The 69049-nt window shown below is 53.8% G+C and overlaps 2 protein-coding genes and 1 pseudogene across 2 annotated transcripts; all 3 read left to right on the top strand.

The window, feature by feature from the left end:
* Positions 1-1424: 1424 nt before the first annotated feature.
* Positions 1425-2198, top strand: LOC121102775 (annotated as a pseudogene).
* Positions 2199-10129: 7931 nt separating this feature from the next.
* EIF4E1B (eukaryotic translation initiation factor 4E family member 1B) lies at positions 10130-22839 on the top strand. Its single transcript, XM_040630610.1, has 8 exons — positions 10130-10193; positions 15905-15933; positions 19849-20036; positions 20351-20446; positions 21166-21229; positions 21989-22102; positions 22252-22391; positions 22725-22839. Exons 1-8 carry the CDS (start codon positions 10130-10132, stop codon positions 22837-22839), a joined length of 810 nt encoding a protein of 269 aa, XP_040486544.1.
* Positions 22840-24542: 1703 nt separating this feature from the next.
* TSPAN17 (tetraspanin 17) lies at positions 24543-35212 on the top strand. The gene is made up of 9 exons (XM_008692689.2): positions 24543-24781; positions 28360-28410; positions 28500-28646; positions 29466-29636; positions 31376-31501; positions 32147-32194; positions 32828-32944; positions 33025-33086; positions 33559-35212. The coding sequence occupies exons 1-9, from the start codon at positions 24695-24697 to the stop codon at positions 33593-33595; spliced, it is 846 nt and encodes a 281-aa protein (XP_008690911.2). The 5' UTR covers positions 24543-24694; the 3' UTR covers positions 33596-35212.
* Positions 35213-69049: the final 33837 nt, after the last annotated feature.

Raw genomic sequence — 69049 nt, 5'->3', positions numbered from 1 at the left:
TATTCCAGAGGTGAGGTCCTTCCTTGGAGAGAAAGGGCGTCCTGTCCCCACGAGGACGGAGGGGCAGCGCGAAGGCTGATACTGGCCTCCAGTCAGGACAAGTCTTCGAAGCCGATTGTGAAAGGAGACATGATCTCTCCTTGATATGCCCTCTTGTCTGGCCAGTTTGAGAGCTCTGACTTTGCTAAACCAGATGCCTGCATTTGGAGACTTTTAAGGTCCTAGCAGGATATGGCACTGAGTCACCAGAAATGAGCCACTGTGTGCTAAGTATCTTCTGCAGGTCAGGTGGCTCACACCCCTGCCACAGCCAGCCCTGCTCCCACGCCAGAGAACCTGCCCCCGCCCTCCTGCAGCAGCTCCACCCATTTCAACCAGATCTTCCACTTGTTAAAGGAGACCCCTTGAGCCTAAGCTGCCAGCTCAGCATAAGCTATGGCTTAGCCTCCCTTCTGGGAAGATTCCCCAAAGATGGAAGTCTTCCAGAAACCAGGCTCTGGTGGTGGAACAGGGCACGCCAGGCGGGCGGGGTGGGGTGGGTGGCTGGGCCGTGGCTGTGAGGAGGGGCTGCCTGATGCTCCTGGCCGCGTCGGCTCCGCCACGGTGCTGGGTAGCCAGGCGCTTTCTGTGCTTTGTTTCCCCCGCATCTAAGCTCCAGGTGCATGGAGGGCAGCACATGTGATGGACTGTCTACCCAGGCGGAGAAGTCCTGGTCACCTCAAACCCCTCTCAGGTCCCCAGAAGTCTCCTCGATGACCCCCTAAAGGGGGAAGCACGCCTTTAGCTAACACAAAGAGCAGGCCCACTTCAACAGAAGATGGAGGCACAGGATGGGCAGCACTAAGGCAGCCTCTGCCCACTCCAAAGCGGTTCACTTCCAGAAGGACACCACCCCCACTCTACCACATGGGGGACTCTCAAGCTTTCAAGACCAGTTGGCACAGATTTTCTGGACTGTGAGTGGGGTCGAAGTTATGTTGTGCCTCCTTTGTGGTGGGTGAGAGCCTTAGGATTTTGTGGGCTAAATTTTTATGGTCCCCTCATCCGGCCTTGGAGCACTACTGCTCAGCACGGGCCGCCTCCAGTGCCCCGGACTGCGCTAGTCCCCGAGCAGAATGGAGGTGGGTTCAGGAGATGACGACCTGCCCCCAAGTGGGCAGCAGGACTGTGGGAGAACAGGAGGTGTCACTCGGCCCCGACTCTGATTCCCAGTTGCCTCCAGATGTCTCACGTGAACGCACGCCATGGGAGGAGGATCACTACGTGTCGACCCCGTGTTCTTCAACACTTCCAGCAACGCAGCCAGGAGAACACCCTCCTGGAAACCACAAGCTTCTTCTGCCTCCTTTAAAATGTCGTAGTATCTGGAAGAAATTTTCTTCTGCTCCACCCATGATTCACCATAAAGCAAAGAGTTTACTTGAATGTTCTCCGATGACAAACCGCCACCTTCCTTGGTGTTTGTCTGCACCCTGCCCTTCTGGGCCTATACTTCGAGCCTCCACTTTAGGTGGGGTCTCTGCAGTGTCTTTGTGCAAAACCTGTTGGGCATCTTTTGGCAGACGCGAACCCCCTACACATCCATGCTCATTCTCACCAGCATCACCGTGACCGCCATGTCGCGGTTCGCCACCAAGGCCTACAACCAGCAGGCCAGCGGATGGCCTGGGGCAAAGCCATCTGCTTGGTCATCTGGGGTCATCTCTTGCTGGTTTCCCTCGCCGCAGATCATTCTATGGCAATGTCCGCCTCTCGACAGCTCATCTGTGGTTATCACTGACGGTGAGATTACCACTGTCGCGGTTTCGCCACCGCAGGATGACGCTGGGGTTCTTCCTGCCGCTGTTCGCCATGGCTGTGTGCTACTCAGTCACATCATCAAGACCCTGTCTTCACCGAGGCTTCCACACAAGTCTCTGAAGCAGATCATCTTCCTGGTGGTGGCTGTGTTCCTGCTGACCCAGACGCCTCTTCAACCTCGTGAAGCCTCCTCGCAGCACGTAGCTTGGGAGTACCACAATTACGACCAGCTTCCACTCACGCCGGCACCATCATCACAGAGGCCGGCCGCCACCAAGTGGCCTGCCTTAATCCTGTGCTCTGGCGCCTCGCTTGGCCTGAAGTTTCTCGAGGAACGCCTTGAAACTCATGAAGGACATTGGCTGTGCCTCCTTTACCTGGGGGTCTTGAGTCACTGAAGTCTTCCGAGGATGCTTCCAAGAGTTGTTCCGCCTCTCACAACGTGGAGGCCACCAGCATGTTCCAGCTGTAGGGCTCTCCGGCTTGGAGAGCGGCTCGAGCTCCGGAGCACGGCTGCGTGCCTGGATGCCACGAGGAAGGCCTCTTGTTTATGGCTTGCACATTCTCGTGGGAGAAGCCACCAACCCCTTGTAGCCGGGTGGACGCTGCTTCTCGGGCAACGAACACCTTCTGTCCTTTCCTCTTGAACACCCAGGCCTGAAGCTCTGTGTGTGGGGGCTGGAAGCCTGGGAAAACCGCAAGGCCTTCCTCTATCCCCCAAAGAACCCGCTGGCCTCCAAGGGAATGACAATGTAATTCCAGCGACCTCAGCCTCCTCGGGACGGGGGGCTGAACATCAAGAGGGGACATGTGGCCACTAATAGCCAAGCTGAGGGCACGGGATACTCCAGGCTCCCTAGCTCAGAAGATGCCTCCTCTCTCTGGGCCACTCGGGAAGTCGGGAGATTAGAGCAGCCATGAAAACAAGTGCTGGGCTCCACATGGCTGGGACCCCGATCACCAGGTACCCGATTTATGAGAGAAACAGGCTCCCCTGGTTTCTCTCACCTTTGGGGTTGGGCCTCTTATGGTGAGATGCTTACGTTTTCTTTTGATTAATCCCTGGAAGGAGGAACAATTTAATGAACAAGCGAATGGGCTCCAGTCAGCTGAGGATTCCAGGGGTCCACAGAATGTTGTGGAAAATGTGCAAAGCAGAGATGAGTGCCTGGAAGCGGAATGAGCGTGAGGGGTGAAATCCCCCAGATCACCATGAAGCTGGGAGTGGCGAGGAAGTGGGGCCTCCATACCCCTCTCCCCAGTGCCAGGTAGCCTCCCCCTTCCGCCATTTGGACTGGATAGGATGGGGAGATAGAGTACACTCGATCACCGATTCGATCCCTACCTGCCTTGTGTCAGGCTCTGTTGGGCATCAGGACCCCGGAGATAGCCTCTGGGGCACCTCTGGGCTGGAGGGAGATGGAAGCTCTGAGACAGGGCTGGGCGGAGCGCCGAGCCATTCTGCCACCTTCCAACCATCCCTCCCCCCAGGTCCTGTGCCTGGTTTCCTTCAGCTGTTGCTATTTCAAGATAAGCTGGAAGCAACAGCTCACAGTGTTGCTTGGATGTGTGAGCTGAGACTCTCCTCCCCCCTCTGCATCTGCTGCCCGGACGGGAGCAGGCCAGCAGGCACACAAGTAGGGGGCTGCCAGACACACATGGCCAGCCACCTGCGGGTGAGCACGTCGTGCACAAACACAGGCACACACCATCAGCTGGGGTCCACGCACGTGGCTGCACAAAGCCAATGTGGGCTGGCACACTCTGGACCCCAGGGGGAACGTGTAGGTAGGGGGAACTCACCTCCCATTTCCCCATATAACCACTGTCCCTCCCTACTGGGCAGAGAGGTAAGAATCTTGGGAGCCTGGGGGCTGGCCTCGAGAAGGCCTGCCTGACCACGTCTGCGGTCAGCTGCCTTTACCCCCCATCCAGGCAAGCCTCCAGTTTCCTCACATGACCAGTGTGGCGGGGCCCCGGCACACTTGCTTCCAGCTCCTGACCTGGCTCACTTCCCCAGTGCACCGATGGATACCCCACGGCCTAGAGGTGGGAAACGTCAGTTTGCCCAAAGTCACCCAGTACTAAAACTTCCAGCTTGAGTCGTTGTTTGGCAACAACCTACACATCCGGAGCGGTGGCACGCAGGTGTGCGCACGCTCATCACAGGGTGGGTGGCCCCCACGAGTGGAGAGAATGGCGGTACTCCCCCACGCATGGCGTAGCCAAGGCTACGCTGTTGAGCAAGCAGCCAGGTGGTGAAGAGCGCGCACTGTCGGATAACATGTATATGGAGTTAAAAATACCCAACTCATCTGTGGTGACGAAGTCAAGAAGCAATGACCCGGGGGGGAGGAGCCAGGACCAAGGTGATGAATAAGGACCCAGGGTGCAAATGTTAAGAAGGCCCCACTCGGGACCATGCAATGAGACCCAGAGTGAGTGTCCCCCAAATTTTGTGCCCCAGGCACCTCCCTCTTCTTGCCCTGGTCTGGGCCTGGGGGTGAGGGACTGGAAGGAGGTCTAAGGCAGGCTTCTGAGGGGCTGACGTTCTGTGTCTTGGTGTGAGTGCTGGTTATCATGGGGGGTGGCTCTGAGACTCCTCATTGGGGGCGGTGCTTCTGTATGTATGTTGTTCTTCAGTGTGCACATTTTTTAAAAACATCCCATCCTGGCCACTCATGAGCTCAGGTCAGTCACTTCTCTGAACTCAGCTGCCTCAGATGGGAAATAGCGATGGAGCCGCCTGCTCTGCAGGAGGGGAGGGTCCCACGTAAGCTGTGAGCAGGGAGGTGGGGACACTCAGAAATGTGCACCCTAGGCTTCTGCTGGGTTCCCATGCCCAGTGGCCCCAAAGGCTGCTGCTTAAATATGTAAAGTCCTGATACTGAGCTCCCTTGAGAGCCGAGGCTTGGGGTGTCAGGAAGCGCTGGTAGGGAAGGAGGAGGCCTGAGAGGAACCGTCTGCAAAGGCCCCTGAGGCTGACAGCTCAGGCTCAGATCTGGCTTTTCTGCACCCCGGCTCCCAGCAACTCCATTGACATAACACCTGAGCTTATCTCTCCCAAGCACCTTCTTAGAGAGCGGCAAGTCACTTCACCCTCTGTCTCAGCCTTCATCTATAAAATGGACACATGTAGCGCCTTCTTCTTCCAGAGAGTGTGAAGATTCAGCGAAGTTACCCCATGTACCCAGTCTAGAACATTGCCTGCCCGCAACGAGCTCAGTGAATGGGAGCAATCCTGGAACAATGATAAGCATAACGGAAGTCACATAGCTGGTAAAATCCATACACAGGACTTGTCAGAACTTCTGATTCAAAGCCCCAGGCTTGTGACAGGGGAAAGGATCAACTGTGTAAAGAGCCTGCAGTGAAGGTGGTCCTTGGACCCGTAGAGCAGCAGCTAACCAGGGTACTATTTGAAATGCAAACTCTCAGGTCCCACCTCAGACCTACTGAATCAGAAATTCTTAGAGAGGCAGCCGATGGTCTGATAACCGGGCTCCTGATGATTCTGACGCATAATCGTAGTTGAGAACCTAGAAACCTCTGATATACATTATATCTAATCTATGCAAGAGCCCTCTGTGCTCATTTCTTTGTCTTACAAGAGAGTGGTACCAGAGATGTGCCGACCCTGCCCAGGTCACGGCACAGTCAGGACGTAGGGAGGTGAGAGAATTCAGCATCCAGCTCTGCACTTCCAGGAGTCACACAGCTCTTACGATGCGTGTGTCCCTCATGAAGGTGCCTGCTCCTCACACACCTGGCGGTAGCCAGAACTGCTCTGCTGGGGGCGTGGATATGCTTCATAAATATGCTATGCATGCCTCGTGGCCACCGCCATGCCTGCCTCAGGGCCTTGCCCATGCGCCCCACCGGCCTGAAATACACCTCCTCAAAAGGCTTGCCTCATCCCTTGGGTGTCACCAAATGTCACCTCTCATCAGAGAAGTCTTCCCAACTAAAGTAGTCCCCGACCCCTTGACTCTCTCTGTCCTATCACCTGTCTTTTCTTCTTACACAGCATTATCCCTGTCTGAAAGCATCTTATTCAGTTGTCTATCTTCTCCCACCACAGCGTCAGCTCCCTGAACACAGGAACTACTCACCGCAGCAACTCCTAGAATAATTCCTCTCTGGCAAGGATCACTTGTTGTGAATGACAAGAAAGAACGAACAACCCGTGATATGCAGACGTGGCCCAAAGTGGTCCAGGTCACACTCGCAAGCAGGATACGTGTATACAGGGACCTGGGCACTGTCAGAGGGAGCACCACATCCCGACACGCCAGGGAACTCATTCGAGACTGAGTCTAACAGAGCCTTCAGGAACCTGAGGCAAGGGGTGCCTCAGGCTGGCTGGGGAGGGGAGCCTGGTGGACGTGGTACCGGGTATGCCTGGCACGTGTGATGGCGAGAGGATAACTCTCACCTTCAGATCAGTGGGAATTCTCGCTTCTTCATCAGGCCCGTGGCTGCCGCAATGTTCCCGGCCCCAGAGAACACGGCTCCTCCCAGATGACCCTGCTCCTTGGTTTTTCAGCCACTGAGCAAGGAAGAAGGGGAAGGGGGTTGGGACGCATGCCAAGCCTGATACACATGCTTTTCTCTCTCCCGTGCAGTGTCCCGGCTGGCCCCTCACGGAGCACACTCTCAGATATCCTTTAAACCCTTCCCCACTCACTGCAGATCCCAGCCAGATCCCAGGCCGAGGTGGAGGTGGAGCTGTGCCAGGGCTGGGTGGAACTTGAGGCCACTCCTGTACCACCCCCTCTCGAGTCTTGCTTCCTGCAGGGAACAAAAAGGAGCACACATCAGACTCTGAGCTGAGGGAGCAGAGGCTCTGGCGAGCGTGGTGGTTACGGAGCGGGCAGAGGGACCCAGTAGGCAGTGGGCATCAGGCCCCATCACTGCTCCCTCAGGCCCCAAATTCAACAGTGCCCCTCTCATGACTGCACTGAGCCTCCAAACCTACTTCCCAAGGACTTGAGTTCTCCCCCACCTGTTGCCTCCTCCTCTCTCCCTAAATCACGAGCTAGCCACACCTCTGGGGGATGTTGCCTGGGAGCAGCACTGTGCAGAGCACATTTCCTTTACCTCAGTCCCCGGTGAGCAGGTGGGGGGTGGGAGTGGGGGGGTGGAACCTCAGAGGGGGGTGTTCCTCTGGTGCCCTCGATGCCCTGACCGCCCACATCCCACCTATGACATCTGCGACCCGCCAGCCCCCCAGTCCTCTTCTTCTCAAGACTCTTCTACACTGGGTGTGAGTCGCCTTCCAGCCAAAGTGAGGAGTATCTCAGGTATATGGTGGGTCTGAGGGTGGAGTCTGAGGGTGCCTGACACCATGGCACGGCAGGGCGTCTCATGGAGGTAGCTGCTAAAAGGCAAGATGGCCTGATTGAGGGTGGGGCAGGAGCCTTCAGGGTAGTGGGGAGTCTCCTATTCTGAGGATGTGGCAATGCAGACAAGAGGTGGTAGACCGAAATGGGTAAATGGATGTCTGGGCGGGCTGAGACTGGTGGAAGGAGAGAACAGCATGGGAAAGCAGGAATCTCCCGGCTATGGCCAGCCTGACCATAGCCAGAGACATGCTGGTGTGGGTGCTGCATGGACCCTGTCATTCCTCCCACAAACATTTGTTGGCACCTGCTCTGTGCCAGGTCCCAGGCCAATGGCTCACGTCAGATGGGGGTAAGAGAAGAGCAGATTTGGCGCCCTGGACCTTGGAGTAGTGGGAGAGGGCTTCCAGCCTCCAAGGGTAACATGGTAGGGGAGTGCACTGCCTGGGCCTTGACAAATGGGAGCAGGTGGATATGCAGAAAGGAGACTGGGAAGGAGTATCTCAGGCACAGGAAACCAGGCAAGAGCAGGCACAGAGAGGTGATCTTTCTGGGCCTGCGAGACACATCAATGCTGTCTGTGCACCTGGAGACGGAAACACGGACTGAGGCAGGACTGTGAAAGCACTGAGTTACAGGCTACAGGAAGCTGAGGCTTTAACGCGTAGGAACTGGGGCCCATTGGGGGTTCCCGGGCAGCGGGAGGAGCAGGAGATGCCAAACTAAGGGGAAGGGATACTTCGAGTCTGTTAGCAGGGAGACTGCATCAGGGTGCCAGGGATACATAGGAGTGCGAGGGCTGGGTTGGGGAGGGAGCAGGGAGTCCAGAGCTGGGGCTGGCAGCTGTGGGCTCAAGGCTCCACGTTATCCCATCACCCGTGCCTCGTTCCGCCACCCTCATCTGCTCGGCTATACTACCTCCCCACAGGCCTCGCTGCATTTGGTCTCTCCCCAGAGGCCCAGGAACCTTTCTATACTGAAGTCAGATCACGTCAGTCCCTAGTTCACAATTCTCATGGCAGGTTGTAACGATCCTTTGCCTTGGCCAGCAAGGGCCCTCATGCGCTGGCCTGCTCCATTTTTCTCATCTCATCCCCCCACCACTGCTTCCTGCTCCTCTCTGCTCTCCAGCCCTGTCTCCTTCAGCCCTTTTCTGCTTCCTCCAACTCCCTCTTCCACCCAGCTCTTTTTCTTTGGGGTTCAGCTCAAATGCTACTTTCTTTGATTACCTGACTGCGTAGCCCCCATCCCAGCCACTTGATGTCAGATTCCACTATGGGAATGCTCTGAGGTCACTATCGGAGAGGCGGCACCTACTAGCACCTACCTAGCACCTACTAGCATGGAGTAAGAAGTCAATCATTTCAAATTGCACAATCCCAAATCTGCCACAATCCTGGGCAGATTAATCAGCCCCTCTTCGCCCCCACAAGGATAATTCTGCCTACTACACACCTTTTCCTGAATCACCACAGAAATTCAGTATGTTAGTTTGGGGCCCTGCATCCCCTTATGCAAAATGACCCTGCAGGCTCCTCTCCTCTCACACTTAGGGTGAGATTTTAATCATCTCGCTTCTCCTCACACAGCTAGAAGCTGCAAGGGAGGAGGGCCGAGGCTAATGATGGAACCACGGCATCGAGGCAGGAAGACCCTAAGAGCAGTTCTGTGGTGGCCGTAGCAGGAGAGGAGGGCTAAGGTAAGGGGCAACCCGGTAACAGAAGAGGGCGTGCCAGCGGGAGCTCTGGAGTCTGTAAAGATTGGCTCGACTGCGGTTTCAGGTTTCAGCAGCTGTGTGACCTTGAGTGTGGTAGTTAAACCTCTGGGAACCTGGCTTTTCTTGGGCTGTGGAATGGGCCAGGGGCCAAGAAGTGAGGTAATGAAATGTTTGGGCATTTCACACGGAACTTGAGTGGAAGAGCTCAACACCCGGTAACTAGTAACCATGTGAAGAATAAGAAAAAGGCTATCTGTTTTGACCCATGCATTGGTCCCTGGCCTTTCAGCTGAACCCCCCCTCCCCAATCCTCTCCACCTCCCGTTCTCCCCCAAAAGGTTTCATACTGCGCCAGGCTTTCTTCCTGTGTCCCCGGTGACCCCTACTGACCCTGCCCCATCTGCTGACCTCCTATTCCTCCAGCCCAGACCCCTCTGGCCCCACTCCCGGAGGACACCCGAACCCTGCATAGCCCCGGAAGCCTTGCCCCTTGCCCACCGAGCGAGGACGCCCTCCCCTTGGTCTTCTCCGCAGCCTCGGTGACCCCCTGCTTGGTTTTTCTCCGCGGCGGCCACGACGCCCTCCTTGGCCATGGACAGGCCCTTCATGAACACGCTCCATCCTGGCGGCCTGGGGAGGCGAACACACGGGCACGGCGCTGGCCCCCGCACCTCACCCCAGCCCTTTCCCTGGGATGCCGGTTACCCCTCCTCTCCCACCTGAGACCCCGGCCCCCGCCGGGCGAGCCCTCCCGTCTTACCCTCCCCAGCGTGAGGCCACAGGGCCGCGACGAGTCCCGCGCCCTGAAACCCGGGGACGCGGAGGAGCCACTGCCTCGGTTATCCCGGGCCCTGCAACCTGCAGCCCCGCGGAACTGGGTGCTGAACGCGAAGCCCTGGGGGCCTGCCTGTACACACGACAGAGTCACAAGACCATACACACAAACATTCTCCACCGACACGCTCACGTGCACACACAGGACACGCAGACGTTCAAACGCGCACGGACACCCCGACACACACGACACGGGCGCGGGCGCACGTCCACACCGCCACCCCGCCAGTTGCAGACACAGAGCAGCAGTCACACAAACAGCCCAGGGCGCACACGGACACGCACCTGCCGGAACCCTCTCTCCATCTCTCCAGCGGGTTCCGCGTCTCTGCTCCCAGCCCTATCCCATCCTGCCCAGTCCCCTGTCCCTCCCCAGCCCTTCCTACCCCGGCGTCGGAGAGCGGCCGCCTCACCTGGAAGCTGGGCCCGGGCTGGGATGGAGCGGCGGCTGCGGCTGCGGCTGCGGCGGGCGGACGCAGGCTCGCGCAGGCCGGGCTGGGGTGGGCTCGGGGCGGATGGGGAATCGGGCCTCGCCAGGCGCCCAGGTCGGTCGGCAGCAGGCGGGCGCGGGCGCTGAGCGACGCAGCAGGTGCCCGGGCCTTCGGTGCGTCGCAGCCACGGATCGCGCCTGCGCTCTGCTCGCACGCTCAGCCTCCGGCTCCTGCTCCCGCTAGAGCGCTGCGGCAGCTCTGAGCTCAGCGCCCCTCTGGGGCCGCGCCGCCCTCAGCCTGACTGACAGGGGGCGGGGAGGGTGACATCTCCGCGGAGCCCGCTAGCCTCCCGGGGCAGGCCCCCGACGCGTCACTGAGAACCCCTGGGCTCAGACTCGCGCCCAGCCCCCAAGAGCCTAATCGGGTGGGGGAGACAATGCGGAGCGCCAAGAGTAGGGCAGAGATGCTGCCTGCAGTTGGCTTTGGGGTTCAAATGGGTTCGAATCTCCGCTGTGCTTTTTCTTAACTGTGAGACCTTGGGCTACTCAGCCTTCCTTTTCCGAATGCCAGTTTCTTTTTCTGTAAAATAATGGATGATTCGCTCAACGAATGTTGACTGAGCGTTTAGATAGGTGCCAGGCAGGTTTGAGTCTGGAGACAGTGGAAAAGGAAACCAAGGTCCCTGCCCTTGGGGAGTTTACAATGATATGTTTGTATGTGTGCAGAAATGGGACACAGGACTGAAAACAAACGTGTCAACACTTAAACCTAAAAGGTTGTTTCAGGTTGTGATGAGTGTTATGAAGATAATGGAATGGTGATGTAACAGAATGACTGGAGGAGGGCGCTTGAGACAGAGTGCCCAGGGAAGGCCTGTGTGAGAAGGCCAGTAGGAGCAGAGACCCCAGAGAGGCACCCAGGCCAATATGGGCAAGATCCATAGAGAGGGGACTGCAAGTGCAAAGGCCCTGAGACAGGCCTATGCTTAGGAACAGATAAAAGGAAGTGCAGCAGGAGAGCCAGGAGTGGATGAGGATGTAGACAAGATCGCCTTTTGTGTGTATGGTTATGGTGGGGATTGTCAAACGGCCGTAGAATGCCAGACACACATGGGCCCTCAGTTGGAGCTATGACAGAATTATGCCCAAGAAATTATGGGATCCCAGAGGAAGGGGACTTTGACAGCTTAGGGGAATCAGGGAAGCCTACACAGAGGAGGTGACATCTATGCTAGGTCTCATGGGAGAGGTAAGCTTTTACCTGGAAGACAGGCTGGAATGGTATTTTAGGCTATGGGTGTAGCATGGGCAAAGGCACTGTGGCTGGAAATGCAGGGTGTGTAAGTGACAGGTGAGGAGGTGAGGAGGCAGCCAGACTGTGCAATGGCCCGGGGAAAAAGTGTTCATAGGCCACTCGTAGAGCTGCAAACTGGTGCATGCTTTTTGGAAGGCAGTCTGCCAATGTTTAGCAAAAATATAAAGGCATGCTCCTTTTGAGCCAACAGTTCCCCTTCCAGGGATTCATTCCTTGGATCTACTCACACAAGCGCACAAAGCCATTTGTGCAAGGATGTTCACTGCAGCACGGAAAATAATGTCCATCCGTAGGGGACTGGCAAGTTAATCATGGGACTTCCATCCCGTGAAAGGAAGAGCAGGACCTGACGTGGGGTGTATCGAGAAATGGTGTGAAGCGAGAGAGGGGGTTGCTAAACTGCAATGTGGGGAACTAGTCCGTTTTGATACATAGACACACATAGTTATGTAAGACCCCTTATACACAAATATATACATAGTGACATCTAGGTTTACACAGATCACACCAGCAAGGACTTCCAAAACACTGTTCACAGTAGTTGTCCCTGGCAAATGGGGCTGAGAGCACTCAGGGAGAGAAGTTTCTACATTTTATCACCTCCCTTCTTATGCTGTCTGCTTATTTTACTTTGAATAGTATTTTACTTGTATAATTTAAAAAGCTAGCAGGGGGGATGTCTGTCATTATTTTTGGCCTCTCAGCATTGGAACTGTCCCCTTCTTATGTTCGGGGGCTCTCCTACCTTCTGAGGCCCGGCCCACCTCCCCCGCTAGGAGCTGACAGTGCTTTCCTAGCCTTGCTTGAAGCCCAGACATGTGACCTCAGCCCCAGACAGCCCAGCCCCAGACTTGGAAGCTGCAGAAGGAGGGAAGGAGGCAGTCGGCTCTGGCGAGGACAGGTGGTGTTGGTGGTAGCGGCTCCCACCAGGGACCACAGGCGGCAGTGACACTGCTTCTGGGAGCATCCGGCAGCAACAGGGCAAGCTGCGCTGTCCATGGCCAGCTGTAGCACTGGGGGAGTCTTCTAGGGTCTGCTTGGCAGTGTGATTTGGAGGATTAATCCAGGATGTGTTGTCTTCAAGGGGGACTCTCTGGCCTTCCTAGAGACTTTCTGAGCTGCCCAGTATTGGATAATAAAATCCTTATCTGCTTAAATGATTTTTGTGACTCTCAACTAAGAACCCCAGAATGTCAAAATCAGTGTTGAAGAGGCAAGCAGGAGGGAGAAGAGGAAGAGAGAAAGGCCACATGAAGGGTGCCTGTATCTCTACTGTAGGAACTGGGAAGTCACCAAAGGGTATTAAGCACCAGGGAGACTGGAATGAGATTTGCACTTTGTGGGGCCACATGGAGGTGAACAGTTGGGCGAAGTGGGACACAGCAAGATCAGGAGAAAGCTGGAGTAGAATCCCCAGGAGGGATGATGGAGCCCGCACCAGGGAAGCCACAGTGAGGCTGGAACAGGATTGGAGGGACAGTTGGGTGTTGTTTAGGAGGTAACTTATTAGGTGTCGGGGAAGAGGGAGAGGGATGAGTTGGAAGATTTCCAGGTCTCTGGCTTGGATAGCAGGTGAGAGATGCTGTTGCAAAATGAAACAGACATTGAGGGGGCGCCTGGGTGGCTCAGTCGGTTAAGCGTCTGCCTTTGGCTCTGGTCATGATCCCAGGGTCCTGGGATCGAGCCCCGCATCGGGCTCCCTACTTGACGGGGAGTCTGCTTCTCCCCCTCCCTCTGCCTGCTGTTTCCCCTGCTTGTGCTCTCGCTCTGTCAAATAAATAAATAAAAAAGAAAGAAAGAAAGAAAGAAAGAAAGAAAGAAAGAAAGAAAGAAAGAAAGAAAGAAAGAAAGACATTGAGGGGATGGGGCTGCTTTCAGGATAGGGTGAGGGGATGGAGAGCTTGTTTGAGGCCTAACTGGGGCCAATTCTGTGGTGCCTGATAGCCAAACTAGAGAAGGTGTCCAGCAGATAGGACATCTGAGCCTGGAGCTCGGGGAATCACTCAAGGCTGGCTTCGGGTATAGATTTGGGCCATGGTATACTTGGAAATCTTTAACATGTGGCTTTCTGAAGCAGGGAAATACCTTGATTTGTAGAAGTTGCCCACATCTGTGGTGCAAATTCTTTCTCTGTGATTGATTTCACTGTGAATGTGATGTCACAGAGCAGAGAATTGGGAAGAGATGGGCCATTTTACAGTATTTTCACCATACAGATAAAATAGGTAAGAACAATCTTAAGAGCATGGATAATAGTAAAATAATTAGGAAGCTATGTTTTGAGTATTTATTATCTGTTTTAAACATAATTTATACAACTATAAGTTTATATGATGTAATTTTCAATAACGACTTGAACACCTGGCTCACAAACTCCTGAAACTGGAATAATTGCTCTCATGAGCTGGGCTAAGGTAGCCCATTACCCCACTGGGCTTGGAGTCATTAGCATGGAGGTGGTGGCTAGAGTCATGGGGAGGATGCAATGCCCAGGAGAACATGGAGAGTGACAAGGAGAGGGTCCAGAACAGAATCCTGAGGCACTGCAAACTTCATGTGTGGCCAGGGGCAGAGGACCTGGCCAAAAGACTGAGAAGGAGCAGCACGGGGAAGAGGAGAATCTGGAGAGAGTGGTAGCAGGGAACCCAAGGAAATTGGAGGACAGCTGGTTAAATGCTACAGAGGGACCAAAGTGATGAGGAGTGATGAGTCCTCGGATTCACAGCAAGTGGGCCATCAGGGACATTAACAGTAGCACAGGGGCTATGGGAGCCCAGGAGGGAAATGGCACCTCCAGAAAGCCTCCAGGAGAAAGTGACATTCAGGCTGGGTTTTGAAAGATGAGAAGGACCTTACAAGTGATGGTGAGCATTCTCAGCAGAAGATTCAACAGGTGAAAAAGTCCAGAGTGCGAAGGGAGCAGAGGACAGGTTTCATTCTGAATCTGGCAAGAAGTTCATTTGACTGCTAATACAGAAGCTTAGGCAAAGCAGGTTTTTATTCTTTTACTTAAAGAAGTCCAGTGGTAGGCAGGCCACAGTTGGTTTGATGACTTCACATTCATCAGGAACCTAGACTCCTACCTTCCTGCTCCACCATTCTTAGCATGAATTCTACCTTCAAGGTCATCTCATGGTCCAACATGGCTGCTGCAGCTCCAGCCATCATATCTATGCAGAAAGCAGGAGGGGAGGAAGTAGGGTAAAAGAGTACCTGCCAGTTGTCTGTCTCATTCACAAGGAGTTTTCAGAAGCTAACAACTGCGTATCTCCAGGCTATGCCTAGCTATAGGGAGGCTGGAAAAGTGTGGTCGTCTAGCTGGGCATATGACTTTCCAGAATCACATTATGAGAAGGGGAGAATGATTACTGAGTGGACCACTAGCATCGCTGTCACTATTTCTTTTTGCACCCAACTTTTTTATTTTGAAAAACTTCAAACCTAGAGAAAAGTTGCAAGCATGCTACAGTGAACAAAATCTTCAGAAAAGTTGCAATATGAATATAATGAATACCCAATATTCTTCACCTAGATTCACCCGGTGTTAACATCGGCTGCATTTTTCTTTGTCTCTCTTTGTACTGTCTCCAGAAGAAGGCCGTGTGGTTACTGGGCCGCCACTTTGCAGCACAACGGGTTCTTCACCCTGTGTCACACTGCTGCCCACCTCCTCCCCCTCTCCTCTTTAGGGCACAGGATGGCAGAGCCCAGGGCCCTGGGCCTCTCTCTGGCTGGGCCCTAATCCTGTGGGTTTTCTGGGACCTCCCCTCATTTCCATCTTCTCTCCCCCAGGAAAATGGGCCTCTTCATTCCTCTCTTCCCTTCCCTCTTCCTAAGAATGTACTAAGGAGAATGGTTGTTGAAGCCTGGGGGAGGGAAGGGTGGGAGAATATGGGGAGGGGTTGGGAGAAGATCCCCAGCGGGGCAGCTGGAGCAGAAGGCATTCTCCTAAGAGGATCACGCGGATGCTGGTGATCCCAGCCCTGCCTGGGTTTTTCGAAAATCCAGATGGGTCTTTGTAACTCTGTGTGCGGTGCCTGACAGTGTGATTAAACATTTACCAACATTCCTGCTGTCCAGAAGCCTCAGGGTAGGGAGGATGACAGGCGGGCAGGGTGGGAGCTGAAGACAGAGAGAGGAGTGAATGATATTTATCGTACATCAACCACGTCCCAGGCGTGGCATCATTATGTCATTAATCCCTAAAATCAATCCTGTGAAGCAGGTATTTTTCAATCCCCCCCTTACAGATGAGGGAGCCAACACCCAAAGAGGGGAAATCATATAACCAGCCATTGGCATCTCTTCTTCTCAGTTTCTCCCGAGTGCCCACCGTGTGCCAGGCACTGTTTTAGTACGAGGTTTAGCAGAAAACAAGACCACGAAGTCCTTGCTCTTCTAAAAGTTAAATTCTAGTAGGAAGCAACAGACAGCCAACGAACTAGTGACCAAATAAGATGTTTTAGATAGAGTTGCTCACGTCCAAATCAGTGAGGTCCACCGTGCAAAATCTAAAAGGTCAGCCCTCCGTCCTCGCCCTGCCCTCTGAGGCCTTGCTAAGAGCCGGGCCCTGCTTCAGGTCCTAGAGAGCACAGCTGTGGATGAGAGAGGCCTTGGTTCTTCTGTTCTGGTAGAGGGAGGCAGCTGAGTAAAATAAATAGGTAAAATATATGGTGTGTGAGGAGGAGCTATGCTGGGAGGGGAAGCAAAGAAGAGAAAGGGCATGGAAAGTGCTAGAGTGGAGCTGAGGGCTTGAACAGTTACATACAGTAGGCAGGGAAGGCCTCACTTGAGTTAGGAATTGAGGGGAGAGCCCGTGTAAGGTCCCGAGGCAGGAGCATGTGGTCTATTTTTTATTGAAACACAGTTTGACACAAAACGTTCATTCATTTCGGGAGTACAACATAGTGATTCGACAACTCCATAAGTTACGCCTTGGAGAGTGGTCAGCTCTAGATAAGACAGTCAGGGAGGCCCTCTTTGAGAAGGCAACATTTGAAGCCAGTCCTGAAGGACAAGAAGTCAGTCATGCAAAGAGTTGGAGAGGAAATGGCAAGTGTAAAGGCCCTGAGGCAGGAGCCAGTCTGGCCTGTTGGAGGATTAGAGTGCTTGGGGCACTGGGAGGCTGGGTCATGCAGAAATCTGCAGGCCCAGAACCTGGACTTTGGGTCACATCCTGGGTGTCCTGGAGGGTTTTAAACAGAGGACTTCAGTGATCAGATTAATATTTTAAATGAGCCCTCTGAGGGAAGTGGGGGATGTTCTGTAAGGAGGAGGAAGTAGAAGCAAGGAGAATGTTAGGAGAGACTTGGGCAGTGGCTCAGGCCAGAGATGGCAGGGCTTGCCTGGAGTGGGGCAATGGGGAGTAAGACGAATGGGCAGATTCAAGATATTTTAGGAACAGTATGGTAGGATTGAGGTTCTGGAGACCATTGTGCAGAAGTCTTCCACAGATAGGCTTGGGAGGGCTTTGAGTAGGGACCAGGGCCCCTTAGGGCCAGGGGGTTTGCTCCTAGGGTCTTTCTTTAGTGACCTGACTCCAGACTCCACAGGCTGTCCCATGCTGGAAGATGTGGAAGAAGGTAGGAAAGGGGTACCGTGGCTGGCAGCGTCGTTCCATGCCAGGCTCTGGGCCAGGACTCTAAGGCAGCTAAGACCGTGCCTGGCACTTGGGGAGGGTCCTTTTCTCCCTTTTTCTCCATCCAATATAGATTTATGATCTCTCCCCAAGCCTGGCCCTCCTCCAGTGCTTCCTCTGTCCAAAATTCTTTGACACTCTTCCAATCAGGAGGTGGGAGTACGTCCCTGTCTTTGAATGTGGGCCCGGGACACTAATAGAATACAGTGGACATGATGCTGTGCCAGGATTTGGGCCCAGGCCTTAAGAAACTGGCAGCGTCTGCTCCCTGTCTCTTGGGATGCCGCTTCTGGGAACCTAGCCACCGTGCTGTGAGGAAGCCAAGCGGCCGCATGGAGAGGGACATAGAGCTGTCCCAGCCAACACTCCCAGCTGAGGTTCCAGATGACAGCTGGCGTCAACTGCCCCACTGAGGGAGCAGATGACTCTAGCCCCAGCCTGGAAGCCACTCCAGCTGACGGCGCTTTGGGGCAGAGGCGAGCCGTCCCTATTGAGCACGACCTGAGTTGTAGATCTGTGAGCAAAATAGATGATTGTGGCTGTTTTAAGCCACTAAGTTTGGGGTGGTTTGTTAAGTAGCAACAGGTAGTTGGGACATTGTGGCCCACCTCTCCAGAGCCGATCCATCACCAAACAGCAGGGAGACTTCCTTCTAAACACCTGTGAAGTCCATCATGTTCTCGCCATCTTCCCTGTCACCTGGACAACTACATTAGCAACCTAATAGATCTCCTCCCACACACTCTTGCTACCACAAAGTCTGTTTCCTACACAGCAGCCCAAAGAACTTGCTGGAAAGCCCATATGATTACCTCCCCAGCCCATCTGTATCCACTTGAAGCATTCAGTGGCTCCCCATTTTCCTAAGATCAAGACCTACTATCCTTTCCTCCTTTGGGCAGCAGCCACACTGGTCTCGTTTTTTCCTTCAGTGCCCCATGTTCCTTTTGCCCCTGGGCCTTTGCACGTGCTGTTCCTGTCCCTGAGATGCCCTTCTCCATCCACCTAGTTAACCCTTGTTCATGCTTTAGGTATCAACTCAAACATCACCTCATCCATGAACTGCGTCTAGCTAGTGGTTCCTGAACAGCGTTCTTGACCAGCATCCTTAGGGAGCTTGTTAGAAATGCCAATTCTCAGGCCCAAGCCCAGGGCTAAGGACTCAGATTCTGGGGGCGGGGCCCAGCAGCCTGTTTAACAAGCAAGCCCTGCAGGTGATTCTGATCCATGCGCTTGAGAACTGCCACTCTAAAGCCCCCAGTTCAGGTCATGGACTTTATCCTTTCCCATCTGCGAACTCCTTTCCTTCAGAGGTTTGAGTCTGTGACTACACAGATGTTTGCAAGAGTACCTGCTGTCTGGCTCCCCCTGATAGAGCAGAGCACAGGGGCCACTCAGTTTTGGCCCCTCACTGCCTCCTGGCACCTAGCCCCATGCCTGGCAGGGACCTGGAGCTTAGGGCATGTGGGTTGGACAGATACTGACTGTCAGCCTCCAGGTGGTCAGGGGCTTCCCTGGGTGTGGGGGGAAGAGACTGGTCCCTTTATGGATCTCAGACCCTAAAAGTGGCCAAGGGGAGGGTGAGAAATTTGGGGAGGCCTCAGCTCTAGCAGAAAAGGGTGCTATTGAGAAGGATACCCCTCCCCCCCTGCACCCTGGGGTAGCCCTCAGCTGACTTGTATTGACCACAGCACCAGGCCCTGTGTTATGGGCTTATGCATTTTATATCACATTAATATAATAAGCTTCTGAGTTGTATATCATTAACATTCCCATTCTACAGATAAGGAAACGGAGACTTGGAGGTTCCGGTACTTGGCTGAGGTCAGGGCAGGGAGAATTTGAACCCAGGCTATGAGAATGTCGCACTGTCTCCCCCCAGCACACCCCCATCACTGCTGGGTGAACACTCAGATGAGCCGGGCAGCGGGAAGCATGAGCGCAGTGGGCCAGCGGGGCCGTATGGCATCCCATTTGCCCTTCCAAAGGGCAGCCTCCGCCGCAGGGGATTGTGGACCTACAAGGTGGAGACCCCAGCATTGTGAAACCTTCCCAAATTTTCAAGAGTAGCCAAAAATGTAGATTTTTAATATTTAATCTCCCTGTTTCTAAATGATTATATACTTTAAAAAATTCAGATGCTTCCAGAAGCCAGATCAGTGCTGGTGTCAGATGACATTGGTAGCCAAATGGGGGTGGTGAATGGCAGCAGAGGCAAACACGGAGACACTCCAATGCACAAATAAGGTCTCTGACCTGGCCCTGGACACCGGCTATGTCAGAGTTGCTGCTCCTGCCCTCTCTGGGATGGTCCCACTTTAAATTCGAGGCCCATCCTCCACGGGATGTGATTGCACTAAGAGCAGATCCCTAATATTGACCCTTACCTTCGTGTGACCCAGCCGGCGGCACATGGCCAGCACAATGTGGGCAGTGGCTGGTCACACCTGTCCCCCTCCCTCCTGCCTGCATGCAGAAGGTGCTCCCTAAATGCTTGCTGATAGAATGCATAGTGCAAGCCCTTTCCCTTCTGAGCTCCCACCACACCACGCTGGCTCCTCCCCACCCCGTGCTCTGGGTGGGTGGGGTAGCACTGCTGGGTTAAAAGCCGGCAGCTGGGAGCCAACTGGGATGAAGCCTAAACTGCTGCATGGCTGCTACCAGCCCTGTAAGTCCACCTCCCTGGCCCCCGTGCAGCAAGGGATGGGGCTGGGACGGCTGGGCTGGGGCTTGCTGCTTACCCCAATTCCTTTCTTTGGTTAGGCCGGAGAGGCTGAGGGTAGAATCCAAAAGTGGGAGGAGAAAGAGGAGAAAAAGGATGAGAAAGAGGAGGCAGCAGGGTCAGTGTTGATGGCAGAGGGGGCTCTGAATTCCCCTGGGGCCCTGCTGTCCCAGAGGAGGAAAGCCCGGGATGGGTGCCCCCAGGAGGTCAAGTTGGAGTTACACCCGCTGCTGAACAGGTAAGGCAGGTTTTGTGGCCTTGCACCAGACCTTCCTCTCTTGGCCCCAGTTCCTCATCCAAGAACGGTCAGAGCTGGCATAAGACTTGGGCCCTATTGGCCCTTCTGGCCTTAACTCAACTGAGATTCTGGGTTATGTTCCCCTATCCTGCCCCAGCCTTTCAGGATAACTGACTCCATTCACCCTGGGGACCCTGTGCCCAAATCCCATCTCTTTTGTCCCTGAAGGGGCATGAATTCCCCGCCAGCACAGGTGCTGCTGGTGATGGGCCTGGGAGGGCTCTCTGCTTCCTTCTGGCTTCCCCTCCCCCCAGGTGGGCTCTGTGGTTTTTCAAGAATGACCGCAGCCGTGCCTGGCAGGACAACCTGCATCTGGTCACCAAGTTTGATACCGTGGAGGACTTCTGGGCGTGAGTGTCTGCTCCTTGCAGAGAGGGCCAGAGCCAGGAGGCTCTGAGCTGGGGATCCTTCCCAGGCCCCACCCCTCCAAGGAGCTGTTTCCTATGCAGCTCTCCCAGCTCTCCCTGGGACCTCTGAGCATTTGCTGAGGGATGGGGCTTGGTGGGTCCTGCTTGGGGGTGAGGATCCTTGGGGCTGGGATATGGGCCCTCCTGAAACCTTCTTGGGGCTTCAGGAGAGAGCCTGGGAGGTGGGAGAAGCCAGGAGTTGGCCCTGACTTTGCTGCTCCAAAGCTTGTGGTGCTGGGCAAGTTCTCCCTCTCTGAGCTTGTCTCAGCCGCAAAGGGAGGGTTAGGCTGCCTGGTCCATGGGAGATCAAGGAAAGGGATCTAAAAGGTGCCCCACAAACCCTAGGGGTGGGTGAGAGTCTGGGGCTCAGCTGGAGGGGTGCCTGAATCCTCCTCCCCCCTGCACTGGGGCTCTAAAAGCCTCCCCAGGGGTTTGGATGGTCAGGGAAGGCTCCAGGAAGGTGGGATTTCAGGGTTTGGCTAAGTAGGGATGGACTTCCAGGCAGGGGGTGAGGGGATGAGTGTGAGCAAAGTCTTGGAGGCCTGAAGGCGGGTGGAAAACAGTGGAGTCTGGAAAGAAGTTGGGGGGACAAGGCAAGTTGGAACCAGGCTGTAAAAAGTCTGGACTTTCAGCCTGGGGTGGGGGTGGGGGGCTCTCTCCAGGATGTACGGTCACATCCAGCTGGCCAGTAAGCTCTCTTCCGGCTGTGACTACGCCCTGTTCAAGGTAAGCTCTGCCTCCCCACCCCTCGGGCCGCAATCCTCCTCAGCTTCTGCGTTCCTCCCTCATGGAGAGTTGGGGGGGTGGTTTCCACAGACAGCCTTTCTCAGAGCCCAGGTGAGACTTGCAACCTGAGGGACTGCTGCACAGAAGCTTGGACAGCGTCAGACTCAAGCTGTACCTTGTAGGACATTAAAGAGTCTGGAAGGGGAGGGGGGAGAAGGGGGATCTAGGAAGGAGCACAGGTTTCTGGCCCAGCTCCTTAACTGGGGACATGCATCAGGATTGCCCGAGAACATTCTGCATCAATGTTGTCTGGAGCTCCTGACCCAGCAGGTGTGTGCGGCGCAGCCCTGCCATCCATGTTTAAAGACTCCCCCGGGTGATTTACGCCCAGCCTGGGCTGTCGGCACTCGCACACACTACAGTTGCCCCAAAGGCTTCTTAACCGCCCCCACCCCGCCCCTGCCCCGTTTAAACTCTTGCCTGAAGAGACTCAATTCAGTAAAGGAGACAAACCTACGCCTCTACAAGGCTACAAAAGGTGACCAGGGTTGAGGAGCAGAGGCTTGGGGGAGCTCATGGGAGGGCCTGGGGGGCTGAGTGGCTGGTGGTGGAACTTGCCTGTTCACAGGGGATGGAGGCAAGAGGGAACCTGGTCTGTGGAGGCTTATTTGGGGGCCAGGGCAGGGCCCCGGGAGGGGGCCGGGCCCCCACTTCCCTTTGAACAAAGGGAGGCAGGTGACTTGTCCGTCCACCTCTTAGGATGGCATTGAGCCCATGTGGGAAGACAGCAGGAATAAGAGGGGTGGCCGCTGGCTGGTCAGTCTCGCCAAGCAGCAGCGCCACAGCGAGCTGGACCGCCTGTGGCTGGAGACCGTGAGTGGGGATGGGGAGAGGAGGGGAGGGGTGGGGGGGTCCCCCACTGGAAGAGGCCGGGCTGGGGTAGTGGCAGTGGTCTCCAGGATAGTGGGAGCACTCCCTGTGACTCAGGTGGAGGTCTCACCATCCTCCCTTTTTGGCCCCAGCTGCTGTGTCTGATTGGGGAGAGCTTTGAGGAGCATAGCCGGGAGGTGTGTGGGGCAGTCATCAACATCCGAACCAAGGGGGACAAGATAGCCTTGTGGACGAGGGAGGCAGAGAACCAGGCGGACGTGCTGCACATTGGGTGAAGTATCTCTGGCTCAGGGTCTGTTCCAGGGGAGAATGTGAGCGTGGGTGGTGGTTGGCCTGTGAGGGAGACCTCTGGAACTTTCCGTGTCATCTCCCCCATCTTCCTTACCCACCTGTATGAGGGTTTGGAATCCAGATTTCAAGCTATTTCTAGCAGGACTCTTCTTTTGCATTAAAGAGTCCTGTTTTGGGTTTCCACATAGGTAAGACACACAAACAGTGATGGTGGCTGGAACCACGTAGGAGCTCTGGGCAAAGGACCCAGAGTCCCAGGTTATCTCCAGGACCTGCTGGGACTATCTCATTTCCTCTCCTCCTCATCCTCCAGGCAGGTCTACAAAGAGCGCCTGGGCCTCTCCACGAAGATAGTCATTGGGTACCAGGCCCATGCAGACACGGCCACCAAGAGCAACTCCCTAGCCAAGAATAAGTTTGTGGTGTGATGAGACCTTGGCACCACTCCCCATTCACTCCCTGCTCTGTGTGTGTGTGTGTGTGTGTGTGTGTGTGTGTGTAAGGGGGTGCTGGGCCACAGTGCTGATGCTGGGCAGGACTGGGGGGTAGAGAATGGGGTTCTCACATGTCCTTGAGTGAATATGAACATTCTTTAACATGAGTGGGGGCTCAGGCCTAGGGACAGCTCTGTGGTCGGGGAGCCAGTCTGAGGACCCAGGAAAGGTGGAGGAAAGCCCTGAGTGTCTTTGTCACTGAGTATCAAACCCATCTGAGGGGGGTTGGGGTGAGTCACTGGAGGAAGCGGAGCTCAACTGAAGGTGGCGCGGAGCTCAACTGAAGGTGGGAAGATGACAAGAGCATCCTACAGTCCAGCACTTAACTCTGTGAACCCCTGGGAAAGGGGCTGGGTGGCTTGAGGGCCAGGCTCTTCTGTTTTGTGGGGGGGCCCCAAGGCCACTGGCACTCAGCTGGGGCTCGAGGACACGGTGTGGGAGGTGGGGGGAGGCTCTCCTCTTTGCGATCGCTCTACTTCAAGCCTTTGAGTTACCTTCTCATCAGATTTGTAGCCTTGGGATCCTACCCTGTATCTTGTACTTTCCCTCAACCAGATGTGGGTGGGTCCCTGGAGCAGAGCTCTCCATCACAAGGTTTGGAGGCTTAGAGGCAGAACCCCATTATCTCACAGACAAGGGTATCCTCTTGCCCTTTCCTCAGCTGTGGCCAGGGGTGTGTGGGCCTTGCCTGCCTCAGGGTCAGGCTGAAGTGGAGGCGGGTAGATAGATGACGCGTTGGCCCAGGAGCTGTGGACAGCGGTGGTTAGGTCTCCTCGCCCTTCTGCTTGAGTGGAGTAGCCGAACGGTGATGAAGTTTAAGCCCTTTTCTGTTCCTGTTCTAAATAAACACTTTCCAGCAAAATTAGAATTATTTTTGAGAGTTCTAAAATTAAGATTTGCCCCCCACCCCCCGCCCCCCGCAAATCTTAATCTCCTGTCCGGCCTTGAGGGGGCTCATGGGAGACCCCCAGGGCCCAATCAGGCCCAAGCTAGTACGGGGAGAGGGGTAAGACAGGAAGAGTCGGGGACAGGTTTCCTCGTCAGAGGGGTTAGAGCCAGGGGGTCGGGTATATGCCTCTGGCAACGCCGAAGTGTCAGGGAGCAGCAGGCGCGGCCCTCACAAGACCCAGCTGTCATCAGGCTTGTATCTGAGCCAGTATAGATAGAGATGAATTTCCGTTGAGTGAAAAGCGCATCTGATTCGACTACACTGTGAGAAAACGGCCTGCATGTGTGTTAAAATCACCATCCCTGTTGCCATCTCCATCTCATCAGAGTAGCAGTTACTCCTCTCCAGGACTGGGCTCCGACAGCAAGGCTGGGGACTGGGGTGGCGCTGGTACTGAGCCTTGTAGGGTAGGAGTAACTGGGGGTGCTTCGTGCCTGCAACTTGCCGTGCCATCATCAGGCTTCTCAGGCAGGTCCGCAGGATGCTGGGGAGATCTAAGCGGCGGCCGGCGCTCGGGGCGGGGCCTGTATGGGGGCGGGGCTCGGAGGACCTGACTCAGGCCCAGAGGCGGGGCTCCGAGGGGACAGAGTAGGGCAGGGGCGGAGTCAGGCTTAGAGGCGGCGGGGCTCCGACGGGACTGCGCGGGCACGGAGCTGGGCGGTCGGGTCGCCGGGGGCGGTCCCTGCGGGGCGGGCGGGGCCCGACCGACGCTCTGTGTGGCCGCGGCCATGAAGCCGCAGCCGCCGGGCTAGGCCCCGGGCGGCTCTAGCCCAGGGCGGCCGGTGGAGGGCTGGTCCCGGCCCCGGCTCCGGTTCCCGGGCCGGCGGGCGGGGGCTCACCATGCCGGGCAAGCATCAGCACTTCCAGGAACCCGAGGTCGGCTGCTGCGGGAAATACTTCCTGTTTGGCTTCAACATTGTCTTCTGGGTGAGAGCGGGGTGGGTTCCGGGCCCCGTGCTGGGGGTGGCGGGAGAAGGAGGTTCAGTCCCCTCCTTGGTTGGGGGGGACCACTCCCTGCCTTAAGGGCTTGGGACCGTCACCTCTCCCCACCCCCTTCTTCCCACTCCCACCTCCACGCCCATTCCCAGGACCGCTCCAGGGAACTGCGGGGAGGCCCGGATTGCTGGAGGCGGGTCCCAGGCGCCTCGGGGGTAGGGTATGGAGGTGGAGTCTCCCTGTATCTTCCCAAGCCCGGGTGGAGAAAGGGGAGGTGTTTCCTTGAAGGTCTCAGGGACCTGTCTCCGGTCCAGCTCCTTTGCTACCCGGGAGTGTGGGGTGTGGGGTGTGCGCTGAGCTCCGCCCCTGGTTTAGTCCACAGGGAGGAGTGTCCGTGAGGGGAAGGGCCGGATCCCCTCGCCTAGTCTTTAGCTCCTGTAAGGCGGGCGGGAGGGGGGCGGGTAGGTCAACCTGCTCCATACTGAGAGCTTGCGGGCTGGGAGGGCCAATAGCTCTAGTCCTCCGCTGGGGATAGGAGGTTGAGACACTGTTGAGACGTCCTGAGCTGGCCAGGGGAACAGAATTCAACATTCCACAGCTGACAAAACCGAGGCTTCTGGGCGGTGCTGCCCCTGCCAGAGAAGGGAGCTGCTAGGGCCCCTCCCAGGGTGGTGCCTGTGCCCCTGGGCCCTGCCAAGTCATCTTTCCCTCCTCCCTCCCCCATCCCATCTCGCCAAGGCTGCTTGCTGCCTCTGCAGTCTGTGTTCCTGTTGCCTTCAGTCAAAATTCCAGGCCCATTCAGTTTTGTTCAACAAGACTGGCGCTGCCCTCTACCCATGTGCTGCCCATGAAGTCACCCGTGTGTGGTGGGCTTTTTGGCTCCAGCAACTCGCAGCTCTCAAGGGTGTGGGCAATGTGCAGAGAGTACTGGTGGGGTTGTCTGGAGGCCTGGGTGTAGCAAGCCTAGCTTTGAGACTGGCAAGTCCCTTCTCTCTGGGCCTCAGCCCCCTTTCCTGGGAGGGGTGATAATAAAGCCCACCCCTCAGGGTTGTTAGGCAGAGTAGATGACTTCTAACTTGTATGCACACAGCTACTTTGTTATTTATTATCTACGTTTTATGGATGAGGGAATTGGCACAGAGAGGTTAAGGCATTTAACCTAGAGTCACAAGGCCAGTAAGTGCAGAGCCAAGGTACATACCAGGGGGCAGTGGGTGGGGGCGAGGCAGAGCATTGAGCAGAGTGAGTCCCCGGATGACAAGGGGGCAGGCAAGAGAAAGTCAAGATTGTTCCAGGCACACCCACTTTTGCAGGGGAGTATGGGTGGGGAGCCAGAGCAGGAAAGGCCCCAGGGCTGGGACAGTGTTGGAGGTTTTTTTTTTTTTTTTTTTTTTTAAGATTTTATTTATTTATTTGAAAGAGAGGATGAATGAGAGAGAGAGAGCATGAGCAGGGGGAAGAGGAGAAGCAGACTCTCCGCCAAGCAGGGAGCCCAACGTGGGACTCGATCCCAGGACCCTGGGATCATGATCTGAGCTGAAGGCAGACGTTTAACGAGTGAGCCATCCAGGTGCCCCAAGTGTTGGAGTTTTATGTTGAGAGCAGTGTAAAGCAGTGAGGGCTTCAGTGCTGGGCGGTAGGTCTGTTTTGGCTTTTGTTTTGGAGAGAGATCTGTCTGCCTTCGAGGGGAGGGTGGGTAAGGGGCAGAGGGTTTGGAAGTTGGGAGACCAGGGAGGACTGCTGGGGCAAAGCTGGGGGTGGGGAGTGGGACGTGAGGAAGGCTTCAGGGGAAGTTATGAGGACCAGGTCATTTAGGGGGGCCTAGAGAAGGTTTCAGGTTTGGGTCCAGGTGGCCAGAGGGAGGTACCTATCAACAGGCCCAGAGATTTTTGTTTGTTTTAATGGAAAGTGGATCTTGGTGTTACCCTTCTGAGAACCTTCCAGCGATTAATACAGTCCGGACTCCTCTAATAGTCTCCAGCACCCTCTGGGGTCTAGCCCTGCTGCCCTTCAGTCTGTCCCTTGTACCACCAAACTGGATCTTACCTCTGGGCTTCTGCCAGGCCCTCCACCTGAAATTTTCTTCTCCTCTATACACTTTTTCATCATTCAGAGCTCAGCTAGAATGTCCCCATTTCCCCTAAAGAAAGCATGCCTCCACCGCCCCCAGTCACTCCCCATCGCATCACTCTGTTTGCTTTTCTTTAAAGGATCTGTTGGTATCTGAAATTACCTTGTTTGCTCACTGTGGATTTCCCCCACTGGAGTGTAAACTCCTTGAGAGCGGAGAGCTCATTTGTCCTATTTGCTGATGTATTCCCCGCGCATGGAACTGAGCCTGGGACGTGGAGGTGTTTGCAGCAGGCAGGTGGACCTGGCCATCTGGAGCCAGGGAGAGGTTGGGGTGGAGGTCCGGGAGATGCCAGTGTCTGATGGTGTGCAAATAAGTATGAAGGAGGAAGAAGGGCAGAAGGCTGAAGGTGGACCCTGGTGGGGTTGGTGGCCATGTGCATAGGGCAGGTGAAGCAGTGCATCCTGGGAGGGAGGCTGAGAAGGGGTGGAAGGAGGAATGGTGTTGAGGTAACCATGGAGGTGTTCAGAAAAGAGAAAGTAGTGGTCAGTTGCCTGTCTAAAGGCCATGGGTGGGTCAAGTGGGATGAGGCAGGAGAAGTGATGTTTGGTTTCACATCCCAGATCTAGTGTGGGGGGAGGGAAGGAAAGACTTTAGAGAAGAATACTGCAGTGGGAGGAGCCTGGGGTCAGAGAGAGGAAGGCGTTAAAAGTGGGTGGTCATGGTGGAATGGACCGGAATTGGTGGGGGGAAGGGAAGGACCCTGTGAAAGGAAGTGGGTGGGAAGGTGTGAGGAGGGGGTCATGGCCTTGGGCTGGGGCAGGAGGGGCACTCTCCATGTGAGACTGGATATCTGGGGAGCAGCCCAGGCTCAGGCATATGGCCTGGACATCCAGGACTCTTCCCAGTAAGGAACTGAGGCAGGATGGTGGGCGGTGCTTAGAAGGTCCAGTCAGAACTGTGGCCAGATGTTTTCAAGGGCATAGCCACCGGTCCAGACGGGGGTCCCTCAACTGGATGCTGCTCACATCAGGATTCCTTGTCATTCAGGGGTCTTTGCTTGGGAGCTTTGAAAACAGCACAGAGTGGGGCGGCCATCACAGAGTTGCAGGGCAGCAGGATGGCCAGATTGGGAGGAGGCAGAGAGGAGGCTAGGAGCCCGGAACCCAGAACAGGCTTGGTGGGAGGAGAGGCTTAGGACATTGCTGTTGCTGCTGCTTGGCAGGAGTGACCCAGCCACCCTCTGCTGCAGTGCTGAGCTCCGGGAAGGGCTAGGGTGGGTTCAATCCTTCAGGCTGTGTTTTGTGGGGGAGAAGCATGGAAATGTGTTCTTGGGGAGGTAGAAAGGACCCTGGACCCCATTTATAGTCCATTCCCCTTATCCTCTCTCTCCCCCGGCTTTCTGAAGACCCTGACTACTAGAGGGGGAGGGACTCTCCTGGGGGTGGGGAAGGGTGCTGACACTCCAACCCTTAGCTCTTTGCTGCTGCTTCTGCAGGTGCTGGGAGCCCTATTCCTGGCCATTGGCCTCTGGGCCTGGGGTGAGAAGGTAAGGTGGTGGAGTCGGGTGTGGGGCTGCCATAGGTTGAGGTGGTGGCAGGACCAGCACGACCACTTGCCTCTGCTCCCCTGGCACAGGGCGTTCTCTCCAACATCTCGGCACTGACAGATCTGGGAGGCCTCGACCCCGTGTGGCTGTTTGTAGTGGTTGGAGGCGTCATGTCGGTGCTGGGCTTTGCTGGCTGCATCGGGGCCCTCCGGGAGAACACCTTCCTGCTCAAGTTTGTGAGTGCACCCCCACCTAGATCCACTGGGGACCCCAACCTCCTCCCACTGACTTCTTGCATATAGTTAGTACTTAATGGGTAGTTTTATTATTATGTTATTATAACAATAATCATCAGAATTGTATTATCTATATTTGTGGGATACTTTCTGTTGTGACTGAAACCCAGTGGCCCAAGCATAAAAGGGTATTTATGGGCTCACTAAGAAAAGCCCAGGGGTATGCCAGGCGGCACATTTGAATCAAGGGGCCACCACAGTGTCACTTGGCCTGGTCTCTCTGTTTCTCTAGTCCTTCCAGTTGGCTCCATTCCCCATGGGGTAGAAGGATGCCCACGAGTGGGTGGGAGCTAGCTTCACGCTGCCCCTCCAGGAGCTCCTACTAGAGGCCGGGGCGCTCTCTTCCCAACCCATGGGCCAGTCCTTTAATTGCATCTCTCTGGTTCTGATTGGCTATCTCTGGACCAATCCCTGTGGCTCGGGGAGAGGTAGCGCTCTGATTGGTGGGCTCCCGGCACAGGCCCAGCCCTCTGAATGGGAAAGGAGGTGGAGATGGCTCTCCCTGAGCCGCAGGGGCTGAAGGTGTATATGTGTAGGGTGGTTTCTCAAAGAAAACAGGGTGACTACCAGAGGAAGCGGAACGGATGGGTAGGTAAGAACCGCGCTGTCCTTTGCCGTCACTAAACAATACTAACAGGAGAGAAGGTGGGGCCTCTTGGCTATCTTGGGGTGGGGATGGGGGTGGTGGGGGGAGCTCTGCCCCTCGGCAGCCCCGGCCCTGCGTCTCTGACGCCCACCGTCTGTGTGCCCCCACCCCAGTTCTCAGTGTTCCTCGGCCTCATCTTCTTCCTGGAGCTGGCAACAGGGATCCTGGCCTTCGTATTCAAGGACTGGATTCGAGACCAGCTCAATTTCTTCATCAACAATAACGTCAAGGCCTATCGGGACGACATTGACCTCCAGAACCTCATTGACTTTGCTCAGGAATATGTGAGTCCCGCGCCAGCCCGGGCCACCTGCACGAGGGGGCTGCTGGGCAGATGTGTGAGAGAGCAAGTTCCCTGTGTTCTGGGACTGTTCCCCTGCCCACGCCCCAGGGAAAAGAGCCAGAAGGCCCCCTGTCTGAGGCGAAGCCAGCTTCTGTGATCCCTGTAGGTCCCCACTGGGCCTAGTTCTGCAGGGATACATTGTTGGGGAACAGAGGCCAGAGGCTCCGACCTGGCAGCTCCTAGGCCAGGGTTTACAACACACTTAAAGGACGAAATTTGATATAAAAAATACAGATTTCCCCTTCTAAGAAAGTCTGGACCCATGGTATTAGCTGGGGTTATATTGCTGCTGTCCCCTTTGCTGGTACAGGAGCTCTCTGTTTGCCATCATCTCTGGCACTCTGTATTTTATTATACCTGTCGGCCCTCTTCTCTTGTTTATGTTGTTTGGCCTCCGAACTTACTCGAGTTTGAGACCTCCTCCCTCCACAGAAGCTCTGCTTTTATACTCCTATACTTAACCCACGTGAAGAAGCAGTCAGCGAACAGTTCACGAGATCCCGGACACCTCGCGCCTCACCTTCTCTGCTCACAGCCGCCTCCATAGTCCCACAGCTTCAGCGCCACCCGCCCCGAGTCTGTTCCGGAATCCAGAGATGAACCAGAGCTGGGACCTGCTTTGAGGAGTTCCCAGCTCAGGGCAGAAGCAGACATATAGCCAGGCCATTAGGATGGGATTGATTTGTTCATTCAACACAGATTGGTACAGACTTACTGTGTGCCAGGCCCTGGGCCAGTTTTTGGGAGTTCGGTGGTGATAAAAGCTGGGATCTGTCCTCATGGGGATGGCAGTCTGGGGGCAGAGGCAGATGATAAGGAAAACAGACAAATATGTGTGCGTGTGTATATAAAAATAATAAATTGTGGTAAGAGCTGAAATGGGGAAGGGTGGAGATGAGGAGGGCTTTGGAGAAGAAGCAGGGCTGTGGAAAGAGGGGCAGATGTTCCCCAGCAGGCACAGGTGCTGAGTAGAGCGAGGGGAGGCAGGCAGAGGCCAGGCTGTTCGCTGGGACCTGTGCACACAGAGCTGCACGGTCATGGCTGCCCCCCCCCCCCAGGGGGGCCCACCTGTGTCTACGCTCAGTGGGTCCCTTGAGGGTCGGCTTTCCGTGGCAAATGGGTTAAGGCCTTTGCTTCCGTGTCCGCCAGTTCATGAGCGTGCTTCAGGGTGGCCGCACGCTCGCTATTCCTGTGCCTAGGGAGGCAGTGCTGGATGTGCCGGGTAGGGTGATGGGGATATGGGTGCTGTCAGCAGCATCGATGGAGAGTGATGCAATTGTTATGAGGCTGGCGCAGTTGCCCTCCTGTCCCTGCAGACGGGAAGAGAGAAGGTCTTCATAAAATCTCTGAGGCCAGTGTGGGGGACGCGGCACAGACATGGGCTTCAGTGGTGCCTCTCCCCACAGGGCTTGGCCTGACACCCACTTCTCAGGGCACCCCTTCCCAGGGCCCCGCTGCTCCCACCAGCCTGGGCAGGAGCGTAGTGCTGCTCTGATGGGTCTGGGCTGAGGTCCGGCCTTTCTGTTGGAGGGGGTGTGGCGGTGCCCACCTGCCTAGCTGCCTCCAGACCCCCTCCCAGCCCAAACCTACCCTGTCTCCTGCAGCCTGGGCCTGTCTCCAGACTGGATGGGGCTCCTGGGGCAGGCGTGGTTCACCTGGGGCTCTCCTGTCACCCCTTAGTGGTCTTGCTGTGGAGCCCGAGGGCCTAATGACTGGAACCTCAATATCTATTTCAACTGCACTGACTTGAACCCGAGCCGGGAGCGCTGCGGGGTTCCCTTCTCCTGCTGCGTCAGGGACCCTGCGGTGAGTGGGGCCCAGTGAGGAGGGGCAGGGGGATCCCAGCGCACAGGCCAAGTGTGGGGAAAATCCACCCCAGGGCTTGCTGGGCTCAGCCTTGCTCTGGGGACCTTGGATGTTGTGGGGAGGGCATTTTACATGGGAGTCCTCCTAGTAGGCTGAGGACTTCGTGTCCGTGGGCAGCAGGGAGGCCTGCTGGGGTAGGGGCTGCACCCCTTCAGCAAAACCTGTCTCTTTGATGGTAGCGAGCCAGCTGCCACACCCCTGGGCCACCATTCTGGAGTGGCAGGGCGTGGGGATTCTGACCCCTTTATGGCTTTCTTTAGAGCAGAAACTTCTCCCAGGGACATCTGTCCCATCACAGTTCAGCTGGGACACTGAGGGCCAGGATTCTTCCCACTCTTATAACACACAGGCAGGCAGGATTCCAAAACAGGAGGCAGCTCAGGCTGGCGTTGGTGGCCGTGTGTCCTGGCGCCGGGGAAAGAGGTACATGGGCCTCAGGGAGCCTCACATAGTAGTGGTGGGCATGGCAGAGTCTGTGGTTCCGTCTGTTTCCCCTGAGAAGCAGGAACCGTTGCAATGCTGGGCACCTTGGGCCCCTGTGGGGTACCCCCTCACCAACTCACTTATTGGTCTGTTTTTTCTCAGGAAGATGTCCTTAACACCCAATGTGGCTATGATGTCCGGCTCAAACTGGTGAGAGGGGTGGGGACAGAATTGAGGGCACGGGGAAGGGAAGGGCAGCTTCCCATAAGCTCCTCTGAAAGGCCTCAGGGATTATGGGGGAGGGCTTGCTGAGTCCTAGGAACCATCCAGGCACCTAGGGCTTGGTACTGCCAGTCATAGGGCCAGTGGACCCGTGGGCACAGACACGTGTCTGTTTGCTCATTTCAACTCTTTGTCAAGCACCCACTGGTGCTCACACCTGGCAGTGCCCTGGACACTGGGGATTCACGCTCAGGAGATAGGCAGACACAGCCCCTGCTCTCAAGGAGCTCCCACTCCAGTAGAGGGAGAAAGACAGTAAGCTCACGGATAAACACATATGAACAGTAACGTGACAATTTCAGCCAAGAGCTTGGAAGAAAATAAAGGGAGGTGATGGGATTGGGGCCGGGTGGCCAGGGAAGGCCTCCTGGAGGAGGGAGCATCTGTCCCGAGACCCTGATGATCTGAAGGAGCCTGTCACGCAAAGCCTTGTGGTAGAGCTCCATCCAGCCAGCAGGTACTGAGATGTCAGGCCCTGGCGCGGAGATGAGCCTAGCAAGCTGGACTGAGAGGAGGCCCGTGGGGGTGGGTGGGCCAAGCCCCTTGCCTCTGTGTCCCCAGGAGCTGGAGCAGCAGGGCTCCATCCACACCAAAGGCTGTGTGGGCCAGTTCGAGAAGTGGCTGCAGGACAACCTGATCGTTGTGGCTGGGGTCTTTGTGGGCGTCGCTCTCCTCCAGGTACTGCCTCAGCACAGCATGCCCCCCACGCCCCCGCCCTGCCAGCAGACCTTCCCTCACTTTGCCCCTTCGTCTTACAGATCTTTGGTATCTGCCTGGCCCAGAACCTTGTGAGTGACATCAAGGCAGTGAAGGCCAACTGGTGAGGCTGCCACACTGGCTGTGGCCACCTGCCTGGCCTACCCAGGGACCCCCCTTCCCCTGCCATTGGACCCGTGATGCGCAAGGGTGTGGGTGTTTCTGCTTGGACCTGAGCTCCGTAAGGGGCTCGAGTGTGGGTGTGCTGTGGGCCCATGGAGATAGCTGTGTGCCTTTGCCGGGCTGCCTGTCCTGGAGCTGTGTGCGTGGAGGGCGGGTGTGTCTCTGTGAGTGTGCACAGGGAGCCGCCATCTCAGCTGCTGTTGGGGGCCGGGCTCTCCAGGGATGGCACAGCTGAGACGGTGCTGGCCAGGTGGGTGGGAGGGGTCTGCCGTGTCCCTGCCCAGGCTGGGACACGCTTCTCTGTGCATGGCTCTTAGCGCAGGCTTGGGGCCTGCTGTTGCCTGGGACTCAGCCTCAATGTCTCTGACTTCAAAATGGGTCCAAGAATTTTCTCTCCTTCGCTTGCCTCTCAGGGTCCAACATGATGATGGCTACAAACTACTCAAATAAACAAAACCTTGAAAACCACTGGCTTACGCCCACCATCTCAGAGGTTCTGTCAGCTGCAGGGCCTCAGCAGTGCTGTCCGCCTGGGGCCCCGGCCCGGACCCGCCCTGCCAGCGTGTTTTCTTGGCCTGGGTAGTGTATACATTGAACCAACCTTTAAAACTTGGTATATTTCACATAAAAGTCCAGATCCCCAGCATCTTGTGAAGAATGGCCACCTGGCCACAGCAGCTCTTCAGTGGCATCGTCTCCTGGGACACGTGCTTCCCGTTCTCTGAGGGACCCGCCTGGCCTGTTCTGCTCACCTAAGTACCCTGCCTGCCTGACCCTGTAGGCTGGGAGTTGGCCTCCCCCACCTCTGCAAGGTTTTCCCCTACAAATGCTGCGAGGCTGCTGTGGGCCAAGCCCGGATTGAAGCCTGGGAGTGTGAAGAATGGGGAGGCTGGAGCCAGCCCCAAAGAGGCCACAGCCTGGGAAGGGTCTGGTCCTCCTGGGGGCTAAGACGGATGCCAGCGTGCCCAGGAGAGTGGCTGAGGGGTGGGATGGAGATCAGGAAGGTTTTGGGCAGTAGGTAGCTGGAAGCCTGAGCTTGGCAACCATGGGGAAGGGGGAAGCCAGGTTTGGGGGCCATTGTTGGTTGACACCTACCTAGGCTCACTTGGAATCCAGTTCAAAATCTTCCCAGTGGCCTGTAGAGTTGCCTCCTGGTCACTAGAGGGCGTGCCAGCACAGCATTACCTGGGTCTGGCTTTCCTAGGGAAACCCCACCCGGGTACAGCCTTGTGCCTGGTGTGTCCACCCTCCTTACTGGTTCTTTGGGTTTCAGGGAATTTACAAACTTCTAAAGCAGCAGACTGGCTCAGATTTGGGAAGTCTGGCTGCTGTTGTCAGACCTGCACAAAGGTGTGTGTGTGGAGTGAGCATTTGCGGTGAAAGAGGGTTGGGCTAGTGCACAGATCTCTTAGGAGCCCTCGGGGCCAGGTGGGTTATAAAAATAAAGTAGGCCTTGGAGTTGTGAGGCCGTTGCAGTGCGACTTTAATTTTTCCAATGGGAAAAATTCTAGAGATGGGACATAGACGTTGCTTTGTGATGAGAAATATTTGCATGATTGAGTCTGAGTCGCTAATGGCAACTGGCCTTGAGTGACAATAAGATGTGGTAGGGACTGTGGCAAAGCACAGATGTCCTACCTGAAATCGGTGGCTGTCATTCAGTTGCAGGTAATTGCTGTAAAGCAGGAATGTAGGAAGGTCTAATGCGAGAAATCTGGAGAAGCCAAAAAGCTAGATTTTTATGTGAAGTATTCCAATTTTTAAGTTGTTGGCAACTAATGAAAAAACATTTTAAGCCCTTCTAGTCACACTAAAGGTGCAGGGGCCAGCTATGGCCCCTGTGCCCCCTGTGCCACCATAGATCCCTCTGGGACAGTCCCCCGTGGGGGCCCTGGCGACTCCGCTGTTGAGGAATGCGGGGAGCTGCTGCAGGTGGGTGCGGTGTGGGGCAGGCTTCCAGCATCGGGGCTCCCAGGTGCAGGCTGGCGGTGTCCTCGGGTCTCTGAGAGACGCAGGCCTTGGGAGGTCTCTACATACTACAATAAATACGGCTCGCAGTATCACGCACACGTCTTGTGGTTTCTGATTGTAAATGCTTCCGCCTTTCATTTTCCCTCTCAAACTTCACAACCTTGTGAGGTGCGGAGTCTTTTCCCAATGAGGAAACGGGCTCAGGGGAAGGAGCTGCCCAGAGCGCACAGCTGGGAGGGGGCCCCCCGATCTGACCCCTCTGCTGTCTTGCACGGCACCAGTCCTGCCCTTCTGCGGCAGCAAGGTGGGACCTGTGCACCTGAAGTGCCAGCTCGTGAGTGTGAGCGGAGCACCTGCTTAGGTGTGCAGAAGTAGAGGAAAGGTCAAGCTCCTGGCCCTCGTGCTGCACTCTTGTGCAGGGGACACAAAAAACAGGTAGGTGCACAAGCATTTGTGTTAGTAATATATGCTCTGAAGAAACGAAGAAGGATGGCTAGACCATGACTATTGGGGTGCCTGGGAGAAGGGACCCCTTGATGGGGTGGTGGGAGGGGCTGCCATCTCTGGGAAGCTTCAGGGGAACAATGTTCTCTAGGTTTGGGTCCCAGTCGTCCTGGAGGCCCTGTAGCTGGCATGAGTTTGGCATGAAGGAAACTGGGGTGCTGAAGAGGTGGGAGTGGGTGAGAGAGGCAGAGGGAAGTGGGAGAACCAGAATAGATTTGGAAATGGGATTGATGAGGTGGGATAGGTATGACTGGTAGGAGTTGTTGTGACCCTGGCTAGGGACCCAGAATTCTCCAAAGCTCAGTTCTCCTATAGGATATCCATCTGTCCATCTTCCATTCACCCACTTACCCATCCACCCACCCACTCATCCATCCATCTATCCACCCACCCACCCTTCCATCCACCCATCCACCCACCCTTCCATCCACCCATCCATCCATCCATGCACCTACCCCTCCCCGTCCACCATCATCCACTCAGGTAGGCCCTGGCTGGAGGCTGGGGTTCCCAAGCAGCTCACACTTGCCCTTGTCCTGGGGCCCACCGGCTCTTGGCAGAGGCAGTTGGAGCAGTCACTAGTGGTGTGATGTGTATACGTGACAAGCACACGATGATCATGGCTGGTGGCATCTCATGCTGGTTAGAGACCTTTCCTGTCCCCAGAGTGGAACCCAGAGCGGTTCTTCCCCTTGTGCTGAGGAGTCCTTACTCAGAAGGGGATCTCTCCAGATATCTAGAAAACACAAGGAAGCTTATAAGGCCACCCCTGCCCATCCCTCTAGGTGGGTCCCTAGGCCATAGGGACCGAGGTCATCCTCCCACCTTCTGTCAGGGAGGGGCACACGCTGGTGATGACAGAGGTGGACATTGTCTGGCAGCCTGGGAGCCTCCCACAGCCCTGGGCCTGCATAGACCAACCAGAGCTGCTGGCGGCTTCTGGCATCGGCTTGGAGGGAGGGCGTCCTGTGACATCAGGCTACTCCAGATGGGGAACTGCAAAGGAAAGAGAGATCCTGGGCTGGCGAGCCCTTGGATCTCTGGGTGAGGAGGTCAGACGGGCTCAGGAGGCTGGGGTAGGGTTTCCTTCAGAAGATGGCCAGTGGGTTAAGGTGGTGCACACCTTGGAGGGAGCCGCTCCCAGTGATCACCAGAGGGCACCAAAGTACAGCCCATGCAGTCTCAGCAGCGGACCAGGGGAGGCTGCGGGTGTGGCCATCATGGGGGGAGGGTGGGCAGTGGTGTAGGCCCTTGGGGCTGAGCAAGGCCGTAGCCACAGTTCCACAGACCTGGGGGACCATCCTGTTAGTGCCAAATCCAGGCCTTGCCACCATCCGGCCTCTCTTCTCCAAGGACTCAGAGCCGACGACACCGCCTGAGCTCTTCAGGCCCCCGCAGACGGTGGGAAGGGGTCACTTTCTCTAGTGGGTCCAGGCGACAGGCTCCTTCCTACACATACGCCTTCACTCAGTCAAGCGGATTTACTGAGCACCTACTGTGTGCCAGACACTGGAGTGTAAGTATAATAAGGAGCAAAATGAAGTCCCCCACCCCTGTGGTGCCCACCGACCAGACCGGGGCTCGGCGGTCTTTGTCCGCAAAGGGCCAAATAGGACACATTTTACGCTTTCAGGCCATACAACCATTCAGCTCTGCTTTATGGCAGAAAGGAGCTCTTGACAGGACAAACAAATGGGCATGGCTGTGTTCTAATAAAATTTCCTGGACACTGAAATTTGAATTTCATATAATTTCTATGTGTCAACAAAATATTATCCCTCTTTTGATGCTCAGCCATTAAAACCCACAGCCATTCTTAGCCCCCGGGATGGAGACAGGCCTGGGCGGGGCTCTCTGCGGCCGGAGGGGCTTCGCACCAGCCAGGGAGAGAAGAGATGCCACCCAGAGAGCGTCAAAGTGGGTCACTCAGCTGGGGAGGGTGAGCGCTATGGGAATATTAAGAGAGAGCAGGGGCCTTGGGAGTGTGCGGGGCGGGGACTGGTCTGCATGTAAACGGGGTGGTCAGTGAGTGGTCTCACTCTCTGTGAAAAAGCGACATGGGATAAGTCTTTAATTTAAATTATTTTGTTTTATTTTTTTTTAAAGATTTATTTATTTTCGAGAAAGAAGAGAGTGGGAGAGGGAGAGAGAGGATCTCCCACTGAACACAGAGCCCGATGGAAGGCTCGACCCCACGACACCGAGATCATGACCTGAGCCTAGGACACGCTCAACCAACTGAACCGCCCAGGCGCCCCTCCTTTTATTTTAAAGTATTTTGACAGCACAGGTAAAATAGAAACCCACTCTCCTTAAAAAATGGGTGAAACTAAAGTCCCCTAACTGCCCCATTCTCTTCCCCTCTCCTGCCTTCCTCCTGTCATCACGGCTATGAGCCATAGATCCTTCCAGACAGTTTATATTTTTAAAATTTCACACTCGTGTTACGTACACATAGAAAATGTTGGGTATCATTGCGTGTGTGAGTTCGAAGTGGCAGGATACTGCCCCTATCTCGCAGTAGCTTGCTTTTCCAAACCCCACAATATGTTTCGAAGACCTAGTCATGTCTGTGCGTGTAGAGCTGCTTTGTTTCATGTGACTGTAGGGGTGTTTCCCTGCAGGGACAAGCCATGTTTTGCTTTTCTGTCCCTATCCTGATGGATGGTAGATGTCAAGCTGTTCCCACTTGGGCTCCACTCCAAGGCTCTGGTGAGAGGCACAGCCAAGCCCTCTCTCCCGGGGTTTAGACTGGAGCAGCCACTGCTTACTGGACAAGAGGATGAGGGCTACAGAGAAGAGTGGTCCCCAAGTCAGGCTGATGGCAGAGTTGGCCCCGGTAGGTCCCTTCCTGGGCCTGGGGCCTCATTTCTGCTCCTCAGCCCAAGCATTGGCCTGCTAGGCAGCATTACCGCCTCTGCGCGCCTGGAACTCAGCCCATCAGAGGTGTGAAAGCCACACAATTAGCCCCTTGGCATTGCCAAGGCTGTTGACGTGGCAATGCCTACCTGGTCCCCTGTGCAGCCACTCAGACAGATGGGGACACTGGTATCCTGTATACAGAGGGACCTCTGCTACGGCCCGAAGGTCTAGTCCTTGGCAGAGGCTTAGACGCCTAGAGGCCTGGACACACTTGGACACCTGGGTCCCACTTCCAGAAACGATCCTCTGGAAATTAGCTCTCAGGCCCACCTCCTGATCAGGCCAGACCACCCCCAGGAGGCTGCAGCACGCACCTGCCCCCATCTGTGGGAGTCTCCTGGGAATCATGCCTGGGGAGAGGGGGGTCCGGGCAGGGCCGTGTGGAATTCCAGGTGGCTTGCCTGCCAGCCAACATTTGCCAAGTATCTGTGTGTGCCCGGCCGTGCTGGGTGCCACAGCTCCGACACTGTTTCCGTCCTCAGGGGGCTCGGGGGCTGGTGGGAGATTCAGGCAGGTGAGTCACCAGTCTTGACAAGTGATTTATTTGTTTGAATAGGCGGTGCAGGTGTGTTGTTAAAAACCACAAACTGCACGGAAGGCTATGTGCAAATCCCTTCTCGCCCCTGTCTCCTGGTCACCTTCTCCTCCCCGGAGGCAGCCACTATTGTTAGTCCCCGCCGTGTCCTCCGGAGATGGTCTATGCATTCAAAAGCAGATCTCCTCAAGAAACAAAGCAAGCCAGAACCCCACCCACACACTGCATGACTGGAGCGTCCGACAGAACCCTCTGTCTGCATTTTCACTGACCAGCATTTCTGGGAGATAATTACATATCAGTATGTATAATCCGCCCCGTTCTTTTCAACAACAGCAAACCGATGATAACAGCAGGACCTTGTACTTAACTATGTGCGGGCTGCTGCTCTAAGCACTATTTATATGAACTGATCTACTCCCCAAACAGCTCGGAGACGGGCACTCCCTTATCTCGCTCCGCAGGCGAGGAGGCCGGGGGTTCCGCATTGTGTGACGAGGCCCCGTGGACTTCCACGGCCGCTCCTGATGGACATGCGGGATGGTTCCGGGTGGTGAACACTCTTGTACTTTTGTCTCTGGGCACTTGTATCTCAGAGGATAAATGCACGGAAGCAAATGGCTGGGTTAAAGGGCATGCACATTTTTAATTTAAATAGCTACGGCCAAATTGCCCTCTGCAGTGATCCCAGCCATTTACATAGAGCTGCACCTGCCCCTCCCGCCCCAGCAGCAGGACCAGCGCAGCCTTCATCCGTCTTTTCTATCTTCGCCAATCTGATAGAAGGAAATGATCTCTTCTTGCGGTTTTCCTTTGCGCGGCTCTTACGAGAGAGGTCAAGCGTCTGTTCACACAGAACAGCACCATCTGGCACAGTCAGAATCCAGCAGGGCAAGGTCCAAGGAGGTCTGGGAGCCAGGAGGCTGTTGGGGGTGAGGGTGGAGGTGGACATCTCTGAGCTGGCCCTTGGGGCGTGGGGCACCCAGGGAGGGCACCTTTGGCAGAGAGACAGGCCTGAGGGCTCAGGGGGCACCTGATCAGTCCAGGCCCGAGGACGGCTCTCTTCTCAGCAGTGTCAGCCCTGCTCCCTGAGTCCCTACTCCCCAGCCATGCTGCTTCCTCTTCTCCCTCTCGCACCTTGAGCTAAACCTTGGTTCCTGGGGTCCCTGCTCCACAGGGGGCTCCTTCCAGGGTCCCCAGAGGGAGCCTCCCCCCCATGCCTTTAGTGAGGCAGCTCACATTGGCTGCTTCCCCTACCCCTCCCACCCATCCCTGCCTCCAGCTGGGTGAGCGTACATCCTCATTAGCACGGTTCAGTGCCCAGCACTGGTAATTGATCTCCCTCCGGCCCAGTGTGGACAGCGGCTAATGGGGATGAATGGGGCGGGAGGTGCCGCCAAGGGACGCTCACCCGGTGGCCCGCACAGGGGTGGAGAGGAGGGCAGGAGATGGAGATGCGTTGAGCAGGCCTGTGACTCAGATGGGGAGCCTGCAGTCGCCTCTGCCCACCCACCAAGGCCGCCATCTGGCCCCCAACCCAGGTCCAGGGGCAGGATGAGTAGGTGGGTGGGCAGAGGGGCACTGGAATTCAGCTACCTGCTGGGGTAAGGGCAGGGGCCAGTCTAGGAGGCAGGACTGGAGTTCTGGGATGGCATCCCAGGAAGGCATTGCGGCCCTACGGGAGGGGCAGGCAATGCCCTCAATCAGTCATGTGTGACGGAGAGAGAGAGAGACATTCCAAAACAGGAGCAGGTAGTCACGGGCCGACCAGAAACAAGGACTCCATTGCATGATCAAGTGACAAATATTTATTAGGTGCTTACTGTGTGCCAGGCACTGGGTAAGCCGCAAGGTGACCTAAACAATTAAGACCTTCTTCATGTGTGCAGGGTGATGGGGAGTAACTAGGAAAATAAACACTGAAGTTGGTAACAGATGGTACGTGCTCAGAAGGCAATAAACAGGGCTATGTGTTAGGGTGATGGAATGGAGGTGGCACTTTAGGAAGGAACCTGGGGAGGCCTCTCTGAGGAGGCAACATGTGAGCTGAGACCTGAACAATGAGAAGGAAAAGCAGTCCAGGCAAAGGGAACAGGCAGTGCAAAGGTCCTAAGGTGGGAATGAACTTGGGGTGTTTGAAGAATAAGAAGGGGCCAGTGTGGCACCCGGCTGGCTCAGAAGAGTGTGCGACTCTTGATCTTGGGGTTGTGAGTTTGAGCCCCATGTTGGGAGTAGAGATTACACAAAAAATGTTAAAAAATAAAATCTGAAGAAGAAGGAGAGGAAGGAGAAGAAGGAGAAGAAGAGGCCAGTGTGCTGGAGCGTGGCCCATGAAGAGGAGATGAGCTGAGAAATTGATGGCAGTAAAGCAAGGAGGGTCATGGTCAAGGCCAGAAGCCCCGTTGCCGGGTCTGTGGGGTCATGGTGGATGGGACCCCTTTCCTGAGGTGGTGTTGGCCATACACCAGTCCTGCCTGGGTCAGCTGGGCCAGAGGTCCCTGGGGAAGCCAGGCTTGTGAAGACTCTTGCCACTCCCCGGTCACTGTGTCTGCAGACTTCAGGGGGACAAGGGGGACTCCCAGAGATGTCTGGGCCAAACTCAGTCTGATTTAGAGGAGACACAGACACCTTCTTGGCCATTCGGGAGAAGGTGTCCAGTGCGTGTTACCTGCACATCACAGTGGTACCCTGTATTGTCTAACTTCTGCCTGACTTGAGGTGAAACTCAAGGACTCCTCCCAGGACCGAACAAATCTACTAATGAGCATTAACGTTACGGAATAAAGCTTAACATGGAAGCGAGTTGGAGTTAGCCTGGCAGGTAAGCAGGAGCACTCTAGAATTCTTACAGGGTTTTAGACATAAAACTCATGTATGTGTTTTATGGACAATTTAAGCAATTTCCAAGGGTAATCTTGACTGTTCTCTTGATTTTTGCCATCTGCGCTGACTTCACTGTCAAGTGCCAAAGCGGCCATTCCTGCAGGGCGAAGGTGTGTCCTGGACCCGCAGTGGGCTGGCATTTGCTAACCAGCAGAGGTGTCTCACATGAAAGGACCACTCCAGACTAGTCCCCATTCTCTGAAAGCATGTTCGCACACCATATTCTTGCTTAAATTGTCCCTCTCAATTCACAATGCCATTCCCTGCACTGATGCTAGTCAGTTTCTTCATATCCTTGAAGGACCTACTCGAATGTTCATTTCCCTGCTGTCCCTGGTCCTCCTCACCCCTCCTGTAGGTTCCTGTCTACTGTCTATTAGAGCTCAGTATAGTAAACCTTTTGGATTACACATTCCAGTAAAATGTGATCTAGAAAGAGTATTTGATAAACTTCAACATCAATTTATGATTTAAAAAGATCACAATTTTGGGGTGCCTGGGTGGCTCAGTTGGTTAAGTGTCCAACTCTTGATCTCAGCTCAGGTTTTGATCTCAGGGCCCTGAGTTTAAGCTTAAAAAATTAAATGTAATTTAAAAAATCACAATTGCTTAGCAACCAGAAATTTAAAAAAAAATTTCTTTATCCCAAAAAGGCATCTATCAGACATACAGAACCAACTTCATACTTAATGTTGAAAATTAGTAGCAGGTAGGGCAAAGATGCTCTCAGTACTACCATTCAGCATTGTAGTGGAGTCCTAACCAATGCACTAACACAAGAAAATAAATAACTATAAAGATTAGAGAGGAAGAGACAAAGGCAGGGACCATCGCCTTCATCTTGTTTCCAATTAAGTGGAAACTTAATAAGTGTTTGTTAAATTGAAGAAAAATAGTGTGTTCTCAAAGAAATTTCTTGAAAAAGTCAGGGACAGAGCCGATCCTCCATTAGCAAGAGTCTAAGAAAATTCGCTGATGCGCAGGAGGTCCCATGATCATGTCCTGCTAAAAAGATAGAAGCACAGTATTTCTCTAAGGCCAGAACTGAATGACGGAGCTCTTGGCATGCCAGGAAAGGACTCAGTTTTCAAAATAATTGGTGTTGGTCTCAGAATAGGGACAAGATGTTTAGGTCACCAGAATCTCTGTGGCAAGAGAAGTAGATGGTACCTGGATTCTGCATCAGGAGTGGGGAGCTGAGGCAGCAAAGCCAGGCAATTACTTCTAGTCAGTGGGGGCTGCAGGAATAAGAGGTGTGGAACTCAGGAAATCTTTCTGTTCTTTCTCCTGGGACAATTAAGATGAAAATATCCTGCCTTTTTTCCATGGGGTTCTGGAATATTGAGTTTAATTCTGACTTCCCATCCATTCCCTGCCAGGTCCAGTTTCTTGGTATCTATGACATCAGCCCTGGAAAAGGAGCTCTGGCTCAAAGCAAACTGGTTGTTAGGCATCTACGGTTTCTGCCTGGTCCCCATCTCTTCTCCCATATTCTGGATTTTCTTTTGGGAAGGATTCTCCCCCACCCTTGGTCCATATTCTTCATGGGAAGTGAGAGCAGGACCCAGGCCTGACCAGTCAGCGTGCTCCATCCCCTCAGCAGTGAAGAGGGCAAAGGGTGCCTGCTCCCCGGTATTGCTGAGACAGAGAAGCTCCCTCTCCTTGGAGTTCTGGAGCTGCTACGGACCACCTTCCTGCCCATGGTCCTAGAGTGAAACTGACACAGAGAAACAGACTCAGGAGACGGTGACCAACCTTGGCCCAGTGACCACACTTAAGCCCTAGATCTAGCCATGTCTGATGCAGAGCTTTCTTTCCAGGACAGGAGCAAAAAACACCCTCTCCCCACTTTTGAGTCTAAGCTGGTTTGAATTGGGGTTCTGACATGTGCAACCAAAAGAGTTCTGATCGACACCGTGGGAATGAGAAAGTCTGCGTGGGAGAAGCCAAAGGTCTGGGTCATACACGCCATCTCATGGGGAGGGGCAGATGCAAAGAGCTTCCAAATGGAGCTCAAGCTGGCACTCCCTGCCTCTTCCTTCATCCTGTGCTGACCCTTCCAAGGAGGCTGGCCCTGAGATCCCAAAGGGAATGGCAGAATGATCACACATCATGCTAAGTCATTTTTGTAAAGTCAACTTATTGAGGTATAATTTGCAAACAATAAAACGTGCCCATTTCAAGTGTATATTTCATTAATTTTCATAGATATATCCCCCTGTGTAACCCCCACCACAACCAAGACAGACAACATTTCCATCACCTGGAAGGTGCCTTGTGGTCCTTCCTTGTCAGTCTCTGTGCCTCCCCGCACCAGACAACAACTAATTTGCTTTCTGTCACCATGGGTTAGATTTTTTCTTTAGAGTTTTATATACGGTCAATCCTCAGTATTCACAGATTCTGTATTTGTGAACTCGTTTCCTCACTAAAATGTATTCGTAATCCCCAAATCAAGACTCATGGTGATTTCATGGTGATTCATGGACATGTGCAGAGTGGTGAAAATTTTAATTCGCAGGACGCCTGGGTGGCTTATTCAGTTAAGCATCTACCATCAGCTCAGGTCATGATCCCAGGGTCCTGGGATCGAGTCCTGCATCGGGCTCCTTGCTCAGCAGGAAGCCTGCTTCTCCCTCTGCCTCTGCTTGCCGCTCGCCCTGCCTGTGCTCTCTATCTCTGACAAATAAATAAATTTTTCTTTTTGAAGATTTTATTTATTTATTCGACAGAGATAGAGACAGCCAGCGAGAGAGGGAACACAAGCAGGGGGAGTGGGAGAGGAAGAAGCAGGCTCATAGCGGAGGAGCCCGATGTGGGGCTCGATCCCACAATGCCGGGATCACGCCCTGAGCCGAAGGCAGACGCATAACCGCTGCGCCCCGCAGGCGCCCCGTGACAAATAAATAAATTAAAAAAAAATTTAATTCGCTTGCCGCACATGCTCCCCGCTGAGGTTAAAGGAGGTGACCCTCTGTTTTAACCCCGTAAACAAGTGTCCTTTGTGACGTTTATGTAGCACCACGTTGTTTTTCGCATTTTTGTGCTCCTTGTTGGTGGTTTTGTTGTTTAAAACAGCCCCAAGTGTAGTGCGCAGCGCCGCCTAGTGTCCCGAGGTGCTGTGATGTGCCTTGTGGAGAATCGACGTGTGTTAGACGAGCTTCATCCACACCTGAGTTTCCGTGCTGTCGCCGTGAGTTCAACATTAGTGAATCAATAATATATATTAAATGAAGTGTCCTTCTGGATACAGAGCCACACACACAACACAGTCACGTATTGATTGGCGACGGAGGCTTGCAGGAATCGAACCCTGAATGCCCCTAGGAGCCGAGGTTCCGTATTCAGAAATCTAGCATCTGCGGCCACGTTACAGAACGTAACTACCACGGGTAACGGGAACCGGCGGTGTATGGAATCCTACAGATGCAGCCCCCTGAGTTTCTCTCTGCCGCCTGGCATTGTGCTTCTGAGATTCACCCACGTGTTGGGGTGTGTCAGTGGTTTGTTTCTTCCAGTGCTGAGTAGTATTTCATCACGTCGACACACCAGTTTCTTTATTCATTCGCCAACGGACGGAACATTTGGATGGTGTCTGTCTATGGCACTTGTGAATGAGGCTGCCACACACCTTCATGTACAAGTCTTCGTGTGGATATATGTTTTCATTTGCATTCCAAGTATTTTCATATAAGCAAATCAATTTCATGTTTGTTGAATCCTTACAAGGGTCCCAAGGAGCAGCCTCATCTTATACGGGACGGGGGGGGGGGGTAACTCAGAGTCACAGTGGCCTGCTGAGGGTCACATGGCTCAGAGCCCCTGCCTGAGCCACACTGCCTCTTCCTTGGTGGAGGCCTGAGGGTCCCTCGTCAGGGTCGGCCCCACGCTGCAGTGGGAAGGACTTAAGCTCTGTCACTGTCTTTTCACAGCCTTCAGTTCCCCAGCTGCAAAATGTTCAGTTTCAGTTCCCTCCAAGGAGCCCTTGGCTTTTTGAGCCGCTGCTCTTAACCCTGCTGGAAGCCAGGGCCAAAGCAGCCCGTGGGAGGCTGAGCCAGGCTGGAACCAGGAGCGAGAGTCTGGCGGGCCTCACTTGTCAGCTCGTGGGCTTCAGCTGCTCCAATCCACTCCCCTTGCAGGAGGTGATGGTACTGACTTCGGTCTGTAGACTCCCTATCAGGTGCGGCCAACCAGTGGAGGGTCACATGCCTGTCTCTGGCCTAGGGTTTTGAGGCCTCACGCAAGGACTGAGAAGGAGCTGGAGCAGCGCTCCGGGCAGCCCTTGCTCCTGGCCCTTCCCAGGCCTCCATGTTCCTCCTGCTGGTAATTCAGCGAACTGCTAGACGAACTTCCAGTGCATTCTGGGAACTGCCTGTTGCTTGCAGTGAGTCCCCCCCCCCCCCCCCCACGGACCTGAGCCTCAGCTCTGGCTTATCTCTTCCTCAGGACGTTCCTTGGCTTGAGGAAGAAGGAGAGTCTGGTATATGGGAGCAACTGGTGCAGAGGAAGGGGTCCCAGGCAAGGGGAGAGAAGGCTTGGATTTGGGTCCTGACTTGTCTCTGGCCCTCTAGGGCTCCTCTTCCTCGTCTCTAAAATGGGGACCCTCACTGGTGTTTCAGTCATTGTCATCAGTGCCTCCTGTGGGCAGGCTCTGGTGCTGGGGAGACGGAAGGAGGAGACTCCCTCCGGAGCGGGGCCTCTGCTCTAACGGGGTCGGGGGGCAGACAGTGAGATGTCACAGTTGAGTGAGATGACAGGGCAAGTCCTGAGGCCCTGCAGGCCAGTTCAGGGCATGGTCCGGCCTTCGCAGTCCTGGGGCCAGTGACTGACCTGCTACCTTAAGCAAGGCAAATTTACTTGAAGGGGAGGGACGAAATCAGGGCCCTGCTAGGAATCTAAGTCATGAGAATTTAAAGTCTCTTTAGGGTGTGGCCATCAGGATGTTCAGTTCTGCCAGAATCCCATCCACAGAGAGGGGTCTGCTTGGCCTCACTCCCCTGTTGGCACACACCAGGGTACGTGGTCTCATGGACAGCTGGACAGGACTGCCCGTGGCAGGGAAGGGGGGAGTCCTGGGGTGATGCACCCTGCAGAGTGGGGGAAATGCAGGGAAGGCAAAAGCCACAGGTGTTCCCCGGTTGTCAGGCCGGGACTCATGGCAGGCCCTGTAAATGCCCTGGAAATGGGACTGTGGGCACTTCCAGGCTTTGGTACTGCAGGGCTCAAAAGGGGAGGTGGCCTGACGTGCGCCCCACACCAGCGGAGTGGGCTCCCTCAGGAAGGGCTTCTCGTCAGTTCCCTCGCTGCTGAGGCATCTGAACCAAGGAGGGGCTCCATGCATGTTTGGTAAATGCTGGTGGAGCGAATGAATACTCCGCACACATGCTGAGGCTGTGAGGCCACTGCCAGGCCAGTCCCGTGTGGTCCCTGCCTTCTGGGATTCGGGGGCAAGCACTGGAGACAGACGCCCTGGACTAGAGACAGAACAAGACACAGGTGATGGCCCCGTCCCTGAGGCGTGTGGCTAGTGCCTTGGGAATGCCTGGGATGGAGGGTCACCCTAGACAGGCAGTCAGGAGCTTTCAGGAGAGGTCTGGACTGAGAGGGTTGAGAGGGAGAGCATTCCGGGGGGTACCCTGGTTTCTTATTCTGGGGCCCTGGCTCTGCCCTGTGGAGCTCAAGGTAGCTGGGGGCTGGGCAGACAGATGCATAACTGTCCGGTGGGTGAGCTGGCAGTGGGGCAGGAAAAGGAGGATGGGGTGGGAGTGGGGAGAGCCCTGGGCTGGGGGAGAGGTGAGGAGACGGGGCTGCAGGCCCCAGCAGGCTGCAGAGGACGCCCCAAGGTTACCTTGGCCTGTGGCTCCTCGGCTCCAGCGCTGCCAGCGATGACAACAGCGAACCAGCAGCCTCTCCGAGTTTTATTATCATTCAAATGAGGACGTGGAGAGGTATTTCGTTTGATTGGTAGAATAATAGGAGCCATTTATCTACCTTCTCTCAACCTTTCATATCTGTTTCGCTATTTTATGGGATCGCATACATCATAGTAAAGGCAAAAATGTATTTTTTCCCCCTGACTTGGGGCTGGGGGGCAGCAGGGATGGGAAGGAGGATCTCAGAGTGGCTGGCAGGAGCTGAAGGAAATGAAATCGAAAAAGACTATTATTGGTGACAGACAGTTACATCTGAAAGGGAATAAGAAACTCCCCAGTGCAGGCGCGGATGAGGAGTTTTAAATGGAAGATCTAACAGCCTCCAGCTCTGGGTCCAGAGAGAGGGGTGGGACGGGAGGAAGGCCTGAGGGGTGGGGGGACAAGATGGGGAGAGTGGGGGAGGGGGCGGGCGGGGAGCCAGGAACAAGACGGGCACAAGGGGCATGTGGCCCAGCTGTGGGAAGTCTTTGTCCTTCTTCAGTTATGATAAATTACACATGTCATACAAGGATCCGTTCTCCTTTTGAAAAAATTAGAACATTCCAGATGAAGCCCCCTGTGACCATCAGCACCATCCCCACCCCTTCTCCCCCTTCCCCAGAGGGAACGACTATGATTTTCTTTTCCCTCTTGATTTTACAAATACATAACGGTACCTTAAAAGAGGTAGTACTCTTTTGTGGATTTTTTCCCCTCTTTTAAACGGTATCATACTGTGTCACCAGCTTCTTGTTTTTCGCACTCAATACGTTTTCAGCTCTGTGTGCATAGATCTGCGTGGCTCTCGATCCTTCCTGGAACTGCATGTGGTTTTCGCTTCTACAACTAGCCCGTGGTTTAGCCACCCAGCGCCCCTTGACGAATACTTAGGTGGCTTCCAGCTTTCACAGTTACAAACCATGCTGCAAGGATCCCTGTCTCCTTCCCAGGCAGCTGGGCCAGTTTCTGGAAGGCAGGTGAGCATTGGACTCCCTGGCAGGGGAGGGGTGTGCATTTACAGGTGGAGGGGATGCTGCCCATTGCTGCCCAAAATGTTTCCGCTGTGCTGTGGGGTCCAGCCACCTGTCCCCAGCAGCTCCACCGTGGCAGTCACTTCCCAGGTAAATGGGAGTGAGAGCACACAGCTTCATGCTCTGGTTGCTGCCCACGTCTTGGGCAGGAAATGGATGGCAGAGAAGGGAGTAGCAAAGACCTGGATGGACAGGGCACTAGAGTGGAAAGGAGGAGACCTGACCCCAGAGCTCCAGGATCTGGGCTTCAGAGTCTGGGCCCCAGGGTCTGTGCCTCCTCTCCCACAAGGTGAGGGAGGCAAAGGGCCAATAGGCACGATGCTGGACAGGATGATGGGGCCACAGGCAAGGGCTGGAGGGGGGGTAAGGGCAGGAATCAGAGGGTACCGTGTGGCTGGTCAGCAGGGCCAAGGAGGAGGTCTAAGGCAAAGTCTGAGTCTGTGGATGGTATCAACACAGAGTAGGGGATGGAGAGCACCAACACGGAGGGGTCCTCACTGGACATCTCGTTGCCTTGATGGATGCGCCCCCGGAGGTGGGACAACCCCCCGCCACCCCGTGCAGCCAGCCTCCACCCCCATGTGTAACTCCCAGTACAAGGTGTCACCAGAGATAGCCTTGTGTCTCCTAGAGTCGTGGCTTCATCTCACCCAGCCTGGGGTGAAGTCCTCCCAGGTGTGGGCTGGCGATGTCTGCAATGCCCTCTTTATCCCATCATTGGCAGGGCTGGGGACGAGTAGCCCCAGGGCAGCTGAGGGTCTAACCGCAGGGAGCAGCTGAGCTTTGTTTCCTGGTTGGGTGAGGTCCTCCAGTACCCTGCGCCCTGGGCGTGTGGTGACAATAGACAGGAGGTGAGAGGTGGCTTGCAGCAAGGTCCTCAGACAGCCCAGGAAACTTCCCAGTCCCAGAGCACTAGGGGAGCAACTGGGCCTCCCAGTGGTGACAAAGGGAGGCCACCACCCAAACTTACAAGCAGGAACCAGATGGGGACACAGACACCTCATTGCTGCCAACGCTCAAGGGAGATGACAGCCAAGACATGTCTTGGGTGGGTGCCAGCAGGGAAGACATTGACCTATGACCCATCAGCCACCCCCCCCATGTTGTGACAGCACCCACATTAGCTGAAATCCAAGAACAAGGAGATGGGGGAGGGGGAACTTTGAATCAACAGAATTTAAACCCTAATCACTGAGCTGACCAAGTCTTACATCCTGCTGCGAGGCAGAAAATGGGGTTTGAAATAAAGAAGACAGATAGTAGGAGCATATTGCTGTGGTTTTGGTACACTTGGGTTAGTGGTCTGAATAGTCATACAAACCACAGCTTAACTGGGGACAGTGACTGGGGAGTCCCACAGGGGCTCATGGAGACGGCATGGCGGGGCTCTTGCCCTCTCCTGGAGCCATGCAGCTGGGCGTGCATCTTGATGTGTCCTCCCTGCTCTCCCTCCCCGGAACCCATCCATCCGCTTGCACACAGATTCTGGGGGAATAAAGGGGGTTGAGTGAGTGGTGAGCAGAACCGCCCATCTTCCCGCGCCCAGGGAGTCCCTTTGTGGTAAATGACACTAATAGGATCCAGCAATGAGGAGGGAGGAAGGAGGAAGGCCTGAAAGCTGGGTGACCTGCTGGTCCTAGGAGAAACTTGAAGGAGGCTGTGGGACAGAGGGGCAGCTCCTTGCGTGAGCACAGGGTGAGGAATCAGCAGCCTTGGGGCAAGAATGAGCTCTGGGGATCCCAGGCAAGACCCTAAGTTCTCTGAGCCTTCAAGTCCTCCCCGCAAACAGGGTGGGCTCTGCTGTTCCTTCCTGAGGCTCCTGCTGCCACCCGCGCAACCGTCATCTGGAAAACCTTCACTTCCCCGTCGCTCAGGCAGGGCCGACTCTTTGGGGTCAGGTGTGGGGACGTGATCCAGGCCTGACCGCCAATACTATGTTCTATATATTCGTTGAGACTGTTGACAAAGAGAAGCTGGCTCTCCCAGTACTGGTGAGCCAGGAGTATGTTGCTTGGAGCTGCCGGGGGAGGGGGGCCTCCATGAAGAGGTGGGTTTGTCTGAGAATGGCTCCAGCTCGGAGGAAGGCAGAGCAGAGACAGAACGAACGGAGTCTGTCCCAGCCGGCTCAGGCCGCCATAGCATAACACCGCAGACTCAGTGGCTTAAACAGCAGACATCTGGATCTCACAGTTCTGGAGGCTGGGAAGTCCAAAGTCAAGGTAGGTTTTGTTCTGAGGCCTCTCCTCTTGGCTTATAGATGACCACCTTCTCAGTGTATTCTTCCAGGGCAGGGAGAGAAAGAGAGAGAGATCCCGCACACGTGCCAGCACTCTCCTGCCTCATCTTACAAAGGACAGCAATCCTATGGATTAGGACCCCATCTTGACGACCTCAGTTAACCTTGATTACCACGACAAAGGCCCTGTCTTCAAACAGAGTCACACTGGGGGTGGGGACTTCAATATATGAATTTATGGGGGGACACAAACATTCAGTCCCTAACAGAGTCTTAGAAACATGGTTTGTTCCCCTGGGTCCAGCTATGCCTGAAGCCAGCCCTACCCATGGACTTTCTAGTTATGCAAGCCGTCCCATTGCAGGACAAAGTGGTTTGCGTTTCTGCAGCTTGCAAACAAGAGCCGTGTGGTGACTGTCGCAGATATTCCACAGGTGCGTGCCCGGCACGTAGCATGTGCAAAAGAAGTGCTCATTCGGTCCCTGGAGAGAAAGCACACAGTTATTATTTATTTATTTATTTATTTATTTATTTATTTATTTATTTATATTATTATTATTTTTAGACATTTTATTTGTTTTACTTGGCACAGAGAGAGAGAGAGCGAGTGTGTGTGAGCACAAGCAGGGGGAGCAGCAGGCAGAGGGAGAAGCAGACTTCCTGCTGAGCAAGGAGCCTGATGCGGGACTCAATCCCAGGACCCTGGGATCATGACCTACGCTGAAGGCAGATGCTTAACTGACTGAGCCACCCAGGTGCCCCTATATTATTTCTTTTAAGTCATCTCTACACCCGATGTGGGGCTCAAACTCACAACCCTGAGCCGGCTCCACCGGCTGAGCCCGCCAGGCCCCCTGAAAGCACAAATGTTTAATGTGGGGAGCGGGAAACAGGAGAGAATGGGGAGGAGACAAGGACAGGCAAATCAGGGAGGGAAAGCAGGACACGGAAAAGGTACAGGGACACAGGCCGTGTTATGTGGAGGCAGAGTGAGAAGAGAGAAAAGCAGCCAGGACTTGTTGGAAACACTTGGTTCTCAGCAAATGAAGCTCCTGTACCATTTGCCGTGTGGGCGGTGGAAGAGCATCTGGGTGGAGCTCAAGGCCATGGAGTGGGCTAGGGGCTGCCGGCTGGAACCACGAGGCCACGAGCTGCTGTGGACACTGTATCCGGCCCCATCCAAGGGGGCTGGGGACCATGTGCTTCACTGCAGATTGTCCCCTGTCATCCAGATCTATTCTTTAAAAGAAGTCAATCAAACCAGTCTTCCTTGCTTCACCTGCACCCGCTCCTGACTTTCCATCACACAGAATGACGGGCAGACCCCTGTGCCTTGGGGGTTCGCTGCCCCTGCTCACACCCAGCTGCAGTCCACGGGGCCCCATTCTGCAAGCCTAGGCCCCTCTCTGGCCCAGTACACCTACCATCCCCTCCGCCTGAAATGCCTTCTGCTCTGACCTTCCCCTTTAGCTCCTTCTCCTCACTGGAGACTCAGCCCAGTGTCTCCTCCTTAGAGGGGCTCTCCTGGGTCCCCTCCAGGGCAGTCCTGATCACAGGATCCTGTGCTGATGGTTCAAGACCACAGTTCCCTCCGTCTGACACAAGCCCATGCGGTTACTCTCACTTTCGTCCTGAGTCTCCTCCACCTCCAATATCAGCGTGCAGGGGCAGGACCTCAGCGGCATCCCGAGTCCCAGGACAGAGCCCGGGACAGAACAGACACTCAGGAGGGTCCCTGCCTGCACACCAAATGCCTCTTGAGAACTCGGTGCCAAGCATGGGCAGTCTCCACGGTTACAAACTCAGGTGGGGAAAAATGGTTCTGTAATACTGAACTTAATTTCTATCTTAGCCCCTATTTTGGTCAACTCAGTATAAATATAGTCAGTTTGGGGGTTCTTGGTTAATCCTGGGTCTCCTCTGCCAGTTTCAAGTCCCCACCTTCTCACTAAGGTAGGGGAGGGGCCCACGGAGAGTCAAGGGCTTGAATGGGGCCAAGCTCACCCTGCATCTATGCCACTGTCCTCGCTGCACCCTCATTCCTGGAGCTCTCCGCTGAGATCCCCAGTTCTGCCTGGTCCAGGGTCTGTCCTCTGCCACATGCCCCGTTCTGGCCACTGGGATCCCCCAGCCACTTTCCAGGACCACTCTGGTGACCATCTCACTCCAAGACCAAGATTCTGCCTCCCTGGGGCACACAGGGACATTCTGAGTTACCCCAAACCTGTCTGTCCTATCCCTCCTAAAGGATTTTCTTATGTGTTGCTGGCTTGGGGCCAGGTGGGGGGGGGGGCTTGCTGGTCCCCAGGCCTTGCTTCAAAAGTGAGGCACATAGGGGCGCCTGGGTGGCTCAGGCGGTTAAGCGTCTGCCTTGGGCTCTGACGTCATGATCCCAGGACCCTGTCTGGGAATGAGCCCCATGTTGGGCTCCCTGCTCAGCGGGGAGCCTGCTTTTCCCTCTCCCTCTGCCTGCCGCTCCTCCTGCTTGTGCTCTCTCTCTCTCTGTGTCAAAAAAAAAAAAAAAGGGGGCGCCTGGGTGGTGCAGTGGTTAAGCGCCTGCCTTCGGCTCAGGGCGTGATCCCGGCATTATGGGATCGAGCCCCACATCAGGCTCCTCTGCTGTGAGCCTGCTTCTTCCTCTCCCACTCCCCCTGCTTCTGTTCCCTCTCTCACTGGCTGTCTCTATCTCTGTCAAATAAATAAATAAAATCTTGAAAAAAAAAAAAAGTGAGGCCCACAGGGCCATGCTAGCTCTCCCCACCCCTCCCAGCTAGGAGTGGCAGAGACCCCTCCCATCCCCTCACTCCAGGGCTCTCCCACCCTGGGGGGTTTCTTCTAGTGTGGTTGACCAGAACGTTCTGAGCTGTTGCTCCTGCCATGTTAGCCTTAGACACTGGGCATCATGGGGTCCTCAGCGGAGGAGAGGTGCGGGGAGGAAGGGAGCGCAAAAGGTGCAAGAAAGAGAGCTGCCCAGCTCCACTCCCACTCATCAGGATGGATCAGGATGGGGACAAGCTGAGGGGTCCTGGGTGCCAAATGAGTGTGAGCGAGGCTCGTCCTGAAGGAATGTGCTGAGGAGGTGAGGGTCTGACAGGGGGCTTCATCTTGCTTTAAGCAATGGCAGGACTAAGCTAGATTTCTGGTGCTGACAGATGGAGGCTGCAATGCGGCTCTGCTCCAGGCCTAAGCTCAGGGGATGGGGTGGCGGAGAGACCCACCCCTCGTCACCCCTGCAGCCCCCCTGCCTGCCTGCTCCTTTTCACTTCGCTGACTCCTCATCAGATTTCCATCGCAGTCTCCAGCCCCCAGCCCCCACCTCCCTACCCTGCATTGCTTAATTTCCCTCTCCCTGCTGCAATTTATTATTGAAGTCCGCAGAGCGACCGGGCTGGAGCGACCTTCCTGGAGGGTGCTGCAGCGGAGAAACAGGGCTGCTTGGCCTGGCCGGGCCTCTTGGGCGCTGGAGGGGGCTGGCTCTGACCTGGGGACCCAGGTGGTGGAACCCCGGGGAGGCATCCAAGCCCGGTTGCAGCTCAGGCTCTCTGGCCAGGCGTCACCCAGCCAGATACTGCCCCACCCCTCCCCCAGCAGGCGATGGGCTCTGGAAGGTTTGACACCCCGCCCCAGAGAGCCCCAGCACCAGGTGGGCAGGCGGGCAGGCAGGTTTGTGCGGCTCCCAGGGAGGGTGGATCTAAAGAAAAAACCAGGAGATTTCATATAAACGCCTGGATTTCTAGCTTCTCCTGAAAGACCAGTTGTGCACACTGAGCTCCTTTCCATAAGGCACACTTGGACTGCAGCCCTATTTGGAAGGGGTCTGTTCCCGGCATCGGCCAGGCCCAGCCTGCTTCTTCACTCACGTAGGGGCCTGCTGGACCCCCAGGGATGTCTGGATTCAAGACCCCTGCTCCGAGGGTGGCACAGCAGGGGCCAGAAAGAGCTCCCTCCTTCCCCCTCGCCTGTTCTGTGGGTTTCCGGAGGGCAAGGATTCTCTCTCTTCCTCTTTCTGTATCTTTGTATATGACTCATTGTAATGCCAAGCCCAGTGCCTGGCATATAAAGGTGCTGAATAAATGCATTCTCAATGAGCAGCTGCATAACCGAGCGAACGAATGCTGGCACCTGCCCAGGGTTACAAGGCTGAACAGGATTTTGCCAGTTGAAAAGGTGAGTCTGGCTTGCAGGCCGAGGAAGCAGAGGGACAGAGGCTGGGGGCACCAGAGGAGTCCAGGGCGCTTGGGGTGAGGTGGGGGTGAGGGAGGGAGGTCACCCAGATTGGATTTATTATCCAATCACCTGAGATTGAAAAACCCCACACAGTCTGGGGATCCTCTCCAGGCTCACTGAGTCAGACTCTTCAAGAGTGGGTGGGGCGATCGGTTTTCTTAATATGTCCCCTCAGGTGGGGGACATGGAGTCTCAACAGGCCTGGGGCCCTGACCGTGTGGCTGGGAGGAGATCTGCGGCCGCGTCCCCGCCCCTGCCTGTCCCCCCCCAACCTGAGACTGGCTGCTTTCTCGAGAGCCACCTGTTCCCCTCCTGAGTGATGGTCAGACCCTGTGTGTAAATCTTAACCACTCACCACATTTAAGTAAGTTTTAGAAGGAAGGGAAAGTATGAAATGACTGTGTTTGTTTTGCCCAAGCAAAATCCATTTATAAAGTGCAGCACTTGTTTAAGAAAAAAACAACAGCTATTGACAAAATATAAGAAAATAAATTAAAGCAGCAGTTCCTTAAAAGGACCCTGTCCGATAATTTGATTTTTTCCCCCTTCTTCCCTCAAAGGCCAGAACGACACAATCAATCTTGTCGTTCCACGGGCTGTCTCGTTACAGCTTTTTCTTAAGTGGAGGGGAAATAAAGAAAAAAAATGGAAAGAAAATAAGGTGCCATCTGTAGGACCGTCACCTCCTGCCCCGTGATGGATCCCATTGGGTCCCTCTGCTTTCCCTGCCCCAGCCTTCCTGTCCTGCTGGTGGTCCAGCCCTGGCCTCTGCCCCCCGCCCCAGCCTGCGCCCAGTCAGCTCAGGGCTTCTCCTGCCAAACCCCGTGACCCACAGACACGGTGGGGACACTGTCCTGTCTCCTAGCCCACAATTTCTCATCCTGACAGCTTCATCCAAATAACTGACGTCTCTCGTGAGAAAAGCGTGGAGCAAACCACGGGGGCACTGAGGGTAGACAAGCTTTGTACACACAGGTGAGCTCATTTTGTAGGCAGCGCTTTGCTTCCAACACATGCAAGACCTCAGCCGGAGGGGGTTCCCCCATCTCCCTTTGTTGCAAGACCCCCTTCCCCGAAAGCTGCCCCTATTGTGGCTACTGTCAGCTGCACACACTGGGGCCTGGCCCACAGCTAGTGGCACTTTGACCACCCCCACCTTGGGGACAGGGAAGGTTTTCTGGGAATCAAAGCAGCTTTGGGGCACCTGGGTGGCTCAGTGGGTTAAGCATCTGACTCTTGATCTCAGCTCAGGTCTTGATCTCAGGGTCATGAGTTCAAGCACCATGTTGGGCTCCACGCTGGGCATGGAGCCTACTTAAAAAAAAAAGAAAAGAAAAGAAAAAGGCACCTTTAAAGTCAGTGTTCTTGGCCAAATCACAGCACCCCTGTGAGTTTCTCCACTGGGAAAGCGAGGTCAGTACCCAGAGGTGGTTGTGAGGATGCAGTGAGCAGCCACATGTAATAAGAATAATAAAACTTTGAACTGAGCACAGGCTCAGTGTCTGATCCCTAGTTATAGTCCTTCTCCGACATTATTGGGTGAAATCTTCAGTTCATAGAATTATGAACCTTTATTTCACAGGTGAGAAAATCGAGGTACAGAGAGATTAGGTTGATTGCCTATGGTCTTTTAACTAGCAAAAGGAAAGGAGTTTTTTGAAAGGGAGAGTTTCCCAGAATCCACATCCCCCTTGCTTATTAGTCCCCATTTCCTTGTGGAAAGTTCCCCGTGGGTGTGGTCTTCATGGGAGGGGCAGTGATGACACCCGCCTCCCACGGGAGCCCCAAGGGCAGCTTGTCTTACACTGGGGTGCAGGGAGCCAACTCAGCTGTGAAGTTCAACCCAGCCTGCAGTCCCTGGTGTCCCTAGACCTAACCCCTCAGCTCCTGGATTCTGGGAGCTCCAAACATAGCTTCCCTTTCCGCGTAACATAGGCAGAGTCCCTGTCTGGAGCTAGTAACCCCAGACACTGCCTGCAACAAAATAAGTGGTAATAATAACGTCAAGAGTAGCTATCATTTCTTGGGCACTACTGTGTTCTGGGTCCTGCGATAAAGGACTTTCTACATATTCCTGTGTCTGATCTTTGCCTCAGTCCTATGGCAAGATAACTGAGATCACAGACATTTGGATTTTGCACAGCATCACACAGCTAGAGAGAGGGATGGCTGGGTTCGAACTCTGAGCGGCCTGAGCATAACTGTGAACTCAAAATTCTGTTTCTGCGTCTGACGGAAGAGGAGCTTACTCTCTGGCGGCTTTAGCACCCTGTGTGCATCATGTACTTTGAAAAATTTCTGGGAGGTTCCAGGTCAAGGTAAGATGAAGTAAACACACTCCACCCTGTCTCTCCCATGACTACAGCTTACACCTGGAGAGAATGTGCGTGAGCTATTTGAACTCTCTGAAAAGACCAGATACCAAAGTAACACCAAATTGGTGGTAAGTTTACTACTTCCTCCCACTCCACAATGCCCTGGGTCGAACGCAACGCAGCCCCAAATCCTGAAGGGCATACTAGCATCTATAGAGAAAGCGACAGGAAAAACCTTCCAATTCTGGCTTGAGGACCAAGGAAGGGGTCTTCCATTGCTGAGAAAGAAAACAGAATCTCCTGTTTGTCGGGGATGTACTATATGGTGACTAACATAATATAATAAAAAATCATTAAAAAAAAAAAGAATCTCCTGTTTGTCTTTTCTTTCTTTTTCTAGTCTTGTACCCCAGCAACCAAACTATGTGGTGGCCGGAGCAGCAGTAGCAGTGGGAGCTGGCAGGAACCTAACACTCTAAGGGTGGGGCGCCTGGGTGGCGCAGCGGTTAAGCGTCTGCCTTCAGCTCAGGGCGTGATCCCGGTGTTATGGCATCGAGCCCCACATCAGGCTCCTCTGCTATGAGCCTGCTTCTTCCTCTCCCACTCCCCCTGCTTGTGTTCCCTCTCTCGCTGCCTGTCTATCTCTGTCAAATAAATAAATAAAATCTTTAAAAAAAAACCACAAAAACTCTAAGGGAGGGGAACCTCCGTCTCCACTGGAGGGGCCATGGCCCATGAGGGTGGGCCAGCCCCCGCTGCTTCGCTATCTCGGCAGCTTGGGCCCAACACGAGCAGTTACAGGAAGGGCGTGGCAGGTGGGGTAAATAATGTTCCCACCTTCCGGCCTGAGCACTAGAAAAGGGGCACCTCCACGAACTGGAAAGTCCAGAGGAGATCCCAGAGAAGGAAGAGCCGGGAAAAGCCGCCCCTTAAAGTTGTTTATGAAATCTGGGGTTCACCTCCAAACTGTACATAATCTGACCCCAAACAGCATACATAGACCTGAGAACTGAACACCTAAGGACAGACCACTACCCCGATCTTAGATTGGCCTTGGGTGGTGCACATACAGGACGGATCTAAGTAACACCGCAAAAGCCTTCAAAATGGGACTGCCATTGGAACCACAACCCACGGGAGGCTGGTGAGAACTCGTGACTGAACCCAGCCGGGTCAACTGCCTGTTAAAGAAAAATATCAAAATAACTCCATATAGGAGGGGCCAGGAAAATTCTCAGCTCACTTGGGAAAAGACTGTCCAGAGATGCCGATGCTGAGACGACTTCACTGACCCGTCAAACACGTTACAGCAGCTATTGTAAAAGCAGCATGTAAGGGCAAACTCTTGAAATGAATGGAAAGACAGAAAGTCTCAGCACAGGAACAGAAGCTCTCAGGAAGAACCAGGTAGAAATTTAGAAGTGAAAAAATACAACAACGGAAATAAAAAAAGCCCATTGGTGGATGGGCTCAATAGCAGAGTGGAGATGATAAACAGTGAATTTGAAGATAAACCAATAGAAGTTATATAATTTGAATAACAAAGCGAAAAAAATTGGGGTTTGGGGGGAAATGACAGAGCCTTGGAGGCCTGTGGGGCAGTACCAAAAGATGTAACATTTATGTCATTAGAGTCTTGGAAGAAGAAGAGAAAGAGTGGACATATGTGGAATATAAGAAACAGTGCAGAGGATCATAGAAGAAGGGAGGGAAAACTGAATGGGAAGTAATCAGAGAGGGAGACAAACCATGAGAGACTCTTAACTCTAGGAAACAAACTGAGGGTGGCTGGAGGGGAGGTGGGTGGGGGGCTGGGGTAACCGGGTGATGGGCATTAAGGTGGGCACGTGATGTAATGAGCACTGGGTGTTCTATGTAACTGATAAATTACTGAACTCTACGTCTGAAACTAATGATGTACTATATTTTGGCTAACTGAATTTAAATTTAAAAGATAGAAGAGAAAAAGTAGGGTCTAGAAAAAAATATTTGAAAAGAGAATGGTGGAAAATTTCCAAATTTGGTGAAAAACAGCAACATACTGATTTAAGAAGCTTGGTGAATTCCAAACAGGATAAATACAAAGAAATCATGTGCTCTACTGAAAAATACTGTTCAAAGAGATACAGTTTTATAAAAAGAGAATACATTCATAAATTTAAGAAGTCTTAGCTTAAATCTTATACTTTCTGCAAAAATCAATTTTAAATAGATTATAGATAAAACTTTTGGAAGGAAACATAGGGGAACATCTTTGTGGCCTGGAGCAAGTACAGTTATGACATTACAAACACAATCCATTAGAGAATAAATTGAGCTTCATCAAAAATCAAGACTTCTGGGGCGCCTGGGTGGCGCAGTCGTTAAGCGTCTGCCTTCGGCTCAGGGCGTGATCCTGGCGTTCTGGGATCGAGTCCCATGTCAGGCTCCTCCACTGGGAGCCTGCTTCTTCCTCTCCCACTCCCCCTGCTTGTGTTCCCTCTCTCGCTGGCTGTCTCTCTCTGTCTAATAAATAAATAAATAAATAAATCTTAAAAAAAAATCAAGACTTCTGCTTTGAGAAGGACACCATCGAGAGAATGAAAAGACAAGCTATAAACTTAGAATATTTGCAAACCATGTGTCCAGCAAAATATTTGTATCCAAATTAAATGAAGAACTCCCAAAACTCAAAGTAAGAAAACAAGCAACCAATTTAAAAACCAAGCAGAAGATTTAAACAGGCACTTGACCCAAAAGAATAGATAAGGATGGCCAACAGGCACAGGAGGCGATGTTCACCATCATTAGCCATTAGGCCAAAAAGTTACAACCGCACCTCTAGCAGAATGGAAAAAAAAAACAAAAAAACTGACAAAACCAAGTGCTGGTTAGGATGTGGAGCAACTAGAACTCTCACACATTCCCAGTGGAAATGGAAACTGGTACAGTTCGGCAGTTTCTTATAAAGTTAAATATATACTTAACATATGACCCAGCAATCACACTCCCGGGTATTTGCCCTAAAGAAATGAAAACTTACGTTCGCATGGTGCACAAACGTTCATAGCAGCTCTACTGATAATTGCCAAGAATGGGAAACAACCCAAATGTCTTCCAGTAGGTGAAGTATTCAATGGAATACAACTCTGTCATAAAAAGGAACAAACTATTGATACATGCATCAGCTTGAATGAATGTCGAAGGCATTATGCTGAGGGAAAGAAGCCAGTCTCAAAAGGTTATATAACGTGTATTTTCATTAATGTGACATTCTCAAAATCACAACGCCATAGCAATGAAGAACAGGTCAGTGGTTGCCAGCGCTTAGGGGTGTGGGAAATGTGTGATGAGAAAGGATAGCATGCAGGCGTCACGTGGGGGTGCTGGGCAGCTTCCATATCCTGATTGTGGTGGTTCCATAAATCTACACATGTGTTAAAATTCGTAGACTAAACACACACACACACACACACACACACACATACACACACAGTTAAGAAACTAACAAAACAAAATGAAAATGCTGTGAGGGAAGAAGTTCCCAAGAAGCTTCCCTGCTGGGTCCCCAGTAAGTAGTAGGTGTACAAAGTTGAATCAGGTAAGATTTACAATTTTGAGGGTCTTACAATCAAAGCCAGTAACAATGTGACAGAAGAAGGTGCCTTAACTCCCCTTCCCAGAGAGGCCATCCCTGACCCCCACCCCCAAAGCAATACCCCTGTGTTAGTTCCCACTGCTGTTGCAAGAAACGACCACAAACCAGGGTTTAAAACAACACACTTTTGTTATCCTGCAGTTCTGGGGGTCAGAAGTCCAAATTGGGTCTCACTGGGGTAAAATCAAAGTGTTGGTAGGACTGCATTCCTTCCGGAGGCTCCAGGGGAGGGTCTGTCTCCTTGCCTTTGCCCAATTCTAGAAGCTGGTGCCCGCCTTCCTCCCTCCTCCCTCCTCCAAGCTAGCAACATTGGGCTGAGCTGCTTTCACACTGCTGTCTCTCTGGTTCTCTCTCTTTTGTCTCTATCTTCCACTTCGAAGGACCCATGTTACTGAGCCCACTGGATAATCCAGGATAATCTCCCAACTCAAGGACAGCTGTAACCTGCAGTAACCTGCAATGACGCTGACTACCTGGAATGAGGCCAAACTTCACAAGTCAAGGCCACAGTCCTCCACAGTCCTCCACAGACATCAGGCACAAGTTCAGGGTCCCCAGGCCATCTTCACTTCTGACCTGCTGGCTATCAATTCAGGGGTTCTACTTCTGCCTTCGGTTCTATAATTTGCTGGAAGGACTCAGAAAATTCAGGAAAGCAAAAAGCTACAAATCAGAACCAGCCAAAGGGAGAGACCTAGGGGATAAGGTCTGGGGGGGGGGTGGTTGGCAAATATGAAGCTTTTATGTCCTAGCCCTGTGTCATCAGGACGTGCTACCCTCTTAGCTCATCAGCTTGTGACAACATGAAGAGTGTTGTCAACCAGGAAGCTCGCTTGAGCTTTGGTGTCAGTTTTTATCAGGGTTTCATTATGTAGGCATGACTGATTAAATTGGTTGAATCACTGGCCATGTGGTTGAACTCTGTTCAGCCTCCCTCCTGCAAGGAGGTAGGCTGGTATCAGGTGGCTCAAAGTTCCAACTCTCTAATCACATGGCTGGTCTTTCTGGCGTGACCAGTCCTCATAAGTGGCCTTGTTAGCATAAATGTTCAGGTGTGGTCTGAGCGGCCACCATGAATAACAAAGACAATCTTATCACTCCAGAAATGCCAAGGATTTAAAGGTCACCTCCCAGGAAGCAGGGGCAGAAGCCAGCCAAATCTTCGTTATACACAAACTTAATTCCACCTGCAACCTTAATTTCCCTTTGCCATGTAACCTAACATATTCTCAGGTTCTGGGGCTAGGACATGAAATCTTTAGGGGGCATTGTTCCATCTGTCACAGCTTCCCAGTTGTTCTCTAACATGTCACCCTGTTTTGTTTCCTCACCACATCCATCTGTCTATAAAATGGTCTTATTTATTTTGTTTATTGTCTGTCTCCCCTCTGCTAGGAGGACAGGATCCTAGCATGTGACTAACGGAGAAAGGGGAAGAGTTACAGGAGGTGACACTCAAGCTGGTCTTTGAAGGATGAGCAGAGTGGTGAAGGTTGGCAGGGGCTCTGAACAATGTGCACAAAGGGACAGGGGAGGGAAGACCAGGTGGGTTTGGGGAGCTCTGTGTAGATTGTTGTGGCTGGAGCGCTGTGTGCTGTGGGAGGGAGGGGAGATGCTGGGATAAAGAAAGGCCAGCGTGGGCAGGACCGTATGAGAGGGGGGATGACCTGCCTGATGGCACTTCTGGTATCTGTTTAGTGCCTGTGCCCTCTCACCCAGATGCCAAGAGGGAAGTGCCAGGGTGTGAAAAGTAGGGCATGGACCCTGGGGTCAGACGGGATGTGGGCTCAAATCTCAGCTCTGCCATTTATAGTCATGGCTGTGAGCAAGTCGGCTCACTTCTCTGTAGCCACTGAGATTGGCTCACTCAAGACTCATGTCCAACCCACCTCTCCTCTGCCTTCCTCTATCTTGGAGCTCAGAGAGCTCTGTTCCCCAGTATCTCTTACAGGAAGTGACATAGATCCAGCTAATGAGCTGGAACTAGAATCCTGGTGAGGGGTGTTTTGGAAATGGGAAAGGCCTGGCAAAGAGGAAGACATACTCAGCTAGACCAGAATTTTGCCTTCTCTGCTCCTTCCTGCCTTGAATGCCAAATTATGTCAGGAGCAGCAGCAGCCACTTTGTGATCATGAGGAGCAAGCTGGGAGTAACAGCCTAAGAAAAAGTGGGCAGAAAGATGGAAAATTCCTCAGTGTATGAGGCCATCATTGAGCAGTTGGACCGGTGTCAGCAATCACCTCTGGGTATTAGTTGGATATTCTGTTACTTCCAGTTAAATATGGTCCTAATTAATGCACCCCCCAAACCTCAGTTTCCTTTACTGTTAACTAGCTAAAAATATTTATCAATATTCATTACACTCATGTGTGCCAGGAACTCCTTTAGATGCTAGTGGTAAAGCAGTGAACAAGAAGTAAATAAAATCCCTATTCTTTTTGCATTTACATTTTGGTGGAAGAGACAGACAATGAGCCCATAGAGAGACAAGAGTGTCTGAGAATGAAAAGTGCTATGAAGAAAAGAAGATGATGTGACAGTGAGCGGCTGGCGTGGACATGACATGGGGTTCTCACAATGGGACTCTGTGAGGTAGTGATACTTAAGCTCGGATCTGAATGTGAAGATAATGACAGGATAAAGTGTGGGGAGCAGCATTCCAGACAGAGGGAATTGCAAGGGCAAAGGCCTTGAGGCAGGGCCAAGCTTGGTGAGTAGGCAGACCAGTAAGAAGGCCACATGGCTAGGTGGCAGTGAGGAGGGGACAAGGTGGAAGTGGGACCAGAGAAGTAGGCGGGGGTCAGATGACATATGTCTCGATAAGCAGAGTGGATTTATTCTGAATGCGAAAGGGAGCCACTGGAGGGCTTTCACAGGAGTGTGGGACAATGACTTCAGCATCCAGCACACCGTGGGTGTTTAAAAAACAGCCATAGGGTAGGTGGTGCACCCACTTGGTGGTATTCTTTCCCTTCTCAGGTTCCACTAGCCCCCTCCCCTGTTCTGTCTGCCTCATGCCTCCACCCCCTGAGCTGGACCCCTCCCAGCTGCTTTTGGAGTTTTCCTGGCCCTGCGTCGTCCTCCCCCGGGGCCATTTGCTCCCTCCAGAGCGGGTGAGCATAATTGCCGCTTTCCACAATGACATAAAAATCTAAGAGGCACAATCAATACAGCACACACACACATCATCGTCTTTCATTGCAAACGATAAAAGCGTAAACAGCAGGGTGGCGGCAGCTCTGGAGGCTGCAGTGGGGGCAGGGCAGGCTGCCACTGCCTCCCTGCCTGTTATCCCCCTTCCTGGGCACCTTCTCCGCTCTGGGGGGTGACGCCCCTCACGAAAGCCCATTGGAGAAATGGTTTCTCTCTCTTTTCCTTCCAGATGCAGCAACCCTAGTCTCTTTAACCTGACTTCAGAAATCCAATTTGTCTTCCCTTTCCCTATTTTTAAGGCTTTTCCCCCCTTGCTTCCCTGAATCTTCTATGTCTCCAAAATACAGAGCTGAGAATGCCTTTCTGGGGGCAGAAGGACTTGCCAGGGTCTTGCTTGACACAAGCCCATGAAACGACCTCTATGGGGAGACCGACCCTCAAGGTCCCCCTTCTTTCGCTCTGTCCAGCCTGCCATCCACAGCTTGTCCTGGAACGTGCACGGAAACCATTACACCCCCAGCTCTCACAGACTGCTGGCGACGACTTCTTCAAACTAGTTACTTAATGAACGTCATCCAATTCCGACTCAGCTTTGCCATACTCTCATTTGCGAAAGCCAATCTGCTTTACTATTCTAACCTCTGGCTAGAAACTGCTCCCAATTTCATGTCATCCATAAACTTGATGAATGAGTAGCTTGCTCCTCTGCAGTCATTCATTTATTTATCCAACCAGCATTTAGTGAGCGCCTACTGGATGCTGGGCACTGGATGCAGAGTTAAAGGAGACGCAGGTCCTGTCACTGAGGGACTGCTACGCTGGTGCTTGAGTTGACATGGAAATGGGTCCATTCAGTGTGATCCTGGTCAACTTAGGCAGGGGACAGAGAACTGGCCACATCAGGGGAAGGGCGGTTTAAGGTGGCCTTGAGACGCTGGAAGGAAATTTGCCAACTCGGGAAGAAATGGCGTTGCAGTTAGACCAGAACATGCACAGGCAGCCAGCCATGGCTGGTGATGGGGAAGACATGTATTGATATCTATAAATGCGAGGGCTGACGAGCTTCAGGCTGAGATCCAGCTCCGACCAGGATGCCTGCTGTTGGCTTTGCCCATTTCTGCTTCATCCTGATGCTCCATGTGGTAGCAAATGGCTACCATTGGGTTCAGTAAAAGAAATCTGCTGTTCTCTCAAAATAAGAGCAGATCTCCTGGGGTCTCATGGTTCTTATTGGGGCGCATGCTCCTTCCTGACCAATCAGAGTGGAGGAGGGAATACGGGCACTCTGATTGGCCAGGGCTGAGTCACATGGTGGCTGTGGCCCTAGGGTGGAGTCCCGCGCCACTGGGGCTGACAGGCGGGTAGGGATTCCCAGAGTAACGCTGGGCTGTGTTAGCACTGAAATGTCTGACGGGTGCTGGGGTGTGGGAACACAGATGGCCACATGTGTCTTCCCAGGTAGGGGAAGGGGGTCCTTTCTGTTTGGTGGGTAGAGGGAAGCGCTCACCAACGCTGAGATGAGGTCGGCCATCCGCGGCCTCCTGCTGCCATGTTCTGTTTGCTGGCGGCTCCGCGTGTATAGGCATTACCTTGGAGATCTCGCCGGTTTGGTTCCAGACACTGCAATAAAGAGACTATGGAAATAAAGTGAATCAAATGATTTTTTTTTTGTTTCCCAGTGCCTATAAAATTTATGTTTACACTATACTGTAGTCAATTAAGTGTGCAATACCATTATGTCTAAAAAAATGTACAAACCTTAATTTAAAAATACTTTATTGCTAAAAAATGCAAACCATCATCTGAGCTTCCAGTGAGTCATCATCACTGATCACAGATCAACATAACAAATATAATAATGACAAAGTTTGAAATATTGCAAGAATTACCAAAATGTGGTACAGAGACACAAAGTGAGCATATGCTTTTGGAAAAACGGCACTGACGGACTTGCTCAACACAGAGTTGCCACAAACTTTAATTCGTGGGAAAACACAATATCCGCAAAGTGCAATAAAACAAAGCACAATAAAGTGAGGTATGCCTGCTTTCTGCTTTTCCAGATGCTGGATTTAAGCCAGGCAGCAAGGAATTTCAAGCCAGTTCTCCCGTCCTAAGCCTTCTCTTTCTTCAAGCTCTTTCCTGCCCTTCTCAAGAACCAAACCTCCAGGCATTTCCAGAAACCCCATGGGGCTGGCCGCTGGCACCCTCTAGCTGGAACTCAGTGTTGGAGGGTCAGCTGAGCCAGGGCCTGCCTGCTTTACTGGGCCGCTCACTGGCAGATCTTGAACTGTACCAATCCTATCTGAGCACAACAGTCTTCCCTTGGGACTTGGATAAAGCAGTGGGCTGTGGTGGACAGGCCTGGGCTTTGGGGACAGAGACACAGGCTCTAGTCTGTAGGGATGAGGATTAGGTTCAGCTGTGAGTGACAGACATCACCCCAAAGAGAAAACCAGGCCTGAAAACAAGATAGAGGCTTATTTTTCTCTCAATCAAGAGTCTAGACGCTGGAAGAGAGGTTTCTCAAAGTCAACATCAATCATTCTTTCTTGCTGCTCAGCTGCCTTCTCCAAGGGTCTTCCACATCATGATCCAAGATGCTGTTTGGTTCCAGCTCTCAGGAGCACCAAGGGACAAACAGGCACATGTCCTCCCTTTAAGGACTCTCCCCAGAACTGGGCACCATACTTGTGTTTACAGTGTTACGATCAGAATGTAGTCACATGGCCAAAATGGCCACAAGGGAGGCTGGAAAGAGAGTCTTGATTCGAGGCAGCCATGGGCCCAGCTGAAGATCAGAGGGTGGGGAGAATGGATATTGGGGGTTAGCTAGCAACTTACAGCTCAGACTCCCCAAGCCCTAAGGAGTCCTCCTAGGTCCTAAGCCCTCCTAAATCCTCTTAATCTGTAGATCAGATGGTGTACATGCCCATGACTTCACCTATCGTCCCGGGACGGGGAACTTGTATTTCCCATGTTACAGATGAGGAAGTCAAGGCAGAGAGAGACGGAAAGATTTGCACAGCATGTCCTCTGATCTCCTCTCCTTCCTTTGCTAACTTGTCCTTTCTCCTGCCCTGGCCCCAGTACATAGCTCTGATTGTTAAGGAGCAGGGTCTTTTCTGTCCTGTCCACGGATTTGGGTCCCCAGCAACCTGGGTCATACATGGGTTTGCGGTGCCTGTTCCCCAGCGGAGGCAAGCAGCGTGGCCCAAACCTGCAGGCTTGTCTCCATCCAAGGCTCACAAGTCTTCCTCTAGCTGTGCCCATTGGTTATTGATGCCGGGGTTAGTTTCAGCAAACGTGAGCTCTGTTACTCTGTTTCCTGAAAAATTCGAAAATCTTTCTGTTTGCACAGCCCATCTGTAAACGAGGACTAAGCCACATCCTTCAGCTCTCTCAAGGGTTTCTTGACGCTTTTCGAGTGAAAAATAATGTGAATAATGTGTTCTGAGAAACTCAGGGAAAGCTGTTGCAAGAGCCCTAGGTGCCACTAAATGATAATTGTTCTGGGCCCTGGGAGGGGCTTCTGGGCCCAGCAAGGGAGCTGTTCCCACTGACCATCTAGTCTGGGGTGGGGGTGGGGTGATGCTGCAGTCTGGAATGATACCTGCTCACTCAGGGGCAGGAGGAATTGGGGGGCAGGGCCAGGAGGCCCCAGGAATGCCCAAATTCAGGGAGCAAGAATGTGCCCCAGCAGGTCGGTGATCAGTGACAGATGGCACCTTGGAAGTGTCCAGGGGCAACAAGGATTCACACATCGGCCTTAGCTTTAGAGGCCACCTCCAGCCCGGGGACTGGGGGCAATGGCACATATGGGTCAGGGTCTGGTCCTAGACCAAGGGAGGAAAGAGGCAGGTTTGCAAGGGGAAGATTCACCTATAGAAAACACAGGGGAGCTCCAGGTGCCAGCATCCCCCATGTGTGCCACTCAGATGGCCCCAGCTGGCCTCTCTAATTTGCTGTTGCATCTCCCCCCCCCCCAATCCAGTCTCCATACAGTAGGAAGAAGACTACCACCTTGGGTCAGCGAATTCCCCTCCACCCTACAAACCTGCAATAGATTCCCATTGACCCTGACCCCCCAAACTCTCCCCATGCTCTCCGAGAGCTGTCCCTCCGCACTTTACCTCCTCCTCTTTCTCCCGCCTCACCTCCCTCCTGCCACACTGCCTTCTCTCTGCTCCTCAAACCTACCATGTGAGCCGCCTCTGCCTTTGCACTTGCTGTTTCCTCTGCCTGGAATCTGCCTCCCGCAGCTCTTGGTACAGATGAGCCTTGGAGAGAACTCAGCCCCTGCCCTCTTTGCACCCTTCCCCATCACTGCTACCATCCAGTTTTATTTTGATCCCTGTATTTAAGACCACCTAAAAGGATATGACTAGTTGACTTGTTGATTTCCTGTCTCTGCAATGAAACTGCCCCGGGGCCGGGAGTCATACGTCTTGTTTCCTGGTCTCTCTGCAGTGCCTGGAGCACAGAGCAGGTCTCAGTGCATTGGAGGGAGGTAGCCTGAGTTTTGGGCCCCCCCTAGAAGTGAACCCTGGGATGAGGTTTTGAGTGCAGGTAGCATCT

This window comes from Ursus maritimus, unplaced genomic scaffold (genome assembly GCF_017311325.1).
Source record: "Ursus maritimus isolate PB19 unplaced genomic scaffold, ASM1731132v1 scaffold_15, whole genome shotgun sequence".
NCBI lineage: Eukaryota > Metazoa > Chordata > Mammalia > Carnivora > Ursidae > Ursus > Ursus maritimus.
The sequence above is the reverse complement of the archived record's forward strand: the minus strand, read 5'-3'. Positions and strand labels throughout refer to the sequence as shown.

Excerpts from the sequence above, each read along its gene's own strand:
- EIF4E1B (XM_040630610.1), top strand. The coding sequence starts at position 10,130 with ATGGAGCGGCGGCTGCGGCTGCGGCTGCGGCGGGCGGACGCAGGCTCG. Across the intron at positions 15,934-19,848 it reads CTCACGTCCAAATCAGTGAG|GCTGAGGGTAGAATCCAAAA; the intron begins GTCCACCGTGCA and ends TAGGCCGGAGAG. Across the intron at positions 22,103-22,251 it reads ACCGCCTGTGGCTGGAGACC|CTGCTGTGTCTGATTGGGGA; the intron begins GTGAGTGGGGAT and ends TTTTGGCCCCAG.
- TSPAN17 (XM_008692689.2), top strand. The coding sequence starts at position 24,695 with ATGCCGGGCAAGCATCAGCACTTCCAGGAACCCGAGGTCGGCTGCTGC. Across the intron at positions 28,411-28,499 it reads TCTGGGCCTGGGGTGAGAAG|GGCGTTCTCTCCAACATCTC; the intron begins GTAAGGTGGTGG and ends CCCCTGGCACAG. Across the intron at positions 28,647-29,465 it reads ACACCTTCCTGCTCAAGTTT|TTCTCAGTGTTCCTCGGCCT; the intron begins GTGAGTGCACCC and ends CCCCCACCCCAG.